Source organism: Amblyomma americanum, chromosome 2 (assembly GCF_052857255.1).
Source record: "Amblyomma americanum isolate KBUSLIRL-KWMA chromosome 2, ASM5285725v1, whole genome shotgun sequence".
Lineage (NCBI taxonomy): Eukaryota > Metazoa > Arthropoda > Arachnida > Ixodida > Ixodidae > Amblyomma > Amblyomma americanum.
The window spans coordinates 16,419,248-16,479,731 of NC_135498.1; the positions used below are offsets into that span (position 1 = coordinate 16,419,248).

At 46.9% G+C, this 60,484-nt stretch overlaps 4 protein-coding genes across 5 annotated transcripts; all 4 read left to right on the forward strand.

The window, feature by feature from the left end:
- The first annotated feature begins 2,569 nt into the window (after nucleotides 1-2,569).
- Nucleotides 2,570-7,262, forward strand: aay (phosphoserine phosphatase). The gene is made up of 6 exons (XM_077653306.1): nucleotides 2,570-2,721; nucleotides 2,951-3,189; nucleotides 4,098-4,232; nucleotides 5,156-5,301; nucleotides 5,885-6,033; nucleotides 6,461-7,262. Exons 1-6 carry the CDS (start codon nucleotides 2,686-2,688, stop codon nucleotides 6,569-6,571), a joined length of 816 nt encoding a protein of 271 aa, XP_077509432.1. The 5' UTR covers nucleotides 2,570-2,685; the 3' UTR covers nucleotides 6,572-7,262.
- Nucleotides 7,263-11,624: 4,362 nt separating this feature from the next.
- On the forward strand, nucleotides 11,625-15,944 carry LOC144120672 (tRNA wybutosine-synthesizing protein 5-like). Its single transcript, XM_077653307.1, has 7 exons — nucleotides 11,625-11,911; nucleotides 12,969-13,123; nucleotides 13,200-13,269; nucleotides 14,004-14,186; nucleotides 15,257-15,344; nucleotides 15,462-15,578; nucleotides 15,640-15,944. The coding sequence occupies exons 1-7, from the start codon at nucleotides 11,834-11,836 to the stop codon at nucleotides 15,885-15,887; spliced, it is 939 nt and encodes a 312-aa protein (XP_077509433.1). The 5' UTR covers nucleotides 11,625-11,833; the 3' UTR covers nucleotides 15,888-15,944.
- Nucleotides 15,945-16,786: 842 nt separating this feature from the next.
- On the forward strand, nucleotides 16,787-32,653 carry Cdc42 (Cell division cycle 42). 2 transcript variants are annotated; one of them, XM_077653308.1, is made up of 6 exons: nucleotides 16,787-16,922; nucleotides 17,637-17,693; nucleotides 17,784-17,904; nucleotides 19,345-19,527; nucleotides 27,549-27,746; nucleotides 31,184-32,653. In XM_077653308.1, exons 3-6 carry the CDS (start codon nucleotides 17,800-17,802, stop codon nucleotides 31,271-31,273), a joined length of 576 nt encoding a protein of 191 aa, XP_077509434.1. In that variant the 5' UTR covers nucleotides 16,787-16,922; nucleotides 17,637-17,693; nucleotides 17,784-17,799; the 3' UTR covers nucleotides 31,274-32,653. The 2 variants fall into 2 exon arrangements, with proteins under 2 accessions (XP_077509434.1, XP_077509435.1); XM_077653309.1 differs by lacking the exon at nucleotides 16,787-16,922 and adding an exon at nucleotides 17,061-17,261.
- A 6,464-nt stretch (nucleotides 32,654-39,117) lies between these two features.
- On the forward strand, nucleotides 39,118-59,815 carry LOC144118352 (neprilysin-1-like). The gene is made up of 20 exons (XM_077651303.1): nucleotides 39,118-39,209; nucleotides 39,361-39,426; nucleotides 40,040-40,201; nucleotides 44,549-44,638; nucleotides 47,249-47,634; nucleotides 47,927-48,016; nucleotides 48,079-48,123; nucleotides 48,857-48,987; nucleotides 49,458-49,686; nucleotides 50,913-51,023; nucleotides 51,973-52,035; nucleotides 52,425-52,528; nucleotides 52,699-52,757; nucleotides 53,888-53,954; nucleotides 54,043-54,110; nucleotides 55,576-55,706; nucleotides 56,199-56,282; nucleotides 56,662-56,766; nucleotides 58,357-58,433; nucleotides 59,608-59,815. Exons 2-20 carry the CDS (start codon nucleotides 39,411-39,413, stop codon nucleotides 59,705-59,707), a joined length of 2,118 nt encoding a protein of 705 aa, XP_077507429.1. The 5' UTR covers nucleotides 39,118-39,209; nucleotides 39,361-39,410; the 3' UTR covers nucleotides 59,708-59,815.
- The last annotated feature ends 669 nt before the right edge of the window (nucleotides 59,816-60,484 follow it).

Consider the following 60,484-nt stretch of genomic DNA (forward strand, 5'->3'; position numbering starts at 1 on the left):
GTTCCACCGGAAGTGCTTCTTCCGGGCAGTCCCGCCTTATGTGCATGATCTAACGTAGCGGGGTTTCCGCATATATGACAGTAAGGATAAATTAGTCCCAGAAAGATAACTGCGCATGTCCATGGGTTGGGCTGCGACTTAGTCTGTAGTCGTCTCCAAGTCGTAGCTTGGTCTCTGCTTAGCCAGTCATGCGGAGGGGGCAGACACGCTCTTAGGTTCCTGTAGCATTGTGTAGCCGCCTGGTGGCATCATCTGCTTGGCTGACCGGAACAAATTCCCTCTTCAAAACACGCGAAGTTACGAAGGTTTTAACTGAGATATCAATCTCTTCTATTTGCTAACCTCACGGACCTACGCTGCCGCGTTTAAAAGCCTTCTCCCACTGCAATGTTCTGCTTTGCGGTATGAATATACCTCCGTGGCTAAGCGTAAGCATTACGTATATTTGGTGATCGAAATCTACTGCGAAACTTGGGCACCATACTCTGCCCCCAAAAGTGAGTGCTCTAGAGGACAATTTACTCTTTTTTTCACTCCCGTATACTAGACTTATTCGTGCTTATAGTGTACAGTATGAAACTCACCGTTCAGAGGAGTCACAGAGGGGACTACAGGCCACCCTGCAGTCCCACTGCGACAGCTGTCACTAGCCACTTATCGCCTCACATCAAAGTACTTCGTCCGCTGCGCTGCCACTCCGAACCGATTACGCATGCTCTCATCTAAAATGCTTAGAAAAAGAAAAAAAACGTAATTCGCTGTCGGTACTCAAGGGATGAGAGAAATGGCTGGCATCTGTGCAACAGTGACTTGCAAAAAGAAGCCTGAAGATAGCGCATGGCATTGCAAAGGCGTGCGCACACCGGAACCGCAGCAAATGATAAGTCGCATTAAGATAAGGCACCGGTTTGAAGCGACCTGCCCGTTAGAGGACGATGGCAACGAGGTTTCTTTTGGTGCTGAAATAAACGAACAGAACTGTCAGTGCCACCCAAAGGACAGGTGGAATCCAAATAGCTCAAGCGACTGATCTTTCTTCCCCAGTCAGTGGATAAAAGGCAACAACTTTGGGAGGAGGCAAAAAAAAAAAAATCTCCACGGCTGTTTCCAGTCTTACCCGCCTCTATGCCAAATTTAGCGCATCTTCAGTCTGATAGCGTCAGTTCAGATTACGATGCCCGCGCCACACATCGTCATCCGACCCACATCGCACGATCTGAGTACGTATCTCGAAGCTTTTCTGCAAGAGGCATCAGCTTTTTTATTATTCTTTGCCTCCAGTTCATTTTCTGTACGTCAGTAAGCGCTTTTTTATCGCATATTCACGCGTAGCGTCCAGTCTTCGCTATTCGACGTCGTCTGGCCGCAGACAAGTGCCGTTTCTTCCCACGAGACAGCAGGAAAGAGCGTTCGAAGAAAGAAGAGAAAGCGCGAAAGTGTGCAAACCGTACGGCAGATAGACCGTTTCAGGAAAGCCGGACGGACACCCATCGAGGAGCCGTGATCGAAGTCAAGGTTTCTTTTTTTTCCCGCCGAAGCTCGACGCATTCAGCGAGTCTGGCTTTGGCGCACAATTCTTCTGCCTTGGGGGGCGGGACTCTACGTAATCCGCGCCCGTGGCAACGCGATAGCAGCTGCTCTGCCAGCGGATCGGAGAGGAGATCCCGGAGGTGAGGAGGACAGAAGAAGAGAGAGAGACTCGCGCGCGCCTCCCGTGTTCACGTGCGCAGCACGTGCTCTGCGGGAACCGGAAGTCAGCACAGCTCTCGCGCCGGTCGCGCGACCGAGGCAACGGCTGGCGCGAGTGCGTTGAGCGCGTTTTCGCCGAGTCTGAGGAGATATTTTTCTGTTTCGTAAACGTGTGTCCGATCGAAAGACACGCTTTTCGAACTACCGCAACCAGTGCTTGCGTTAACGATCTTTGTTCTGCGTCCCGGAAGAAAGAGCACGCCTGGCAAGAGGGTCGGCACGCTAACGAAAGAGACAAACAACTTCGTTGTTGATCGCTGCCTTCGAGGAAATGGGAAGGTGGCGGCCGACCCGCTCACGCCAGCGCCAAGGCGAACGGCGGACTCGCAGGCAACGGTCCAAGTACCTCTCTCAACGACGCCAGTTGTGCAAGACAATTAGGAAGCGCCGATGACGAACTGTAGGCGGTGGCTCGTTACGGGACGCTACGTAATGAACGGCCGTTTGCTCTTCGAACTTTTCTTTTCGACAAGGAACGAAGGATAAACAAAACGTAAGCGTCTCGCCCTTGAACCTAGGGACGCCTGGCGACCGTGTCACCAAGGGCACACAGAGCACGAGAGGCAACGCTCTACCTACCTCGCCCGCTGCGGTGTCGCCAACGCGCGCGCGACATAACCGCAAAAGAAAGCAAATGACCGCAAAGACAGCATACCGGCGACGAGGCCAAACACAGCCGGGGGGCAAAGCAGCAGTAAACAAAAAAAAAAAAGACGAGCAAAGACGATCGGAGGAGGGGGAAAAAGGAGTAGTGGAAAGTTCCCAGCTGACTGGCATACATACACAGTGTGGCGGGAAGAAAAAAATATCACCTGATGAGCGCTGGTCGCCGCCGCCAGGGGGAACCGAGCGCGGAGAGTGGCTGGCCCGCCGCCGCCCCGCGCACGACGGGCTCTGATTGGCCGCTGGGAATCTATTTTACGCTACCCTGTCCTCATGCTCAATCTCTTCGCGAGATTCTTGGCCATCCGTGTAAGTATGGTCATTCCCTCTCTCGTGCCCAGTGCAGAAACCGCCGTGCAAACAGCTGTTCGCGCGCGGCAAGTCATTTCATTCGCGATCGTCTGCTCGCGAACATCGTCTGCTAGTGCTGGGAGCTTTGGCCGCTTTCCCCCCTTCCCACGCCGCAACAGCTGAGCCGTCGACCGGCCGTCTATCTCATTTTCTCTTCTCTCTTCCCGTCGCGCTGTCCCAACCTCAGGCGGTGGGCCACCAACAACGGCAGCTGTGGGTTCGAGTCGGCGTCAAGCTGAACAGCGCACCAAGCATTAGCACCATGCCCGGGTCGGTGACGGAGAGCAACTTAACCGAAAGCCAGACGCGTGCCATGTGGAGGGCCGCCGACTGTGTCTGCTTCGACGTCGACTCCACCGTGTGCATGGATGAAGCCATCGACGAGCTGGCCCGGTTTGCCGGCAGGGACAAGGAAGTCGCCGACCTGTAAGTAGCCCCCGTGTCTTTCTTTGCACCCGATTCGTGTTTGCGCGCTACTTTATTGCAACTTTATCAAACAAAAGCACACCAACGGATTCTCAGTCGGGGAAAAAAAAAATGCAATGAAAGGAGCCCCTGCGCGCAGGCTCTTCCACATAGCACAGCTGCGAACAGTCCTCTTTCCCGCGCTGCACTGCCCTCCCTCTGCGCGAGCGGCCGGCCGGCGCCATCCTTTCCTCATCGCCATCGCAACATCTGGCCCACAGGAAGCGACCGCAGCTGGTTCCCGAAAGATGTGCATTACGATGACGCGGTTCCTCCCGCCGACAGCAGGACGCGGGATGTTGTTGCTTATACAGAGCCGGGATATATGGCGCGCGTGACTCGACAAAAATGATTCAGGGCGCTTATCACGCGGTTTCCTGTCTTCGCCTGAAAAGAAGCTATACTGGAATCCACAGCAGGGTTCGGTGAACGGAGATTATTCGACGCACCTGTCAAACAACAGCTGCTAGTAAACGTTAGATGTGACCGCCTAAACTGGACCTTTGGAAATGATACTTGCGACCTTGTATACGCCGTGGTCGACCCACGATAAACTTGCAGCAGCTGGCCAGAACTTGTCCGGATAGTTCCATCCGTGAAGCCATGAAATATTTTCGCGAGAATAATTGCACGCAAATGAATCAGAAATGTGCTCCTAATCGCACTTACTCCACCATGCAGGAGGAAGATTTTCTGTGAGGGCAGCCATCCTTTTTGTTAATTTGATTTTCAAATGTGATGCCATGACCTCTGCTATTAAAAACACCACGCTTTTTATGGTCCCGATCGCCATGCAACAGCAGTCTGGTGGACTGGACATGAAACGCTGCATTGAATTTTCCTTTATCCTTCCCCCTGTTCTTATACAGAACCAACAAAGCCATGCGTGGGGGCATGACATTCAGGGAAGCCCTGGAAAGGCGACTAGAGCTCATCAAGCCAACAGCTCGCATGCTTCAGGAATACATTGAGCAGAATCCACCACGGCTGTCCGTTGGCATAGAGTAAGTGTTGAAGATAGCTTGCAATAAAACTTTGCGCATGCATAATCAGCATTACAGCTGGCCATGGCTCCTCAACACTTATTCCAGTGCTGCAATGTGGTGAAGTTTTGCATGGTATTATTATGCCAGCCATTCCTATTGCAAGATGAGTTTTTCTTTCTGAAGTTGCATTTTGTGATACTCTCTGAAGCTAGATTGGTTGCAACGTTGGGGTGAATATGTGTCTTTCAAATTCTTTTACATATTAGGTTTGAGTCACTGTAGTAATATTAACTGTACTTCACTTAAAAATGTTTTTGAAACTGCTCTGTGCTTTGACATTATATTCAGTTTTCATGTCACCAGACGTTATTCAAGCACAAATTGATTAGCAAATATAAAAGTACCTTTGCAGCAGTATACTTTGAAGTACATGAATGAATTATTGTTTAAAATTTGTTCTCATACCAGCAGCAACTCTGCATAATGTCTTGATACCGCAGCGGTGGCCAAGTGGTTGAGCATCCGTCTCGCATGCGGGAGGTGCGGGGTTCGATCCCCAGTGCCGCCGGGTACCCACCGGTGATACAATGGGTACAAGCTTTCCCCTGGTCTAGTGCTTGGCATATTTAGGGTGAAATGTTTGGGAAATGGGTCTTCGACCCCACCTTGAGAATTTGAAAAAATACCTTGTGCCATGGCGCTCTTTGGCCATAGATGCCCTTGCGCCATAAAAATCCATCATCATCATCATCAGCATAATGTCTTGCTCATGCATTTTGTGTTGTATCTTAATCCTCTATACCTATTACGAGCTAGACCTTGTGCAGCATTTGGGTATGCTGTTTTAAATCTTTGAAAACATTGACTACTGTGTGGACTTTAATTTTCTTTTAACCTCTGTGATCACAGTGCTATACAACTGCCTCTACCTTACTTTGCAGGGAACTGGTGGCACAATTACAATCTCGCGGAGTAGCTGTTTATCTGGTCTCGGGTGGTTTCCGGTCCATCATCGAGGGAGTGGCAGATGAGATCGGTGTTCCTCGCAAAAACATTTTTGCCAACCAAATAAAGTTCTACTTTAATGGTACGTTGTCACACACAGTTGTCACATGAAGCGAAAGCAGCACACAGGCATATTTTCTGGATGTTACATTAGGCTGGAATAATTTTTATATAGAATGTAATTCTCTTCACAGAATGGTGAAAACAATACAGCCGCAATTTGCAAAAATTTATAGCCCAAACTGCTTGACACCTTTTTTTTATGCTGTCCTGAAGTTATACGGTTGGTCAAAGCAACTGGTGAATTTTTCAGAATTGTAAAATGTGCATGAATAATGCCTTACTGTTCATGGTACTCTCCCTGTGGACATGACTGCTTTATCTGAATCGAGTGAAGTGGTTGAAAGAGCTTTATATGCATTTCAACCAAGAGGCGCTGAAAGCTTCCCAAGCAGTTGCCCTGTACCTATCAACAGAAGCAGTACTCAAGTAGGGATGTGCTAGTCAAATGTGTTGCTGAGCAGCTATCAATCTCAAGTGTTACCGTACATAGAGGCACCCATGGTGCTCCCATCTCGGCACTGATTACATTGTACAGACTCTCCAGATAATATGCGCTGCATCATTTTTTTCCATGTTGACTGAAGGCCCTTGCTTTGTTCCAGGCGAGTATGCTGGCTATGACGAGAAGCAGCCAACATCCCATCAAGATGGCAAAGCACGGGTTGTGTCATTCCTAAAGCAGAAATATAGCTATCAGCGAGTCGTCATGGTCGGCGATGGGGCTACAGACCTGGCAGCCTGCCCTCCTGCGGTAGGTCCACCATCTCTGATCGGGTATCGCCGAGCTTTCAAGAGACCTAGCATACACAGATGAAAATGGAAAGGTGTAGACAGTACAGCAGATACTACTTGTGGTCATGCTACCATCACGTGCTTGGCAACTGGCAAACTGTTGTGGCAGCAGTAGCGATAGAATGAAGCCGTCTGAATTAGATGCATAGTTTTACCTCGTGCAAACATTTCTCTCTGGTAACAAGATACTTTTGCAAGCATATTCATCTACCTCATTGAAACAAAAGGTGCAAGACAAGACTTCTGAAGATCAGATGCAAGTGAAGCTAGTACTGTAATAATAAATATTATGAAGCAGCACTGAAGCACTTGCTAACCTGACAAGTGCAAGTGACTGAAATTTGCGCAGTACTTATGGCATCTTTTCTTTTCCACATTATTTGCAGGATGCATTTGTTGGATATGGTGGAAACCAAGTGCGTGAGAAAGTCAAGAAGGCAGCCTCGTGGTTTGTGTACAGCTTCGATGAGCTTGTGCAAGAGTTGAATAGGAACTGACCCGACGCCAGTCATCTGTTTGTTGTGCCGTGTATTTATTTCTGTACAGTCTATTTTATATTGTGCTTGTAGCTTGTCTTAAACTCTCATTTCTTCTTTTACTTGTGCAAAAGCTTTGTGGAAAGTAGCCGCTCGCCATGGCTGGACTTTTGAAACCATCTCTCAGTGCCGTGGTAACCGTTTCTATGAGTTGATTGAAACGCTCCAAAATTTTGCGTGCACAAGGTAGGACTGCAGAGTTAATTGCAACTTTTTCGTTGTGCGATATTCAAAATAATTCGAGATGATGCATTTCCGCCCTAAGATAACTAATCTCACAAAACAATTAAGGCAGCTAAGGGTAATCAACTCAGACACACCCTCCAAGTATGAGCAGCTCAGTCCAGCCGCTACTTTCCACTAGTGCATTTTTTTATCCGTTTTGATTGCAAGGAAAGATCTGTTCCGACACAACTGCACGCATCTTTATGTTTTTATTAAGAACACTTCAGGTAGCGAAGTCATCGAAGTTATTCTAATTACCACGGCAAGTTAAATGGTACCTGATGGAGGGCGTCGAAGGTAAACTGTCCGTTTGCTACAGACGCGCGGTTAAACTTTGGGCTGTCGTCAGAGTTTCGTCGTGCCATTTTAGCGAAACACTCAAAGGCGCTCGACCTTTGCACGAAATAAAAGTTTTTATGACCAATGACTTACGCCTTTCTTGCGCAGAGAACAGTAAAACGCCTTGATTAAATGAACTGTCTGTGCATGAAACTGCTCGGATAGGTAAGGTCCCAGAAACTCTGCGAGGTCAGATCTCGCGCAGTTTATGAATATGACAGGATGGTCACATGGTGGCACTCACGCCACTGCAGGCGCACAGGCCCTTTGAAATGCTGCCAAAGGAGAAACGGCAGTTTAAAGATAGCATAGAAGGACGCCACTCACGCTCCAAATGAACTGTGCGGCTGTTGTCACCGTTGTCGAGTGACCTTTGGCAGGTCCATGTATCTTACTACACATGCTTTGTTAACCTATCACTTGTGGCCAATCATTAAACCTTTACACTTTACTAAAACTTTACCGCATGGTAACGCCATCTAGAATTTCAAAATCTAGATAGAAAAACTTTAAAAGTTGTGCGATTGTGCATTATTGTACCTACCGCAAAACCACTAGGTAGCAAAACAATCTGTAAAGTGTGAAAAAAAATTTTTTACTATGGTTTGCGGTTTTCCGCAGTTGATTTTGAGAAAGTTGATGTGCGCGTACCATACATGTTCGTGTTAGATGTTGAAGCATGTCAGCTGCTCCGTCACAGGAACATACACAAAACAATCGGGAAGCTAACGTTTGCTGCCGCCACGAGGCAGCACCTATCAGGTGCTAAACCGCGCCAAATTTGAAAGGTAAGGCCGCTTTACATCACGCGCACCAAGCTCTTTCCGACGAATAAAATGTCTTACAATCAATCAATCAAACCACCGCGACACATCGTGTACAAATAGAAATACCCATGTTTAGTTATTGCTGTATCTCGGTGTACTTACTTCCTCTGATTGTGAACGGCGCCGCTGTGGCAGATCGTTCTACGAATGAACGCTACTCACCTGCACGAGCAGACGACGCTTATGGCCTCTAGCCGTTGTGGTCAGGACTCCTTGATGCTAACTGTCGCAGCGCTAAACGCGCACTATGCGAAAGCTGCTTCTTATGAGTGTCACCAATGTGGCAGACGACGCGAATTTATATTAATAATAATAATTTATTTCCAACAGTGTTGGAGGGGATGGGAATAACAACGGTTATCGCTTGACAAGGTTCCCACCCCCTGTGCAGCAAGTGGGCAGTGGCATGCAACGGCACTTCTGGGAGCAGACAAATACACAATCACCTGTGCGTGTAGAAAATCAATACGGGTTGAAGCAATAACAATAAAAGCAACAACAAAAATTGTTAATTTAGATCCCGAAAGTACATCATCAAAACTTGGTATTTACAAAGCTAGACTGCATGTCGTATGCCTGTCTCTGCGTCAAATTCCAGTGCGAATAAGTCAGCGGTTTAACCGAGAAAATCATTTTACGGTGCGCGTTTAGCGATGCAATATAGTCTATATAAAATTTCCCTTAGGGCCCGCGTATAAAAGAAAAAAAACGGCGGGAAATAGTCGACGTTCTTTCAGTTTCGCAGCTTCGCTCGGGAGGTGGCTGAAGTGGCGGTCATGGGAACTAGTGGCACTATAGTCCAGCTTAGCTTTTCTACGTCGTCTGCTATTGCGGATGTTTCTTTCGCTGCAGCAACGACAGGCTAGTCGGATTTGCAAGCCGGTTTTTGCGTGAGTGGTGCTCGCAGTTATTGTGGAAGCTTTTTTTTTTGTGGTAAACTCTCACTTTCCCCAACACCCACCATCTACTGCCTCCACCCAAAACTATATATGAATGCATGCCCATGGTAAACCATATCACCTAAAGCCGCCCAATGCTGCCTTGTAGCAGTGGGAGGTGCTGAGTCACTGGAAAAATCTAGAAGGTGCGGCTGACCAGCCCCACCCTGAAAGCCCAGCTAAAGCTATGTGAAGCCTCTCTCCACGGTATCGGCCCGAGCCACTGCGGTCTTGGACTGAAGACTCCACCTACTTTTCTCCCCAACCACCTCCTTCCCTCTCAATAAATGTTTAATCCTTCCTTTATATCCAACTTGGCGAGAAAAGGTAAGAGCTCTAGCCTTGGAGCATTCGGGACGATGCTGGCCAGCGACCAAGCCATCATCAAGTCCGCATAAATGCAGAAGCATGAGCAGAAGGCACTGGGGCTGTGTGCGCATGCATAGAGCGAGGGGGCCGTGGACGATAGATACAAGAAACTAAGGCTCCAACCACCACTTCTGCCAATAAATGTTTATTCATTCATTCATTCCATTTGGTATGATCAGTGTGATCCATGCCTCCATGGTGTGATCGGTATGATCTAAGAAGCCACTGTCGGGCCACCTTTCTTTTGAAGCGAAAAGCTTCACTACGCTAGGTAAAGCAGTCGTCGCGTCCGGAGAATGACCTTGAACGACCTTCAGCCCATCCACGTTTATCCCTTCCTTACGGCGCGGTTCGGGTGTCCACCGATCGATATGTGAGGCTGTTACTGCGTCATTTCCTTTCCTCGAAGCCAATTTTCAAAAACCAATCTTCTGCGTTTTTATGGAGGCAAAACGCTAAGGCGCCCGTGGACTGTGCGATGTCAGTGCATGTTAAAGATCCCCAGGTGGTCGAAATTATTTCCGAAGACCTCCACTACGGCACCTCTTTCTTCCTTTATTATTTCACTCCCTCTTTTATCCATTCACTTACAGCGCGGTTCAGGTGTCCGCCGATATATGAGACAGATACTACGCCATTTACTTTCCTCAAAACCAATTATTATTATTATTATCACAACCAATCTTCAATTTCCTTTGAAAGGAAAGGCGCATAATTAGCCCCCTGGGACAGTGGACACCTCAGTCGCGCTATAGTTGCGGTTTAACCTACGTGGCGGTAGTGACGGATGTGCGCTGCATGCGTTGTCTCTGACAACGTTGTGGCAGAAACGCGGCACTGAAACTTTAGGCTGTCGTCGTTCATTGTGTTCATTGGCGTTGACAACGTTATAGACTCCGATGATTTTGAGTAAAGGAAAGCACATAACTGGCTCCCTCGGACAGTGGGCGCCTCAATCGCGCTTTGAGGTACGTGGCGGTGGTGAGAGAAAGATGCTGGCTGCATGCATTAGCGCTGACAACGTTGTGGCAGACGCGCGGCACTGCAGGAATAGGCTGCGGCGTTCATCGGGTGACCAACCTCTCGTGACCAACCATCAATTTAACTGCCACCTGCCAGGGTGGCAAGATGGGCGCACTGCCTATCCAGTGTGCGGAACGCACTCAACGTTACAAACGCCAAGCCGCGTCTAATTGCCCTATCGGTACACCACAGCTTTCGCTCTCACCAGGCCGCGGTGGCTCAGTGGTTAGGGCGCTCGACTACTGATCCGGAGTTCCCGGGTTCGAACCCGACCGCGGCGGCTGCGTTTTTATGGAGGAAAAACGCTAAGGCGCCCGTGTGCTGTGCGATGTCAGTGCACGTTAAAGATCGCCAGGTGGTCGAAATTATTCCGGTGCCCTCCACTACCTCACCTCTCTCTTCCTTTCTTCTTTCACTCCCTCCTTTATCCCTTCCCTTACGGCACGGTTCAGGTGTTCAAAGGTATATGAGACAGATACTGCGCCATTTCCTTTCCCCAAAAACCAATTATAACCAGGTTTAGCAGTAGTTGAACCGCAGGCACCGCGTTTTTCTTGTTTGTAATAATGCGTAAGGCCTTATTGTATATGCATTACTACCTGGTATTCTCATGCGACAGCTAAATAATTTATAAACGCATATTTTTCTCGTGCTGTTTCGGTTTCGTTTTCAGCGGTCGAATGAGGACTGTGACATCAACGTCTGCTTACTGGCCACGTGAGGCATAAAAAAAACTGCAATATAATCGCTGCTTCCGCATTCGTTAGCATTCCGGCTCTTAAGGAAGGCTGACTTCAACACAGCAGTAAATAAAACAACGAATCAGCGATTATATGGACATTTTTTATGCCTCACGTGACATACAGGCGCGCGCACACACACAAGCGCGCGCGCGCGCGCTGTCACAATCAACATTGGTGATATCAAAACCATCGTTTGACTGTATAAACAGAAACCGAAACAACACGAAAGAAAACATTAGATTACAAATTATATAGTGCATGGTTGTAGGCGAATATCACATGGTGATTCATGCGTAGTATTGTCTTCCGCATCATTGTAGAGAAGAAAACATGCCACCATAATTCAGGTGTCTATACTTCTTTTCACCGCAAAGTTGGCGAGAATCCCTAATAAAATTGACCTAAAGATGCTTTTTTAATATATTATGACTATAAAATGCTTCTAAAAAAATGAATCTGTTGGCTTCAATGAAGAAATGTTTAGAAAATAAAATTAACATAAAAAGATGCATAAATGAGCAGATTTGTGGCGCCATCTCTGAATGCACGCAGTGGTTACGCGTGTCGCAAGTTTCGAAGAGCTCACGTGTGAATCATATGTGAATGTTGGCGCACTTGTAGCGGTTTAGCTTGGTGTAAATCGCAGTAGTGCCATTGTAGTAGTGCATCTACTTTGCCAACACAAACATCTGCGCGAATTTTAGATCGGTTCCTGACTTCGGAGTCCCAGCTTCAAGCAGTAACAGCTCGAAGGCAACGATGGCTGCGGCTGTGAAACCAATTGGTTGTTGGGATAACGTTGACGAAGAAACTTTCCGCACGGAGATATATCCGGTGGTAGGTTCGTCTAATTGTGGGTCGCGGAACAAACATGCCTGAATGTGTTATTTTGGCTCACTTGCACAAGCTGTGGTTTGTGACTGGGGCTTTTTCCTTGCTCTGCGGTTTTGCAAGCGTGCCTCGTGCGCTCTGTGCCAGTGCATGCAGTAAAAGCCTGGACGTGAACGGCGTCATCATTGTAATCGGCATGGTCACATTCCTTTTTGGCTGGCGGCAGCTCTAGCTTACACGTAGCTCATACTTAGCTCAATACTATGGGCATCATGCTACACATTTCGGATGAATGGAGCACGTCGCTTGCGCGCCATTGCGCGGACGTAGTGTTGGCGTGCAGCTTGCTGTTTAATTAACGCAGAGCGTTAACATTAGCCGCCATAATTATTTACTAGGTTCTGGTGACATACCTGATACCAAAGACAGAGCTAAAGATTTCCGGTGTAGCGGCATTGTCATATGGCGAATTTTATAAACTGCACTGTCATTACTTATGGTGCTGCGTAGTTGATCGTGTAATTGTTTTCGCTGTTAGCTTATCTATGTTTGCATGGCTGGTCACAGACACTGCTTGAATGTGTCCAGTTTATGAATGCATCAATTAGGGACTCGGCTCATGCATACTTCTGTGAAAAGATACATCAGTCTATCTTATGAACATCTAGGCTAGCATGCATAGTCGGAAGTAATGTTTAGCAGTTGTCTTTCTGAGTGCACTTTTGCACGAGCCCTTTTCTACCTGCCAAACACGCCTTTCAACTTACTTCTAGTATTTGCACTGTGCAGCAGTGCTTACTTTGAACAGAATTCTTCCTGTCCTGTAGTGAAAAGTAGAACTAAGCACGAAACACTTAAAATTCGAAGCACATGACTAACCATATCACTATACAGTCAAGATCCATCGGGTGTTTGATGCCACTGCCATAGTTGTCTCAGTGCAGTGCGAGTTCTAATTTGCTAACTGCTCTGACGTAAGCCATGCAATTAATTAGCTGTTGAAAACATATGCTGGCACAAACATATGCTTAAAGGTTTAGTATTATGCTCTCTTGTGCAACAGAGGCAACCTGCTATCTTGAGAGGTGTGCCTGTCGGCCGCTGCACATCCTTGTGGGACAGGGACTACCTGTGTACTCGTGGTGGCACACGCAGTGTCAAAGTGCACGTCTCGCAGGAGAGACATATGGACTTCCTGAGCAAGAACTTTGTGTACAGGTTAGATCTAATGACCTTAAAACCACTTTATTAGTTTGTGGATGAAGAACTACATTTATCTGCACCATTCATGCAGAACGCTGCCATTTTGTGAGCTTGTACAGCGGGCATCTTGTTCCAAGCAGACTGACTACTTCATCAGTGAGGTGAGTTGCTGAACTTGGGTTCAAAAGTCAACAAGGGTAGTGGCACTTAGCTCTGGCACCAACATTTAAACAATGAAGCTTGTTTATATCATATGGGCTTGGCTGACCTCCCTAGTGAGGGTTTCCAATCCAGTTCACCTGTTGACAAGCTCTGAATGCTGGCTAAGCACTTGAGGTTAGTAGCGCACAAGACGTTGGCGCCATCACAAGCGATATAAAACCCCCAAGTCTTGCAATAGCGTTGTTTGCAACACAAAAGAAAATTGCACTACAGGCATTTCTTTATAACATGAGAGAAACATGTTTGGTTTAAGAGGGAAAGTTCACAAATAGCGTGCACTCATGCCAACTTTCTTGCCTGTACATAAATGCGCAGAGGTATGTTTTTACAAGGAACTACGTTGCTAGGGGAAGGCACAGGCATTCTTAAAATTTAGACGACACCTTGTATGTCTGCTCATGCAAGGTGCTTCATTGGCTGAGCATTCTGAATAATCGCAGCATTTTTCTATGCTTGGGGAAAATTTTGGCATGATTTAATTTTTCTGAAGCCTTTTGATGAAGTTTTCAAGTTGTGCATTTTCTGTTCTTAGATATTATTCCTAGCTGAAAAACACTGTGCTTAAATGTGGAAGGAATGTTTAAACTACATCAGCAAAGCTGATTGTGCACATTTATTTTTTTCTAAAGTATGTCGGCAAATCTGATTGTGCACTGTTTCTTTTTTTCGGCAGACAGAATTCTACTATTTAAGGACACTAGGAGCCGACTCCAGAAAAGAGCCTGCCAACATTGTCACACAGTTTCCCGAACTTGCTGAAGATGTCGTCTTGCCTAAGCTGTTTCCTGAAGAAGCATTTTTTTCAAGTGTACTTCGGATTGCATCCCCACAGCTCTGCTTGTGGACCCATTATGACGTATGCTAATATCGTTATGTCTTATATTGTCCAGTTACAATTTAAAGCAATTTTTTTTGTATGTAGATTTTCATTGTGAAATGCATGTTTGGTCAAGGGACCTTCAAATGCCTTGGTGTGAAGTAGGGCACAAATATTTGTGTAAGAAAAGGAAATGTAGTTTTTGGGATGTGATAATGAAAAGTATAATCTTATACGGCAAAGAAGTACCCTTGAACATTTGGCAGTATCATCTGTAAGACAGTGTGGAGTACTTTAGCAGCTTGATTTGTATTCGGTCTCGGGCATTGGCTTGGCAGCCAACAAGGTGCTGTGCTGAACACAAGCCCGCCAGTTCGTTGGCTGCATGGGCATTATTTCAGCGAGAGAGTGACGCAGAATGCCCAAGTGTCTTGATTTCACTTGGGCTCTTGGTTGAGTGAAATTGAAGCACTGTCGTTGATTGTTTTGTCTGATCGTCATTGCAGAGTTTTGAATTCAAATATTTGAATAACACCAATCACCGGTGAGCTGTTTTGTTAATGGCATATTTCTATGGTTGCATTTCCTTGGAGGCTTTATTGTCATGAGAGGAATGTTACTGTTAGAAGTTGTTCATAAAACTGTGGTATGTAAATGAGAATTGGGACCTTCATTGTGCAAGCATCATGAGATTAGACAAGAATGGGATCATGCAATTTCCACCATCACCAAATTGTCAAAAATCATAATGGCTTCACTGAAGCTTTGGTTTCTTGCAATAAGTGTACCACTGCCACATTTGAACATTTTCTGGCCCTACTACACGTTTAGTGGGTGGTCTTGTCACAGCTGGCCTAATTTTGAAAAGACGGGCCGCTACTCTTAGTTGGGAGCACACAATAGGGCAAAGATGGAGATCTAAACAGGGAGTTTATCCTACTTTTATGGTATATATATATATATATATATATATATATATATCACTATATTTGTCAGTGAGCCTAGAGGACTGGATGTCAAGTGAATTAGAACTGTTCACATTAAATTTCAGACAGTGCAATAGTGTTTTAAACTGCTCATCATGCTGCAAAACTGCTTGCATTTTACAGGTCATGGACAACTTTTTAATTCAAGTTCGAGGCAAAAAGAAGGCTGTTCTATTCCATCCAAATGACTTTGACCATTTGTACATAAGAGGCAAGTCGTGCAACCCAAATGTGGCTGTCAGAATGGTTAATCTGATCATTTTATGGCTCATGATTTCTATACATAACACATTCAGTGATGTGATGTATTTTCATGTTCTTATTTTAGGTGACAAATCACTTGTTTTGGATGTTGAGCATCCAGACTTGGAAAAATTTCCCAAGTTTCAAAGGGCCACAAAATATGAAGCTGTGCTGAATGCTGGTGATGTATTGTTCATACCAGGTGAGCTTTAATGCAAATGAACTTGCAGCTTCATTCTTTACTAATGTTAGTTTGTTTACAGCATTGTGGTTCCACAACATGACTGCACTGGACTTCGGAATAGCAGTGAATGTGTTCTGGAGGCATCTGGATGCAAGTTTGTATGACGGGAATGATCCCTATGGAAACAAGGATCCAATACCGGCAGGCAAAGCACTTGCTTCAGTGACAAAGGCAGTGAAAGAGCTCCGGCTTCTTCCATCTGATTACCAGCAGTTTTATGCATTGAAGATGATCTCACAAATAAAAGAAGCCTTTCATGTTTCCTAATTGAACATTGTATGCTGACAAATCGACGAATGAATACAGCTAGTGGAATCTCGACAATTTTAATTTGTTTCATTCAAACTTCCAGTTTTTTCTAGCTGATGCCTTGGCCATATCAACCTCACACATATTAAAGCCTGATTAGGTTCCCTTTAACCCTGTCTGGTTTGAATAATGTTGAGATTAGACTGAAATTTTTACGTGTTTTTGTACAGGCTGCAGCCTCCTGATGCAGCAAACTTCAATGTTAAAATTCTGTTTTCCAGCACTGCTTTTACAGCGCAGCGGGAAAAGTTTTTTATTATTTTGGGGGCGGGGGTACTTGTTCAAAAGTTAACTGCATGCACACTGTGGCAGTTCCCTGTAGTCACCGGTGTCACTCGCTTGAGAAACTTGGTAGGCGTATATGGGCAGGCATTTAAGTTCAGAGATTGTAGTTCATTCATTTTTGTCGCAGTAGTTGACCTTCTGATTTTAATAACCGCTTCTTTTTAGCACTTTTCCATCATTTCCATTATCGCCCAACGCTCATGGTACCTGGAGTACTCGGCCGTGTCGTCTGCTTTCACGATTCTGATAAAAAAAAAAAAATGCTCCCGCCGGCCTGCAGTAAGAGCGCAGCTACGAAGCATTTAACCAGTAGAGGTAGAAGACGCGCTCTTGCCGTGGTTTATCGCCATAAATATTTCTTTATACGTAAAAAACCGGCGAGACAAATCGAGAATTTCCCGCGCGTCATATCGCAGTGGCAGCCGAAAGAAGAAAACACCAAATTCAAATAGGTCCCAAATTCGTGTTTATAAAAGCGAAGCACGCTTTGTTTTAACCGTTGCCTATTTTGATGCGTACTTACGAAGCATACGTGAGCAACTGCAATAAGCGGCGCCGACGGTGGAACTCGTTTTTCGCAGAAGCACTCATCGCCGCTCCCGTTCTCATTAACAGCGGAAGCGGATGTGACGCCACTCCACTAGTTACGCCCAGTAAGGCGAGTTTGTGGAGGCCGGGTGAGAAATAAATCGCTGATCTCTCCCAAAGGTGGGTCTCTTCACGCATTTGCTTCGTAGATTCGGTTAAGGCAGCGCGGAAACAGGCGGTATTCGCTGCGATAGATTGCCGCGAAGCGCTGTCAAGTTTCCTTTGCCGTTTTTGACAAAGCTATCAAGATGGCGGTGCGCCGTAGAACTGCGCTTCACGAGTGTCGTTGCACTAGGCCTAACATACTTGCTAGTTTGCCGAAGAGCGCCCGTCCTTGCAAACCACACGGGCTTAATCGTGCACGGACCCGACGTCGAATCCCAGCTTGACAACAGGAGCGTTTGCCAGCGGCGTTCGGTCGTTGTGCAATCGTTTTGCTTGGGGCCGAGATCTCGCTCGGTACGAGTGCTGCCTTTTGAGTAGCCGAATGCAATCTGCACGTTAAGCGGACGGTGCTTACTAACTTCTTTTTGGTTGCTGACTCCGCGTTGTACACATTGCGTAGCGGGAAGAGGTAGGAATATTTGAGGCTGCCGTTTTCTCGGACATGTCGTTTACTTTGAGAGCGTGAAAGTCGCGTCGCCCACTCGGGAGTTTTCGCGTCCTCTAGTGTGCGGAGGTGTGCCGGCATTCCTTCGTCGTTTCCTCCTTCCGTTCACGTCTGAGCGCTTGTTCCTTTTCGGCCGTTGATTGCACTCGGCTCTAAGACTCCCAGATGGAAACTGTCGTGTACTAGAACTGTTCATTTCAAATTTCGCTCACGCTTGTTTGCAGCGACTGCGAGTTGAAGGCTAGGCCCCCCCTCCACCTTGGAAAGGAGCAGCTTTCCAGGCAAGTGTCACATTTGTGCTCCGACAGTAACTGTCATCTTTCTCGCCTGTGTTCCGGCACGGATTCTAAATTTCCCTTTCTGTGTTTCAGGGACAGTGGCGTGAAAATGCAAACCATCAAGTGTGTTGTGGTTGGCGACGGTGCTGTTGGTAAAACATGTTTGCTGATTTCGTACACAACAAACAAGTTTCCATCAGAATACGTCCCCACGGTGAGTTTCATATCACTTTTTTGCTGCATGAGTCACTCTTCCATTTACTGATATGTCAAATAGGGAAGAATTGCCTTTGTGTAAGCGAATCGGCTATCATTTGATGCTTATGCTATCATTTACAGTTACAGGTATTTGATGCTTATGCACATCATGATCTTGCTACAAATGAATCTCCGGTGTGAAAAAGCTTTGAGCTGTATAGAGAAAGTTCTGGATAAATGTGCTGCCATCACTGTTAGGTTAATGATGTGGTCAGAGGGGAAAATTCATGTGATACTTACTGAGTCTGTCTGGTTGAGCTATGGGGAACTGGATGGAATTTATTACAAGAGAACCTTAATTTCAGCTTCACCAGACTGCACACTCACATTCAGTATGTAGCGAAAGCTGTCTGAATGATGACTGCAATTGCACGTCTGATCATACTTGTGGTAACGTTCTCTGAAAATCTTTTCTCTTGTCTTGCGGGACAGAAAAAGGAAACCATATAGGTCATAACTGTTTTTTTTTATGTGGCATTTTTAATTTAAGTTTTGAGGAAATTGCTTTCGTATACTTGAAATAAATTTTAGCTGTACCATTTCCTTGTGCTTATTACTTTTTGGGGAGCCCTGTCAGCCTTCATATAGTTGCTTTAGAATAATATATGTGTTGCTGGCATTGACGAAAATGTAATTTTTGAATGCACCATGGGAATTTTTATTTTCAAGCTTTTCCAAACCAAGTAATTTTAGTAAGTTTCCTTAGCCGTTGAACAATTGGTCTTCACAGCAGCATCCTTCTACAGATTGTCCACTGCCGTCTTAGCCACATATTATGATTGTGAATAAATTTTGTGGGCCTGCCATATCTTTGTACACATGTTGTCATGATGGCTGACCTTGAGAGAGGTTGGCCATATAGTTATTCATAATCATAAAGTGAACAACGGAGGCAAAACCTCGTGGTGCTTGCCAACGTTTTAACAAGTGGGCTTGTCTTCGTCGGGGCAACGCGTTCATCATTGGCGGGGTTTAAATAAGGTCATCTCTCTGAGGAGGAAGGCCCGGCTGCTAAAGTTGATTAGCCACTTTAGCAGCCATCATGCCATCCTAATGCCATTCCCACTTCACACCCTGCACTCCCTCACCAGGCCTTCCTCCTAGGAGGGATCACCCTATATAAACCCCGCCAATGATGAACGCTTTGCCCAGACGAAGACAAGTCCACTTGTCGAAATGTTGGCAAGCACCCTGAGGTTTCCTTCCCTTGTTCACTTCTTGATTGTGTTGTTAGACAAGTTGTTCATGTTGGTGCATTCCATGTTACTGTTCCTTATGCAGTGTTGTGGAGTAGAAAATGTTATTTTAAAGTTAGTGAACGTCAAACATCCCAAACCATGACAGAACTTGTGTAAGTCGTCGTGTTGACTTGTGTGCCACTTCCTCCCTTTTCCAGGTGTTCGACAATTATGCTGTGACAGTAATGATTGGTGGCGAGCCCTACACCCTAGGACTTTTTGACACAGCTGGCCAGGAAGATTATGACCGGCTGCGGCCTCTCAGCTATCCCCAGACAGATGTTTTCCTTGTTTGTTTCTCTGTCGTCTCTCCGTCCTCGTTTGAAAATGTCAGAGAAAAGGTGAGCAGCACTTTTGCCTGTTTAACACTTGCTGCATCCAGGCCAGCTTTGTAGAATTCATTCCCAATGCTGCTGTGTACCCACCGGTGATACAGCGGGTACAAGCTTTCCCCTGGCCTTGTGCTCGGCTTCATTGGGCAGAAATGCTTGGGAAATCCGCCTTATTCACATGGCCACTCGTGTGTGACACATGGCCATGCGTGATGCATGGCCACTCTGGCATGAGCACCACTTCTCTATCTCCTCTGGTATAAAACAAAACTGCCAGTTCCTACTGCACATGTGCAGTTCATGTTAGTGACAGGCGCCAGCTATCAAGTGCATACTTGCCACTTTGCACGTGCAGCTGGCTCCTCGTGGAACCAAATCGCACCTGCATCTCCCACGTGTGTTTGTTTTTGTCACTGCCGAGAAGGCACCGCATCTTGTGAAAAAGGCTGATTGTTCTGTGACCGCACCTTGTAGTCGAAAGTGTCTTGTGCTGTGGTGCTCTTTGGCCACAGATGCCCTTGTTCTTTAAAAAATCATCTGGACAGCCAGAACCTGCTAACACATGGACGTCACAGGTAGCTAGCAATTAACACTTCGTTTATTCGGCAGCACAAAAGGTATGTAGGAAGAAAACTTTCGAGAGATGGAAAAGAAGTGAAGAGTGTGCGGACTACTGGTACAACTTGCCAGGGCACTCATCTGCGACGTCTCTTACTCTGCATGGCAACCCAAGCAGCACATGTAATTGGCCTTATATTGGAAATGCACTGGCAAAGGCTGGTCCTAAAAAGGACCAATGTGAAACTAACCCTTTCAACCCCTTCCTTATGTGCTTGGGAAGCTTTTGGGGGGGCAGGCTGCCCTTGGAGCAGTGCTGATGTAAATCTTATACCCCTGTCACACGGGACGTTGAATGTCATTCGCAGCGAATGACATTCACAACGAATGTCATTGCCTGCTGGCGTTCCCGTTCTACACGGGTACACAAAACGGCATTTGCAAATGATGGCGATGTCCATCGGCTAACTGCTATGACAGCAGAACGTTACAAATCGTGTTTTTCATACACATATTTTATGTTTATTGCTAGTATCACAATGTTACACATTAATAGACTCTTTAAAAAATTTTTGCAACGCCTTGCGGCAGCAATAGTCAACAAGCAATCCACTGAAATATCCAAAGCAAGACAGGCTCAAAGCCGCTCACGATCCCTCCCGTACATGCCGCCCGCACTTCCTCCCGCGGAGGGCTGCGAAATTGGTGCCGCATTCTTGACAGTCGCTAATGAGCAACAGTGCAAGCGAACATTGCTTGTTCACACGCCTTCTGCTGGGCTGGCGAAGCTGCAGAGTTGTTTTCCATTGCGAGCACTGAAGGCAAATGGAGTGACAACCACGCTACTCAGGCAAGATGGAGGACGGTTTGTAAACAAACGCGGCCGTCTCTACAGTAACTGGCGGCGACTGGGAACAAGAGTGTAGTTGCGCAAATCGCTTCAAATACCTTATTTTACATCAAAAAATGATTCAAAAGTTCATTGCAGCAATTAAAATAAAGTTTTCTTTGAATACGTTTTGTCCTCACTAATCAGTTTTGTAATTTTTCGCCAAGCCGCTGTCGTCGAGATTACACAGGTCGCGCGTGCATGAGTTCGGGAAACTCATTCAATGGGCGAATGTCGTTAGCTGTGAATGTCATTGACTGTGCCCGTGTAGCAGCGAAAAAAACGCCATTCAAACGTAATGTCATTCGCTGCGAATGACATTCAACGTCCCGTGTGACAGGGGTATTAGTCCTTGCTCCAAATATCAAGTGCAAGGAGAAAGCAGGGAACGCAGGCGAAAAGGGCAACACTGAGGATTTAATAAACGTTGAATTGATTCTGCACATGCATGGCTCGAGGCTTAAACTAAACAAAAAAGAGAATTTTACATACCTGTTATGCTTTTTACAGCTTCACCATGTGCACTGTACTACTTCAGTTATAGATTAGCCTGTTATGTTGCCAATAGCTGTCCCACACCCCACGAATGCACACGTCCTACCATACTGCGCCATTTCACTGCAGACAAGAAAATTTATTTTACGTTTTAGGTGCCCTGCAAACAATTCTGCTTGAAGAGTGGTGCACCATGATTCATAAGAGAGTACCTGTGTAAAGTGCAAATCAGTACGGTGTACCTGTCTGAATAGGTATGTGCAAATACATAAGTGGGCATTTGCCACCATCCAGGTTTATATAGAAAGGAGGCGGCGCAAATTAACAATAAAAAGGCCAGCTTAAGTAGCATGAAGCTGTATTGCATAAAAATCTCAATAGTAGACACCTTAAGCTAGGGAGACTCTTTGAACATACTCGATGTGCAACATGGGGCAAAAACATCTTGGATTTGCAGTATAGAAGTGCTGAAAGCGTGTAGTGTAGGCGCAGTCAACCCAAGTAATACTGTCAACAAGGACAGTCTCTATAAGAAAATGGCGTTGTGTAGTCCATGCCATGCAGGGTGCATAGGTTCAAAGTGGTGAACAAAGGTCTGGACAGGGAAGAAAAAAACTTTCTCTTGCAGTAGCTAAAGGAGTACAGCAAAGCCCACTTATAACAGCCACAGTTATAACGAACGCTCGCTTGTTGCGAACTAAGGCGGATCTACCATCAAAATATGTATTAGGGCAATAGCATTGCATCTCAGATACAACGAACAATTAAGGCCGCACAACTCGGTTACAGCTAACAAGGAGCTACTGTAAACTCGACCCTAGAGTAGAAAACCTCAGTTTCTCTTGGGAATGGAGAGCAACAAGCACCTCCAAGCCCCCGTGACACCACCTCCCCTTTTCTAAGGAAAGAACGCTACCGCCCAAAAAGCAGAGCAAAAAAGGAAGTTACGGGCTGTATGGAAAGCCGACGAAGCTTGTTGCCAGATGCGGCTGTCGAAAACGCATGCCTGGAAAGAAGCTGATGTAAAGCGCAGTAAGCTTCCAGTTACCGTTGTTCAATGTCCGAGCCTTGAAGACGGTGACCAGCGGCCGCTGTGTGTTCCCGGTAAGACCAGCAAGGTGCAGTGCTTTGTAAGCTACATGCTCGTGCGCAAAGCACAAAGGACTAGACGCTGTGTAACATTTTGACCGACGAGTGTGCCACTGGGCATGTATTTGCAACTTGTTTGCAGAGTGGCTTAAAAAAAAATTGGAAGTTCCACTTTAAAAAAAAATGGCTTGAAAGTGTGGCTTCAAAAGAAATTGGAAATTGGAAAGCATCTGATAGCACGCAGACTGTAATGGTGCGGTCTTGCTGTATGGTTTCTCTGATCTGAGCCGCATTGTTTTCATTCCGTGAGGTTTAAGGGTGCCTCTGCCTTTTGTCGTCTTCCACCAACGTTCTCCCCGAAACGAACCTCTTGTGCCACTTAAAATCTCGCGCCCGCGATGATGTCTCGTTGCCTTAAGTGTCACGAAGGAGATCATACGTCCGTGCGGCTGACTTGCCAAGCTTCACACAGAATTTTATGTTTACACACTGTTCGAGGTGGACACCCATCTCTCCACATTCATTCACAGTAGAATGTGCAGACTAGTGACAACATATTTTTCTACATGTTGAGCCATCTAGCGGCTGCCACGGCAATTAACGTGAATAGCTCAGGTTAGCCTGAAAAGATCGCGCTACACATACGTACCAACATTTGTTTTGGGGAATCATTTCTAGAGGAGAAAATAAATCAGTCTCGAAACTTTACGGACAAAAGTTGTAATTAGCATAAGCCTTCCTCCACGTTCTTGTTCTCGCCCTCCCTTTATTATCGCCTTGCTTTTGTAGTTAATTACAGGGATCACCACTTTTTTCACTTAAAAAAAATGTAATGCTAAATTTCAACTTTTGAGAGGAAGTGAATGATGTGAACGGTTGTGTACTGCTGCCATTTGTTGTCATTCTCAGTATTTGAAGGGTCCATTTTGGCAATCTCAAAAATCAAACCCACAGCAAGAAAAACTGAAAAAACAAGGAACCCAGAAGCTACTGTCTGTAGTAAAAAAAAAAATGTAGGTAACACTGGGCCACATTCCGTGGCGTCCTGTATTAACTCCGCTAGCCAATCATAACAGTTAACAAAATCAGCTTTTTAATGTTTGACATTATTTTGCATGTTTGACATTATTTTACACAACTTGTGCCAGGTATCAAAATTATAGAGCATATTGATTTTTTCTTGCAATTGGCTTGTTTGGGTAACAAGAAAAGTTTCAGCAACGCACTACTTTTTGTCCTGGAGGAATTCTGTCGGCAGTCGTGAATGTGGGCGGAGCTTCACTGCGGACTTAAGTTGTATCAAGACTGTATCAGTTACTCTTTTAATGACGATAGCAATTTCATCTGCAAGCACAGCCCCAAGTACTACTGTATGCATGTTAATTACTGGCATATAACTTGTTCAGGATAACAAAAACACTGACATAGAAGAGAGTTTTGACCACACAAAATTGCTACATTAAACCGCAGAGAAAGTCAGTATTTCATTCATATAAGGGCCGCAGATTTAAAAAGAATAGAAACCGAAAAGTCCAGCCCCTACTTTAGGGTTACTTCAAAGAAGAAAAGGCCATAGCCACATAGTCTTTTTGATGAGTTCTGACCTAATCAAAAATCGGGCAAGCATTTAAGTGTAGTATAGGAGAAAAAAAAAACAAATCTCTCTTTAATGGCCACCTCTGTGCAAAATTTGGGTGTCAACAAGCCAGCAGTTTAGCTGAGAGAAGCATTTTAGGAGTTGCTTTGAGTGGACGCAACAGATAACCCTCGTGCATTATCACAAGTGCTTCGGAGTGTGCGGGCTAGTTCCGCCTACTCGGTGACGATTCTTCAAAAATGAACCCATTGCGCTGCATGAAGGTTTTGGATAACATCCCACTGTTTTGTGGTGATGAAACGGAAGATAACCCTGTGCACATACATACTATGATAGGAAACAGTACTGATGTCGAAAAAGTGGACAATACGAAACTTTGAAGTGGTGTGCCCATTGTGTAATGCATTTAAAAGGACACTAAGGACAATTCTATCCAGTTAGTGTTGCAAGTAAAATTTTCATTTATTTATTTATTTATTTGTCGCTGTGCCCACAGCAACATTTTTGTTTGGCAGCACAGTGGGGGTTTTTGGGGGGGGGGGGGGGGGGGGGTTGAAAAATTGTTACATAAGCAGTACAACAAAGTTGCAGGTAAACAAAATGCAGAAAATACAAGGCAGCATAATTTGAAATCATCAAACAAAATAATCGCAGTAATGAGGCAAAAGATTCGTGGATCAGTATGGACGCAACTTCTTAAAACAACTCGTTCCACTCATTTACTATTTTCGGAAAAAAATGACATTTTTAAGAAATGTGTTCTGCGTTTTATTTGTTTTGCTTTGACGTTTGACATGGACATTTTTCCAGTAGATTCAAACTCTTCCTTGCCTAAAAGGACGGGTGGCCACCGTTTTGAAGTGAACGTAGTGCAGCATAGCCTCTGAGATCTGTGCTCTAACCATGCATGCACTTGCAAAATCGGCCACGACAAGGACACCTATATTTTTTATTTTTATTTTCTAGCTTATAAGGGCTCCGTTTTCCCTGAGAGTGGTCTTATCATGATTGGAATATGGTATCCTGTCAGTAAAGGCCAGCTTCTATCTGTCCTCAGGGACCCTTTAAAGATGGTCTCTTTTTTATCTTCTTCTTCTTGCTGCTTTGCTTTTGCTCTTGCTTGTCTAGTTGAACTTTGTATTGCAGTTCAGTGGATCAGTCCAGTGGCTTTCCTGATGACGCTTGGCATTATACTCGGACCTGGGAGTTTTCACTTGTAGTCTACCTTCACTCTTATACCCCTGTCACATGGCCAGTTTCAATGGCCATCGAGTCGAGGGTCTTCGAAATTCTCAATCGCCATCGAACTTGAAGGAGTTGTGTCGCTGCTACACGGCAAATCTCAATGGACATTGAAATGGTTCTCGTGTCTTACGCCAAGCTTGTGTGGCGCCACAATCGCTACTTTGGATTTTGCAAAAATAAGAAAAATATTTGATAAATGTATACTAAGTGCTGAAATACATGCATGCACGCATGTCGTTTAAAACCCTTTTAATAGCACGTACCCGACGGACAGATGCAGACACTGCTGTAGCCACTCTAATACAAGACGAGCCAAAACCAAGCCAGTCCAACTGCGTCGGAGCGCTGCTTCGTCAGGCTTAAGACCTCGAAAATCGCCTTGATATCTGAAAAACGAGCTATTTGTCTCTTGAAACTTTATGCGAGGGTAAGGATGGGCAAATCGAAGGCGAATACAACAGCTTAGAACACGATATTGCTTTGAGGGATTAGCGACGAAGCTGTTATCGCTATGAAGCGGGCGGACAGGGCGCCGCCATGATGTCAACGTTAAGTACGCAAGCAACGCAAAGACCGCAAAGTAAAATTAATATGCTTAATGCGCTTAAAACCAGCCTGATACAATTTTAAAATTATTGTACACACTGCTCGCATTAAAGTTTAGGAGAATGTTTGTTCATGCTTTTGTACCGTGAATGGGTCGCGTACAAAAGTGCACTTGGCGCCGCTCGAAGCAACGCTAGCAACCTTGGGCAGCGCTCGAATGCCCTCGAAATCTCGATGGAGTTCCGTGGTGCTCCGTTGACTCGATAGACTATTGACTCGATGGCCATTGAAACTGCCCATGTAGCAGTGCTCGATCGCCTTTGAGTCGATAGGCTATCGGTTCGAGGGCCTTTGAAATGCCCTTGTGACAGGGGTATTAGCCGCCGCGGTGGCTCAGTGGTTATGGCGCTCGGCTGCCGGCCCGAAAGAGGTAGGTTCGATCCCTTCCGCGGCGGTCGAATTTCGATGGAGGCGAAATTCTAGAGGCCCGTGTGCTGTGCGATGTCAGTGCACTTTAAAGGACCCCAAGTGGTCGAAATTTCCGGAGCCCTTCAGTATGGCGTCTCTCATAGCCTGAGTTGCTTTGGGACGTTAAATCCCTATAAACCAAACCAATCTACCTTCACTCATCAGTGGTGGTCATATTGTTGGTGCATTAATCCTTTGTCTCCTGTGCCACTGTGTTGCTGCATTAGGGTCTAGGATATCTGTCATGTTGCTGCCACCAAGTCACGTTTCCTGGTTGGCATGTCAGAATTGCGGCACTTTACTGCAGTATTGGTGTGGAACAGCACTGCTAATTCTGCGTGCCGCAATCTGGATCCTTGATGATGGGTGCTATTACTTCTATGGGACACTTGATGCACAAAATGATCTTACAGGCATATCACTGAGAACTTGGGAATGTGCAAGGCAGGATGTAAGAAAGTCCACACCATTGAGCAGTGCTGCGCAGAATTTTGTCGTCTGTTAATGGTTAAACGCTTGAAGCTGATTGTGTTAGACAAATCTACAGCACCTTTTAGCAATTCCTTTTTAAGCTTGCTGCACACTTAACAACATGGGGAGTTGGCTTTGCTTGCCTCTAGTGGCAAGAGTGCTTTGTGTGAAATGGACTCCACGAAAGTTTACCACTGGTGCTGCCGCTTCTTGTTTTTAAAGCTTTCCCTCTCCACCCAGCTTACGTGGCATGTTGGAAGTTTCAAGGGCCAGGCCCAAAGTTGCAAATTCAGCTCTAGGTATCCTGAGCCTGCCTTGCCAAGCCGGCTCGTTACACGGGGCAAATCGTGCATTCACTTCCTGGCTGTGTATGATGACCGCAAATGTAAATTAACTCTTTTGTTTTTAAATATCACTCAAGAGCAGTGTTACACCAGCAGTGTTGGTGATGCAATGTGTAAATTGAAACATGTTCATGTTGGCCAGGTTGCCGATGGGAAAGTAAAATCGTTGACGGAGGCGGAACTTTGCTGTATTTGGTTGTGATTGGATCATAGCAGCAGTGTTAATAGCTGGCAAGGCTGTTGGCAGTGTTGGTTAATGCAGAGAATGAAGTAGGGGTAACCCTTGTGTGCGGCTTCTGCATTATGCCTGTCCCTCCTGTGTGCACAGTGGGTGCCAGAGATCACACATCACTGCCAGAAGACGCCGTTCCTGTTGGTGGGCACACAGATTGACCTTCGGGATGATGCAGCCACCCTTGAGAAGCTTGCCAAGAACAAGCAGAAGCCCATCTCCAACGAACAGGGCGAGAAACTTGCCAAGGAGCTCAAGGCTGTCAAGTACGTCGAGTGCTCAGCCCTCACACAGGTACGGATTCCCCACATGTTGTTCTTAGTCTTGTGCAGGTTTCTGAGGCGGTGCGTGCAATGGCTGGGTGGCTGGTTGTTGCTGGCAGTGAAGTATTGAAAAAGTGGCAATGGGAGCGTGGAAGTACAAGCTTGAAATGGGAATTCTGGAAATGGGGCAGACGCTCATGGTTGTGTTCCTTGAGTGCCTGTGACAGCTGGTAGGGTACCGCTCCAGAATTATTGATAATTCACCATTTCTAATGTTTATACTTCATGTGACAAGTTTAGGTGCTCTGGTAGCAAGAAGCCTTGTGTGTTGCCTGCAGCTGTCGCAGGAAGTTGACCAAGTCGTTTGCACAGGCCGTGGGTTGTTCGCCTTGTGAAAGACTGCAAGAAAATCTGAATAAATGTTAACTGGGTACTGCCAGGTGATGAGACCCTAGTGGAGTGATGTGCCTGGCCAATATTGTTATGAGGGCTGGCATCTTAATAAAATATGGTGCTATGATAAAAGTAATTGATAACTGTGTATTAGACAGGCCCTCAAAATGAAGCATGAAGCGTTTGTGTGGCAGTATCTCTAAGCCTTCTGGGCTTACATTTGATTTGAAAGACTGGAGTTAGTAGACCTTATTAAAGGGCAACTTGAGGGCGGGGGGTTTCAAACATTTTGAGTTGATAGTCGCATCACTCACCCCCTCTCTCTGCCACACCAAACCATTTTTCAAAATACCAAGCGGAGCCATTGTGAAAAACTGAGAACAGCAAACAAACTCTGTCTGTGGCCGGGGATGATGGTTTGTTTTACGTAGAGATTACACAAACATTACTGGAAAAATACTTATCCATGCGTTGAATAGCTGAAGTAGTGACTGAAAATGCCGAGTCCTTTCATAAAATTCCCAAGACAATGCAAGCCTAAAAATTTTGTTGCTGAAGCGGGGAACAGGTATTAATATGCGGGCAACGTTTGTGACGTTGAATATGTAGTGTTGCCCTTGAATTGAGGCCACGGAAACAGCAAAATCTATTTGTGCCACAAAGAAATGTCACATGACCGGTGGAAGCATTTGGGAGTGAGAAAAAAGACCTACAGTATGAATTTCATTAGAATATGGCAGCCAAGAGAAACCCCTGATTTAGACTTCATATGAAGGCTCAATTTTTTTTCTTTGCTGTTAAGTTAGTCTAACCTTAAAAAAACTGCACGAGTGCTACTGTCCTCATTGTTGTGAACTCTGGATGAAACTTGCAAGACCAACGTTTGCAACAATTAAAATGATTTATTGACATGTCTGGCATGGAACGGCCTTCGTCAGTACATTCTGACAAAGTCCGTTCATCAATAAATTGTTTTCAATTGTTGTTTCAAAAGTTCTGTTATTTCCTATGCTCCGTTGTATACATAGCGGTCAACGCTGCAGATGCTTCAGAAGTAGTGCTCCCGCAAAACTATGTTACTCCGCCACATATCATTCGTTCTTCTGGAATCCTCGTCGCAAGTGCACGAGCACCGGGTTTACATGAAATTAAATGGCGTATTTGGAATCGGCATGCAAAAACACGAGTTCTCTGAAAATATAGTTTATGTAGCTGCAATATTAAAAACAGTTTTTCAAGACCAGCTTCCCCCCTTAATAAAGGAGCGGTTTTAGTAAAGAGCGCCTAGCCATGGTGACATACTTCCTGCAGAACGACGACATCGCGGCACATGCGCAGTCTGGGACATCTCAGAGCTGTAGGCATAACGGCATGATTATGAGGCCGACGTTCATAGGCAGCTGATACCGAAGGCGATAAAAGAGCGCTTTTCGAGATCGCTTAACCACATGGCTCTTTAGCTGCGCAGAGAAACCAACTTTTGGGCAGCCTTGGGGCACTGAGGCAAAGCGTGCGGTGCACATGGGGTGGGGTAAAGCTGTTCTATTAATGTAGAAAGAAGGTGGCATGGGCCGCTGATAATGGAGAAGCTGAAAAAGTGCAATCAGTAGTAGGGAAGGGAAGAAAAGGGCAGCCTGTATGTAGCATATAGTGCATTGGCCAGTAGTGACATGCTGTTGTCATGCGGTGCCTTCGTTTAATTTGCTCGTTCGTTCCTTTCAATTTTTTTCTTGTTTGTTATTGTGGTGCCATTCAGTTCTTTTCTCGTCCTTTTTTTTTTTCTTTCGCACACAACAGCCTCTCGCAAACACCATGTATTTCCCCCCTGCAATAATGCCTTCAGGCGCTGCAGGTATTTTAAATAAGTAAATTAACAAAATCTTTGCCAGCAAGCCTTGGGGTCATTTTCTTTTTGTGTGCCATTACAGCTATTGTGATAAAACACACAATGATGCCACCCTTGCACCAAACTGCTCGTGACAAACCGGATAAGCTGTGCCGTTGTGATAAAAATAGGAAATGTGCTGAGTTGCTGCAAATCTGGCTGCTATCGAATTTGCCATTGCCATGCTCTAGCTATCCAGGCAGGCATAACTTTAGTTGTTGCCACCATTTAAAATGTTAAGGTCTGTTGAAGCCCTGTTATAACGAACATGACTGTCATCTGATGTTTGTTCCTTATGTCTTGAAGTTTGCAGGAAATGGACTCACGAAAACGAGTCTCAACTCGGACTTCCCATTCTGCAATTTGTTGTAGAAACAAAAATTTAAGCTCTCTACATCATGCACGGTTAGTATAGGCTCTGTGTGTACTCCAGGCAAAATTATCAAAGACGATGCTTCAGCGCGCACAGGGACTGATCAAGACTGGTCTGGTTCACAAGAATATGGAGGCTACTGCATTTAATTGCTTCCGACTGAGGCAAGCACAAGTGTGCAAGAAAATACGGTAAAATTGGCTGACATAACTGCATAACCGGAGAGGTTTTAATGTGTAGGTGGTTTAGTAGTCTTTTCTAAGCTTTATAAACAAAAGTGGAAAGCCACACATCAGCCCATTTCAGCTATTGTGCCCGCAAGTATCTGCAAAGTATGTGCTCTTCAACTGAAATGTTGACCTTTCACAAAGGTGAATCCTGTTCAATTACACTGCATAAAACAGAATTGAAGACATGTCAGGTGAGACTATGGGCTGATAATGACAAACCTAATTGCTTGCCAATCTAAGTGAGTTGGAAACTAAAAGCTACATGCTCCAGAGCACTTCTAAACCAATGTTCTCGGTCCAGGTTGGAAATATTGGCGCTCAAGGCTGTTCCTAAATCAATGTTGTTCTGCTCCAAAGTGCTCCAAATTGCATTTTACCGGTTGCATCACTGAGCACACTGCAGGAAATGCAGTGCACTGTGGCATATTTTGTGTAGTGCCTGTTGTCTCTTGCATCTACCCAGATTGTGAAACCGTTCTGCTGGCCAGAATGGCTAAGGCAGCCTTATTTGGCTGCACTTGTTATAAGCTGTTTGGTCTACACAAATGCTTAGGCAGTTCTTTGTTGTCCCTCATTTCTGCTTCCAGAAAGGACTGAAGAACGTCTTTGATGAAGCCATCTTGGCAGCCCTAGAGCCTCCTGAGCCTAAGCCCAAGCGAAGGTGTGCCCTCCTATAGACAGTGGCCAATTCCCAGGGAGCAAAGAAGCAGCACAAAATGGAGGGCGAGAGAAATTTTTTTTGCAAGGACCTGCAGCAGCCAGCTGTGCGAGAAGAGGAGGACAAAACGGGAGCTGCCGACACACACTGATGGACCCTTGGGGGGAGGGGATTCCAGCCAAGGATGGGAGGGCCACTGCCCACCAGCCACACGGGGGGCAGCCAGGGGCCAACAACTCGCGGAGGGGGAGAGGAGAGACACCACTGTGCGCACGCACCCTTCCCTGCTTTGGTGTTGCTCGTTGTGGAAGTCTGGCTGACCAAGCTGTCTGCGGAGTCCATAGGAGTAACAACTGCCCAAAGGGGGGGAATTGGGAGCGGTGGGGCTGGGGAGGTGGGTGGGCTTAGTAGGGAGCGGGTGGCACTCACTTTAGCAGCAGCGACTCTCGATGCCCGCCGCATAGGTGTCTCTTGCTTTAAAGCGAAACGTGTGGCTTGCCACCACAGTCTTTTTCATTTTTGTCCTCACGCCTTTAAGGGAAAGAAAGAACTTCCGTGAAAGAAATGGGAACCCTAGGCAGCGCGTGCTTCTCCAGGCGAGAAGTCAGTGGCAGCTGCCGCTGCCAAAGCCTTGTTGTGTTAGCCAAGTACTGCAGTATTTGAATGGATGTGCGTCGTTGCGCTCTGCTTTATTCTTTTTTATCAAGAACTTTGGCCGCCACCTCCTACACATTTTTTTCTTTAGATATGTAAGTTTAGTTGTCTTACTGTTCAGTGCAGTGTCAAATGTACAGAGAGCGAAGCCAGGTACTGGACTAAGTGTCATCTGCAGGGCGTGGCCATCTTGGTCAGGAGGCCTTTTTTTCACATTGATTCCTGGGGTTGTGCATGTCGCCGCCCCACCCTACTTGTGAAAAACTAGTTTGCAGAAGCATCCTATATAAAAGCATGTGCGATGAAAACTGCCGCCCTGCTGTTGTAGTGCTGTCTGCTGTTTCAGGTGTCCTTTTCTACTATTTTTTTTTTTTCATGGCAATAATGATTTTGCCTAGAAAGTTGCTTTGCGCCATGATTAAGGCGTTTGTGAAGCCTGTGTTGGTGTATTGAGAGCTTTTTCTTATGTTGGTTGGAGGATGCAATGCTATTTATTTACTGTTGTGTGCAAATCGAAACTTGCATCTTTCTTTTAGTTGCCTCAAGTGGCCCTTTGTTGTTTTGATTATTTTTTACATTGAAGAGAGGAAAAATACTTAAGTGAGCTTCCTAACAATGATGACGCACTTCTTAACAGATTAACATTCAGTTAGCAGTTCTCTGTGGTAACAGTTTAAAGCCAGTGTTTTTGGTATACTGTGAAAAAAATACGAATTTTTATAATAAACTTGACCTTCAGCCTCGATTTTTGCGTGTGTGCTATTTTCTTGTCAGTTGTTGCTTACTGGTAAGTAGTCGTGAACAGTCTACCATGCAGTACCACACTTAAAGCATCACCAACCTGCTAGTGGTCAGGTGCATCACAAAATTTTATTGGAGCTGCAAATGTAAGTAGTCAAGCCCACATATAACCTGATAATCCTGCACTTTGAGTTAATGGTATCAGATGTTCATAGTAGTATGTGGACTTGCCACCTTACAACCAATACAAAGTCTGACAGTGCAAGAACTTTATATGTGGCTGCTCATTCAACAGAGACCCTATATGGCACTTTCCAAGCTCTCTAGCGCTGTCTAATGCTCCTCGGTGGTACCCTTGCTACCAATAAGCTGCTAAAGGGATTCAGTGGAAGCGATCATGGTAACAGGTGGTAGGTCTGCCTCCTCCTCATCGCCATCAGATTCCCCGTTGTACTTCGTGTGTTTTTGTCGGTGGGTTTTCAATGTTGGCATCATCCGCACAAATCAAGTCTTTCTCGGGCGACATCAGGCCGGGCCAGCTGCACAGCGACGCCACGTTGCCACAAATTCACATGCGTCCAATAACATGGGTATTCGACAGCGTCCTCCATCAATCCTGGGACTCTAAAGCTGCCTCACGGGAGTAATTCTTGATGCACTCCCGTGGTCAGTTCCATCCTCGGGGCATCTTTATTCTTTGGCGGGGAACAAATTCGAACTGGGACGTCGCGGCACCTGATTGGTCAAGAGGCAGCACTTTGTTGACCACGAAAGCACCTTGCTAATTTTTTTCGCGATGTCATGGCCGAGCCAACAAGTCTACTGTCATCCCCATGCCCCTTCTAAACAAGCCTAGTGACATGCACAGTCGTCTAATAAAAAAAAAAACTTAATTCGGGCCTTTGTGCTGTGCATTTAGCGTACGAGAACGCAGCCTATAGAGCGCTGCGGCTTGTATTTCCGTCGACAAACAGCGGCCGCCGGTCTCTGCCGTTCCTGCTCGTGCGCGGAAAGCCGATAACGCGAAGACTGCCGCACTTTCCACCAGCGCTAGGCATCACCGCATGCGTTTTTGACGGCCGCATCTGGTAAAAAGTTTTGTCGGCATTCCGTATGTCTCATCAATGCGTTTTTATGGAGGAAAAACGCTAAGGCGCCCGTGTGCTGGGCGATGTCAGTGCACGTTAAAGATCCCCAGGTGGTCGAAATTATTCCGGAGCCCTCCACTACGGCACCTAATTCTTCCTTCTTTCACTCCCTCTCTTATTCCTTCCCTTACGGCGCAGTTCAGGTGTCCAACGATATATGAGACATACTGCGCCATTTCCTTTCCCCAAAAAACCAATTATTATTATCATCAATGCGGAAACATTACTAGTCCCATTACGAGAAAAGCCTGGGGCGTGTGGTATGGTACAGAAAATCCCATTGATGGCAAGAAAAGTAGAGTGATGTCATCAAGCGGCCGTACGTAGCACGCACACAGCAAGCCGAGCACGGCCATTTGAGATAATCATCTACATGTATCGAAGTATGCGCACAACTGCTCATCCGCGTGAAGTCTCGCTCGGCGCCGATGGTGAAGCGTACGCCGCACTTTGCTCCTCTTCTGTTGCCATAGTAACGGCGCATGCGCACAACTTTCCTCTCCCATGTACCACGAAATGCTCGACTGGTAGCCCGGTGTAGCTCCCGCTACAAAGTTTTCATGCAACCTTTCGTAGTACAGCGTTCCGAGTGGTGTCATACGCGCGCGCGCGTGTGGGCGGATGTCAATGCATCCAGGGACACGCAGATAATGCTTTCGCATTGTTGTTGCGGCTGAAGGAAGAATGAAAAGGAAAGTGCACGGGCCTGCCCACTGGCTCAAGCTGAGCCACAATCGCTGCCACGTGCAGACAGTGGAGAAGATACGAGAGGAAAGATTGAAAAGAAAGGACGCGCGTCGCAACAACCGCGTCATCCGAACGACGACGATGGTTTAGCAACAGTGACAACTAATGTCTGGCACCGCCCTCGTTCGTAATAAGCGAGTGTTCGTTAAGCGCAGCCGTTATAAGTGGGCTCGACTATGCCTTATGCCGGATAGGCTGTTGAGTCGTTGGGTTGTCGGTCTATGCAGCCGTGATGGCTTTGCACCGTTGGTACAACGCACACTAACGTGTGAGAGCGCGTTAAATAGCCAAAGGTTGTCGAAATTAATCAGGAACTGTCCACTTCTCGTAACTCGCATATCGTGGAATAGAAACACTGCATGCCATATTAGTTCCAACTCCGCCTAAATCGAACATTTTTGGAGTGTCTTCATCCAAAATATGGGATCAGTGCGTTTTCTCAACCCGCCGCGATGGCTCAGTGGTTAGGGCGCTCGACTACTGATCCGGAGTTCCCGGGTTCGAACCCGACCGCGGCGGCTGCGTTTTTATGGAGGCAAAATGCTAAGGCGCCCGTGTGCTGTGCGATGTCAGTGCACGTTAAAGATCCCCAGGTGGTCGAAATTATTCCGGAGCCCTCCACTACGGCACCTCTTCTTCCTTTATTCTTTCACTCCCTCCTTTATCCCTTCCCTTACGGCGCGGTTCAGGTGTCCATCGATATATGAGACAGATACTGCGCCATTTCCTTTCCACCAAAAACCAATTATTATTATTATTTTCTCGCACAAGAATGTTTGGACAGCTCCTTGATATATAGGCTTCTGCTGTCACGTAGCGCAGAAGAGGAAACAGAAGAAGCGCATTTTTGTTCGATTGGCCCGACTGTTCAGCCTTCCTTCCTTGTTCAGCCTCGCTATAACGCCTCCTTCCTTGCTGAAAACCTGTGTGCCGCGCCTTCTCCGACATGGGACCCAGGCCACCCTCCAACTTCGACAATGCTCAAGGTGATGTCCACAGAGAACACAGTCGTCGGGCTTTCTCTTATTCTCGGTGCATCTTGACTACTCGTGTTTCTCATCTGCTTATAAGCAAACCTACTGGGAAGCTCAGGACGACGCTATCTTTCCTAGCGTCGTCCTGAGCTCATGATTCCTCGTCGCGCAGTAGCGTGGACCCAGCGGGCGCCGAGGCCCAACAGCGTGCGGCAGCGTGTCTCCGTCGAGCGGTTCTCGCCACCAGCCAAGCGGGCCGGTTCGCACCACGTGGCCCGGCGACTGCAGTTCGACTTGTCGCCGCCGGGTCGCGAGCCGCCTCGGCGCCGCGTGCGGTCGCTGTCCCGACGCGCGCGGTTCCCGTCGGTCGAGGTGGTCTGCATACCGCCGGAACCTCGGCGAGACGACCCGGATGACGAGGACGCTGAGCGCGACCAGCTGGAGCCGCACTGGAATAGCTACGCTGCCTACGACCTGGCACGCCAGACGGTCGACATAAGCATCTTCCGCAGAGCCCATGAATTCGGTGCGTCACTCGGCTTCCACAGGCAGTAATGAATCTCTAGACACCTAGTTGTAAAGGAGCCGAAGCCCTACTTTCCACTGTTATGCTGGTAGCATCTTGTGGCAGGGAGAACCGTTCCCGAGCGCCTGACACACGCGTTGTGCCGGCGCTGCGGCGGCCGCTTTTCGATATAGGTAGGTAGTCGAAATTATTCCGAAGCCCGCCACTGCGGCGCCTGTTTCTCAGTTCCTTTTTTCACCCCTTCCTGACTCCTCCTCCTCATGACGCACTTGAGATGTGCACTGAGGGTTAGTGCATGCGGCTTTCCATTCCTCAAAACCATTTTTTTTTTAGCGTTGTGGAAGGGAATTATCGTAACACACGCAATGCTACGCGCTTTCTTAATTCGTTTTTCGGGAAAAGGAAATGGTGCAGTATCTGTCACAGGACACCTGAACCGCGCCGTAAGGGAAGGGATAAAGGAGGGAGTGAAGGAAAGGAAAAGAGGTGCCGTAGGGAAGGGCTCCGGAATAATTTCGACCACCTGGGGATCTTTCACGTGCACTGACATCGCACAGCACACGGGCGCCTTAGCGTTTTTCCTCCATAAAAACGCAGCCGCCGCGGTGGGGTTCGAACTCGGGAACTCCGGATCAGTATAGCCGAGCGCCCTAACCACTGAGCCACCGCGGCGGGTATGCGCTGTCTCTCTTCTATCACTGTCATCTACCTCTTTTCCCTTACGGCGCGGTTGAGGTGCCCACCGAGATGTGAGACTGTTACTGTGCCATTTCCTTTCCTCAAAAACCACCAATTCTGCCGCCGGTAACCGGATGAACCTTTGCCGTCATTCGAGAACCTTTGCTCCAAACCCTTCGGCACCTTCTCCTCTTCTTTCGACACTACGAAGCTTTTGACGGTTTTGTGAGCTCTTTCACTCCCTCCTTTATCCCTTCCCTTACGGCGCGGTTCAGGTGTCCAACGATATATGAGACAGATACTGCGCCATTTCCTTCCAAAAACCAATTATTATTATTATTTTGTGAGCTGGTGCGACCTATACTCCTTACCCAGGGGCGTAGCCAGGGGGGTCTTATGGAGCTTCAGCCCCCCCCCCCCCCCTCCCCCCGAAATGTTTTCGAACTGTCACGCACCGCTGACCAAAACAACCACCGGCGCCGGAAGTCATTCTGGATTTTGTCACCTAGTGTCTTTTTCAGACTAGAAGAGAGATTTTGGCGCGAACATTGCGAACTCGTGGCAATACCCATGCACCTAGTGTCATGTAACGCAAGGGGCCTCATCCTAGCACAAATTTTCAAGGGCCTATCGATGGCTCGCTGTTGCGACTAAAAATTTCGGTGCAATTACTCACAATACATGACCGGTGACAGCTGCTGCTGCGCAGTACACTGGAACGAAGGACAGCGTCATTGAGATTTTTCCCTGGCCGTTGCATGCGTACAAAAATGTAAAGATTCTTGAATGACAAAGATGCATTAAAATGTTTGTCCTCTGCTTGCTAATTTCAATGCCTCCACGTTTTTCATATCAGCGGCATGCACTGCTTTGCTGCTTCCGGACCGATATAGTTCTAGACTTCGTGTGATATTTCCTTTACTTAATACGCAAAAACATGGAAGCATTGGTATCAGTTATGTCTGCCACGAGTGAACGATAAGGGGATAGTTGGTATGACACGATTACAAGACATAAAACTGAGCAGGGGACAAGACACAGAAGAGAAGCAAACCGGACGAGCTCGTCCGGTTTGCTTCTCTTCTGTGTCTTGTCCCCTGCTCAGTTTTATGTCTTGTAGTCATGTCTGCCACGATTTTTAAGACATACGAATACATTCTTTCATTTAAAAATATACATATTTCACTTGTCTAGACAGTGCGTAGCGTTATCTAATACACAATGGCATTGTCAATGGCAATGCAGTTATTATTGTTGCGTTTGATCCCTCCGCAAATTCTGTGAGGAGGCTGCGCTGCAACATGAGTCCCCCCCCCCTCTCGAAAAAAATTTCTGGCTACGCCACTGTCCACACCCGTACCCCCATTTCCCAGCAACTCCTTCCCCCAAGCACTGAGCAGTGATCTCCAAGAAGAATCGTATTGTCAACCCCACATCAAGCAACGAACAGGAAAAAGACCCGCACGGTGCGCTTCTGTCCGTGGCGCGGCCGGTTCCCCGTGATACCATTCACACCGAATACCACACAGACCGAAGTTTAGGAATGTTCGCCTTAGGCTCGGCGTCATGTTCTCCGCGGTTTCCGGACGATGTTCACCTGAACCGGCTTAAAATGGGAGCTAAAAGCATTTCATGTTTAAGAGGAGGGAACCGCTCCTTCGCCTCCACCGCCATATAGTTCTCCCGTCACAACAGTGCAGACTTAAAATAACAGACCTATTTAGCCTTATGTTTGACGCATGATAGCTTTGCAGTTGCTTGTGTGCTACAAAACCCAACACAGCACAACACACTTTAAACTGAAGTTCACTGCTTGCGTTCTTATCGTCCATTTATTTACGACTCGTAACTCAGAGCAGTTACTGTGTAGCCATTCACGTGCAGGGTTATATTATTTTTATTAAGTTTCTTATTTCCCGCACTACTTTATGTGCAGCCATACAGCAGCGCATTTATGGCTGCGCAAAAAATTATAGAGCTTTTCGTCTTTTTTTTTCTTTCACTCTGTCATATTTCAGACTCTGATACTGACTCATCGTTCTCCATATCAACAGAGTAAGTGGTGCAACCCATTCAGATACCGATCGCTACTTGTCATTTAATATTTGGTGGGTATATAGCAGACACTCGACTCTCGCCCTGGGGCGGCGCGATAACGTCACCGACGGCTCGGTAGTGATGGTGGCGGCTGTCTTATGTGGCCTGTATACAGCTGCAGTTTCTATTTACTTTGCATAGCCCCTCTGCCCTCTGAGCAGTCTCCTCATCCTCGACCCGTACCTTTACAGCCATGGTCCACTCGGTTTCCATCTAAAGGTGTTGCTCACTGAATAAGTTATCGATAATCTCGTGTGTTCTCGCAGTGGTTTTTTGGGAGCGGGCGGTCCACGTTCGAGCAATGGCTACTGGTGCTGTGCGCTTCGGTGGTTCTGTCGACGTGCGTAACACTTACCTACACCTTCTACTACGCTCGCGAGTACGGCAAAGGTGAGTTTCAGGCGTGCGCGACCAACGCAGTTCGTTTCGTCCCACTGCGTATAGGCGGCCGCCTTAGTTAATCAGCGCGCGCTTTGTATGCGCTTGGCGAACTCCGCATTACGTGCACGCCTAACACGTTATACTCATCTCTCTCTCTTAGCCGAACGTCTGAAGCAGGTTGGCATAGAGTACTACGACTGCCAGACACAAATGTGCAAAGACACAGGTAAGCACAGAAAGGGGTCAAGGGCAAAGTTCCTTGAGCATGACATACTACTGTGACAAAACATATAACAAAGCCTTAATTGCAACAGCTGAACTGGAGTCGCTTCAGAAAAATTTGAGCACTGCAGACTTGCACTGTATCCTGCAGGTCCAAGCTGTTCTGTGGCGCCATCTGTCCAGTGACGCGCTCTTATACAAGGAGCGCGGGACATATTCTGCACTTCCTGTATATGGTACTGCAGACCCTAGAGCAGGCACGTGTCCAAGCCCCCACCCCCCCACCCCCAAGGTCAAGCTCTCTTCACCCTCCCTTTCTCTGTGTTCTAGTCTGGCATACATCATCTGAGGAAAAAAAATTAACAAAAAAAATCTGGTTACGCGCCTGCCCTTGAGTATTTCCCGAGTGCTTCGATGCACGCACAGCTCTTGTGTGTGCACCGTCCTCCAGTGGTCCTCGTCCAGTGTGTCCTTTACCCAAAGGGGCAAAGGACGTCGAGTCTATATGAGTTTAGATGCTCAAGCATGTGAGTGGATGGGCGACAACAACCTTACCTTCATCACACGTACGTCCATAACCTTGCGTAACATTTGACCTTCGATCACCATGCTTGCAGCAATCGAACTGAAGGACACGTTGAATCTAAACAAGGACCCGTGCAAGAATTTCTACGAGTACGTGTGCAGCCTGTGGCCGAACCGTTATCCGGTCCCTGACGACATGGGCCACTACTCGGTTCAGGACTACCTGCGCGACGAAGTGGCCAAGAGGATCTTCGGTACGTGTGATCGCACCGCTATGAGCTTCGCTACTAATCTCAATTTTTGCACAAGATTATATATGCTATGAAGTTCTCTGAAATCACGCAAGCGACGGCACCAACGTTACCATGGCGCTTCCAGTTGCTTGAAGCGCGCACCTTATCGAATGTCACTAGCGGTTTATATGTACAGGGATGTACGCATTATAAGGCGAACCCTCCCACCTGATCAGTACGCTGGCGAACATTGCTTGTTTCTGTAGAATGGATAGCGCAAAAAACACACCGACGTAAGAATAAAGGGAAAAGGTAGGCCAATATGTTTGCCATCGAGAATATTTGGCGCATCAAACGTGAATTATAAACATTACGACAAGCTCCTGTTCGCTAATGTTAGGCCTGTTGGTCTTGCGATAGCCGCCGGGAAAACAGTGGTCTAATGTCAACAGTACACTCGATATGGCCAATACTGGCCCTTTATGTTTTTTGTGCAGTGCTTTTCAAAAGTATCAGGTCACTTTACGTGTTACTGATGTAGTGGCGATCAGAGGTGGGCGTTTGACCTAAAAAATCTGGACCTCACCTCAATCTCAAAAAGAATTTGCCGACCTCACTCAAACTCAACTTCATCAGTTGAGGTTGAGGTCTCCTTAGATGCACTCACCTCACTTTTCCTGAGGCCACTGCTGGCCTCACTCAACCACACCTCAACCTCAAAGTGTGAGGTTGAGGTCGGCTGCTCGACCTCAGAAAACAAACGAAAAACAAAACGAAAAGCGATTAAGAAGTTTTTCAGTTAAAAACAATCCTGCGAATCCTGTGAGACAGGAAAGCCAAAATTATGATGGTATTATTTAATAAAGTGTGTACAGACACTACTGATGTGCACGCAATAGGAGAAGCTTATAATCTGGGATGAGCCCTCAGAGAGCATGTGGCCTGCGGGCAGGGATGTCCCGCATGCGGTTACCACCAGTACGTCGGTGAGTACTTTATATGTGTCAGTATTTGGCAACCGGCTTCGTGTATACTTGTTCGTATTGGAAGCCTCTCGCTCATTCATGCACGAACCGGCAGTTGGCAAACACAGCCCTTTTACACCATCTACCAGAAATAGGGAGGACGGGGGAGTTATTCACGATACTATTTTCAGACTTGAGATTATTTACCGAATATAAAAAAAACTGGTCGTCGATCTACTTTCCAATGCGACGGTTATGCAGACGCATATCAGTATATTTCGATTTTCTAGCTCTATCCGGCATAGCGAGAATGCTCTTTCCTCTGTATGTTGCCTTCGAAAACACTTAACAAGCTGCGACTGCAGTACACGGAGAGAGGCATGTTGTATTTATGTCTGTGTAGAAGCGAGCGGCTTCTTTTATCAATGCTAAAGCATTAGATGGCTCACTTTCAAGGTCATATCCGCGAAAAAGTGTCCGCAAGAAACGGCGCCTGCGATGTCACGAGCCGACGAGTCACGCGACGATGATGACGTCAGGTAATGAATTAATGCTCATTAATATAATTAAGTAATGCTAAGACCATTTAGTATAATTAGCGATGACATCATGTGAGTGTGACGTCATGCCAAGTCACATGACAGCGATGTAATGTGCCATCAAACCTAGTCACGTGACGACGCTGTAATATGACATCACACCTACTCACGTGACAACGATGTAATTTCTTGTCATACCAAGCCCCCATCCAACCCTTGCACCCCCCTTTCAAGATCCATATGGATCCCACATTACTACACATGCGCGCATGACGCATTACAAAGAGTCCCCACAACCCGGTCCACATTAATGACATTCGCATTGTCCAGCAGGTAAACGCGCCAGTTCTCATGTATTGCATGCTGCAAAGATTATGAAACGACACATGCCTTTGACTCTCGAGATGATGGCGATGATGATGATGCTATCAGTATATCCTTGTGAGCCCGGGGAAGTCTGATATATCGCTACCAATTTAAATGTTGCCAGAATATTAATTAAATATTGTGCATTACCCAGCAACCGAAGACAATTATTGCGCGGGAAAATAGTAATACCTGCAGCTGATAATTACGGATGATGATGTTGATGTTCCCGGGAGGTCAAGGCCCTTCCCCGTTTCCGCCACTTCCCTCCAGGTGGCGATGGTAATGGTTTCGAAATCCTGGGAATTATCCGATGACTCGGTGAACCCGCGGCATATTGAAAGAAAGTGCTAGATTGCGTCTTCAAACACTGTGCCAAGTATTAAAAACACACGGGTCAAAACAACTGGCCTAGAGTGGGCAGCGTGAACCGCTCTCTCTGTCAAGAGCACCATGGCTCTCCGCTCCAATCCCCCCCCCCCCCCCCCCCCCCAAACCGCGGGAAAAAAAAAAGAACGCCTAAGTGTTCATACGCCTCAACTGAATTCTGGGTACCATTTCGTCAACCAGTCTGAGACAAGCTGCTGTTTAGTCAATCACTTGTTTTCCTTCAAAACTTAACTAATCAACGGTACGCCAGCATCCTCGACGTTTTCTACCCACGAGCACTGCGCGAGCATTCTGCGAAGCCGTTTCAGGTGAACGATGGGTCTCTGAAAAATAGTTAAAGGAAAGATAACGAGTAGTGCCTGGTCATCTGCTAGGCAGGCCGCCTTGCATACACATACGAGAAAAAAAAGAGAATGATTAGAAACATACACTTAAAAAAATCGCACACTAAAAACAGAAACGAACAGTGTGCCCCATTAAACGTCACATTAGAAGGTTTGAAACAGCGACTCAGCAGCACAGCGCGAGCATGTAATCAGTTCCATTCACAAATCTTCATTAAAAAAAAAGGAATCAGCTAACACATCACCGTACATCCATTATAGTATTGCATCTTTTCGCCGTTGCAACACCGCTAGGCTGGTGCGTTCACTTCGTGCTGCGGTGTTTCGGCATAATAAGTGAATTTCAGAGAAGGAACAAGGAACCGGAGACCAAAAGAGAGGTTATTCGGAAGGATGAAAAAGTGAAATTATACTTGCATCTGCTTGCATTACATAACGGGTATATACAGAATTGGTGTGAGATTCGAAACGGGAAGTCACCGATCAAAATCTTAAACGGTGTTATACAGGTTTTTCTGGCTTCGTGTTTTTTTAATCAAATCAGCAGGTGTCCTTGTTAAGAACCACCTGAATCACATTCCCTCGCCTGTGCCGACTACTCCAGTTTCTTTTAAGTCAACTTGTAATGTACAGCAGGATCCCCTTTATTCGACTGCAAGGCAAGAGCCATGACGCCAGCGCCGAAAACGAGCATGAGCACGAAGCAGTCTTGCTTGGGGCCATCCGCGCTGCAGTGAATTCATTGCGTGCTTGTTGGACTGAACTTATTTATTTGCGGCATCAAACGAAGCTACCGCGGGCCAACGTTAGTTACGTGCTTTGCGCGCTCCCGGGAGTTTGAGCCGACCGGCAGGCAGCTACGGGTGCTACGCCAGCGGGGCAAGGGGGAGGGAGAGTGGCGCGCTGTGACAGTGACACTCCTTCCGGGAAGACCAGAGGGGTGCGTCTTCCTGTAGGCTCGGACTGAACGGACATTACGGCGCAGCACCGGAAGCTAAGAGGGAACTGTGGCATCCGGTTATCCAAACAGGGGAAGCCGAACACCAAGCGCCATTGCATGAACACTGCGGTGATGCGTTGCAACTCCGCTTCGGAAGCGGCACTCGTCGGAGTAAGACGTGGCAACTGCAAAAAGTCTCGACCTCAAAATTTCGACCTCACCGAATGACGACCTCACTCAACCTCCAACTCACGCGTGGGGTTGAAGTCTGATTTGCTAACCTCACTCACAAAATTTCGAGCCGTCGCCGACCTCACCGCAACCTCACCTCACTACGTGAGGTTGAGGTCATTTTGAGGCTGAGGTCGACCTCATGAAGTTGCCCACCTCTGGTCGCGATCATTCCGGTTCGGCAGTCTCCTGTTTAGCTTTAGGTGTTTTAGACAGCGATGAGGGCGTTTCCTGTGTGAAGTCTTTATAGCGGCCGAGTATAGGACTGGCATTCAATACGGGGTTTCTACCAGCGACCCGCAAGCTTCCTGTTGCGGGTTCACCCTCCAGACCGATACGGATTTTTTTGGTACGTCACTGTTCTAATCAATCAAAAACAAGGTATACAAAATAACTCCCCGGTAGAATTGGGGCTTAACATCGCAAGCACTACCGCATGACGTGCATACGCCTTGCCTGTCATTTCCATTGAGGTCACATGAAAAATGGCACGGAAAGCCGTGCTCTGCCTTCGTCTTAACGACCTTTAAGAAAGCATTGTAATCTGGTGAAAAGCTGTCGGATTGAACTGCTTCTGCCCCATTTCCTTGCAGCGACTCTTCGAAAGGGGCCACTGGACGTAGATCAGCGATTTGGAGACGAGATAACAGCGATGCGCCTGTTCTACAGCTGCTACAACCTCCGTGCGTGCCACGTCTTTTCCTGTTTCGTGCCTAGCGATTCAAAGGCAAAGTCCCTCTCAGAAGTCCACGGAGTGTTCAAAGTCGCGAGCAACATTATTTGCAAAAGTGGCATTTATACGAGCAGGTGACCATGTAAACGCGCATGTCATACGTACACTCCGATTAATCGCTTCGAGTTCAAGCTGATCCTGTTTGCCACCTTCGCGCATCAAGCTAAGTGAAATAGGCTTGCTAGAATACTTATCCCGTTACCAGCATTTATGCGAAGTCGACCACAAGAAATAGAGAAGAAAATGCGTGATCTTCAAGGGAAACCACATTCATTCCCATTGGCCAATCGTGCACTTAAGCACGAATTACCCCGAAAGGGAGTAAAAAGGGAGTTTAAGCCGACCTCTAGTGCGCTCCCTAATCGGGCCAGGGTATGCTGGCCGTGCAGTGGGGCAGATTTTTTTTTCCCTTAAAATTCAGAATACTTACGGTGGCCAAAGGAAAAAGATTCCCTCTTCAAAACATGCAAAGTTGTTGCTGTTACGAAGATGTTAATCGCGGTTTCAATCTCCTGTATTTACTTCTCAAGACCTCCGGTGCCGTGTCTCCCACCATTGCTAACTGCATGCTTCAAGTTACTACCCTTTGAGATGGGAATATGCCTTTGTTGCTGGTAAGCATTCCGTATATTTAGTGATCGAATTCTAACCTGAACTTGGGTAGCGTACCCTGCCCCTAACAAGGAGTGCTCTAGAGGTTGCTTTATGGTGTGCGCCATCGTGCTTCGCATTTTCCATCTTTTCGATAAATCAGAGAGTTGATGGCAGATTATTACTAGGTGTCCACAGAAAAACCACGAATCAGTCAGTGCACGGGGTAATATAGCTGGTCATCGTTCGAAGCACGGGAAGCTCACAGTAAAATATTATATGAAGAACGCCTGGGGGAAATTGGACGATAACAGGTGGGCAGCTAAGGTATTAAGAGCGCGTCGACTGAAAATGGCGGAAAAGGACTAGAAAACTAACCAGTATATAAGTGTGCAGGAAACTAAGGCAGAGAAATAAAGATCTTTAAACGTCAAATGCAGAGGGTAAGAACTGAATTAAGTGGAGAGGAAGCAGACTGTAGACATGTATGCGAAATGGAAAAGGCGAATCAGGAAGGAATGGATCTATGGTAATTTAAGAGGCAGCGTCTTATTCTTTGAAGCGATATGTCAGGGTGACTTACCGCCGTATTCACAAACCGACCTTTACCTTCCCTTTCGAGGTCCTTACCTTTACGGCTCCTTTCCGGGTTACAAAAATTACAAAGTTACAAAAATAAATTTAACATGAGGATGACACATGTGCAGGGTGTGGTAAACGTGTTGAAACAAATTGAACATGTTTTACTAGAATGTGTCAGTATCCATCCAGATGTCGATGTAGGTCTCGCTGAGGCCCTAGGGTTTATACAAAGGTATAATGAATGAATCAGCGGTAGACGTTAACAAAAAAACGATTGGAATATTGGTGGTTCAAAATCATGGCGGTGACGTAATGCTACAAGCTCAGGATTATAATCTTGTGAAACGTAAGATCAGTGGACTATATATATAAATAGAAACCGTGAATATGTTATCGTTAATTACGACAAAATGGTTAGAGAAAAAAATAGCAGACGGTTTTAGCATGGCTAAGCGCGGAATATCGGGCATAGCACTTGACTTACCTCATTTAGCGTTGTTTTGCATTCTCTAGAAAACTTACATGATGGACGGGCAATGTGAATCTGTTCGTTGAGCAGAGTGCCCATGGACTTCAGCGAAATGATTCTTCATCTCGGGAAAATGTATGACTAAAACCGGAGTGGTAGTCAGTACGTCCAGTAAATTGAATCATTGGTGACATATCGTGACCCACAGTCGAAAGGTGGTGAGTAGTTGAGAGCAACAGGCTATGATGAGCGTTCTGCATTCCCACTATGCCTAACCCACCGAGTCCGCAAGCGTTCTTTCGTCCTACCAATCACGTAACTGCGAATCAAAACCTGACCGTAACCTGCGGCCAGTTTTTGGAGGTCAGCAAATGGTGGCTGGCGCCACCTATGAGCTGTTCAGGCAGCTTTGGCGGCGCCCCTGCATCTTTTCAGTCTGCTTGACCACGTCTTTTGAACAGCTTTTTCCCTTATATGAAAATGAAATTTGCCTTTCTGCTTCCTTTACTTTTCCTTGCTGTTTCGGGAACAGACTGCACATAAACGTCATTTCTTTTGACTAAAGGAAGTTCACTTTCAGGCTTTTGACAGAACGAAGCTCTTTTAACTTGCTTCCTTCGGACTATTTCAAATAAAAATACACGCACCTTTCTTCCTTTGTCTCTAAGTAAAAAAAAGAAGTAAATTCATTTTCTTTTATATGCATATTGTTTTGACTGCGTGCTTCCTCTTATTTCGTGGGTTACCTGGCATTTTTTCCTTTGTCTTCTGCGTTTACGTTAACTAGGGCTAACCTCCTACTAACCTCCACTATTCGGTCCGATCTGAGCCTCGGGTCCGATGCACATATGGGCCCAATGGGAAGTTTCGTGAGCGCTGTAGTTACAGAGCTCTGTTGTCCACTGTCCACTGCCGCAGGCGGCCGTCAGCACGAGGGCCTGCTGCCTCTGACGCGCGTCATGCGAGGCTTGTCGCTGAGCGAGTGGCCGTACGAGCTGGGCGAGCGGCTGCCGCGCGCCCGCTTCGTGCTGCAGCGGCTGAGCGTCGACTACGGGCTGCCCTTCTTCGTGTCGCTGCGTGCGGTGCCGGACCCACGCGACGCGCGCGCCACCCTGCTGGCCGTGGACCTGGGCGAGCCGCTGCTGCACGCAAACTTCGTGGTGTCCCGCGACGCCGACGAGTACCGGGCGCTGCTGAACGTGCACGCCACCTACGTGCGACGAACCATGGCGCTCATGGGCGCGCACGACATGGCCTCCACCGTCACGGCCGATGTGCACGACTACGAGTTCGCGCTCGCCGAGGCACGTGTCTAGCGCGCCAGTAGTGACGGTGCCAGCGACCTGAGGCGGTGTGCGGCTTTATACGACAGCTACGGAATGATTAAGCGTTCCATTAGGGTGTTCTTATACTGAATCTCACAAATACTACGCTCACTGGGCGCGACTTTAGCTAGGAACAGGTAACCTTGCGACCACATTGACTTTATGCATACATGCTTACCAGTTTCCCGAAGAGAGGGCGTTTTAAACTCCATACCAATTCTTTCGGCAGCGAAAAAAAAACAAACTTAACAGTATCGTTGTGCGCTTCCAGATTTCCAACTACCAGACGCTTAGGGAATTGACGGAGTTCAGCAGCGATAACATCGTCACGCTGGACCAACTCCAATCCGGAGCGACCTTGGTGAGCCTATTTGTTGGCTTCGCCTTTATGGCCCATAGCTCAAGGAGTACACCTCTTTACAGGGGCATCAAAGCGTTGACAACACGACGCTTGTGGAACCGACAAAGGTAAATTTTTGAGTTTGTTACTGGCTCGGATTTACGTTCGCGATAGTTGGGAAAGAGAGACTTGGTGCTCTTACAAACCCTCCCCCTCTTGTTTACGAACTCAGGCGCGGACATATTTTGTTTACGCATCAAAGTGCTTACGTGTAGACACTCACACTGTTAGTAATGGAGCCTCGCATTTGTGTTGCAGTAAAGTTTAATGTGCGCTCAAGCTTGTTCAGGCGCTTACGCATGAAAGTAACCTTCCACAGGAACCAAAACAGCAGCGTCATGAATGGACATACACGCACCCACAGAAATCAAAACTATCTAGCTACTAAGCACTCAGAGGCGTTAAGGAAGAAAGTTGTGCGAATCGATAAAACATTGTTCATTTCTCTTAAAATATTCTCTCATAAAGCGAACTCTATCGCGAATAATTACTAATACAGAAGGTCCTGGCGCAGTCTCTGATTATTTTATCCTTGTTCTGCATAATCTTTCTCTTACTGAATCATGATAGAAATAAACTACTCATTGTTTGATTGGAGCCTAATCATTAAACCATATGCATAAGAAGCACCAGGAAATGTTGCAATTGCCTCCTAAATGTCTCAAGCGAATCGCAATCCACGTGGAAGTATCTGACATTGAACAACCGCTGTTGCCGGGATCGCTTCCCTGCTCATCTGCTTTACGCTGATCCCAAAGGATGAGACGGGCCGTGCCCCATTTGTCGAACGTTCGTCTGCAGGAGCTGTTGGCGAGCATCGTGCGCGAGATCTACCAGCGCGGCGGCGTGCCCACACGGTACGACGAGGAGATCCTCGTGTGGAACATCAGCACTTTTCAGGCGCTCGACAAGTTCCTGGCCTCGGAGAACCGGTACGTACGGAGATATTTGTCGTGCTAAAGGGAAGAATGGCCGGCATCAAGTAACGAGGACAGCAGGAGAGCACACACGCACAAGCGCCACTGGCGCCCTCCAGGGGAGAAAGTTTCTAACGTGCTGCTGGACGTCATGCATAGGAAAGACTTCAAGGCGCGAAAGTATTACGGCAGAGTTTGCTGGCAGGCCGACTGGTGTGCATGCATTGGCGAAGCCTGATTGCTTCACAGGTCGTGGGACTACACCATGGAAATATGTTACAGTTAATGCTTGCAGGTTGTTGCAGCAGAACTGATAATGGGGCAGGTCGGTAATTATTCATTGCGATCCCTTAGTCCGCGATGACAAAATTCTGCATTGCCAGACGTCAGCGTTGGTGTTTGGTCAGTGCTGCCCTGACTGTTGTTCTCACGGCGCTACGCACCGATGATGAGTGGTTGCGGTGGCTGGGGGGTGTCGGATTCAGGCGCATGTTGCTGAACTACCTGGGTTGGCGCGTGGTGGCGCTGCTGGGGCCGGCGACCACGGCCGAGATGCTGAACGCCCGGCACGCCTTCCACATGGCCAAGTTCGGCGCCGAGGACCAGCCGCAGCTGCTCTCCTTCTGCTTCGACCAGGCGGCCAGGATGCTGCCCGTGGCCGTGGGGCGCATGGCCTTCCGGGCCACCGGCGCTGGGGACTCCGGACAGACGCAGGTGGGCCGCCCTCTTCTCTCTGGCCATAGCCACTGTACACAAGACCTGATGGAACAGCACTGTGCTTCAGCATGCGCATTGCAGTGCACGGGGACAAAGGTCAAGGAAACAAAGTAGCGGAAGTCCTAACGGGCAAAATCTGCATCCTGTGAAATCCTGTCGGCTCATACCAAACGGAAAGTTTATGCGCCGCCCAACTTTGTTTTTTTTTCCCGAAAGCAAGACACATGGCTGAGCAATGGCCCCTATCCATTCCGAAGCACCTTCCTACTACGCACAGAGCTACATGTATAGTGCGTGTAAAAATCATCCCAGATGTCACATTTTAACGTTCGAAACGTTGGAAGCATGGACAATTTGGCCCCAAAAAGTCGTTTCAACAAAATCTAATGAATCGTTTGCCGCACTGCTGTAATTTTATGCTTGCGTTTGTATCAAATCATGCTGCATTGTATTTTCCCTGAATATTTTTTCTCTCTTTTCCTGCCACTATGTCGTAATATTATGATACAACTCTCTCCACCCCTCCACTGTAATGCCAAACAGGCGCTGCGGGTAATGGGATGAATAAAACATAAATAAATTGAGTGCGCGGGTTAAGGATGAAATAGCTCTCGCGCCTATACATTATCTTTGCAGGAATATGTTCTCTTTATCAATGCATATCTTGTTGATGATGATTTTGATGAAGGTGATGGCGGCGCCGGGTGGCGCCTTCTCGTCTCGCTTTGTTACTATGCTCTGTCAACACAGGCTATAATGAAGCTACGTCTATAACGGAGTGATCGCTGGGCCCCTTCAGCTTCGTTATAGCGAGGTTCAACTGTATAACATAATTGGAAAGTGCGGAGATTCACTGCCAGTTGCGACTTGACCGTCTGTGCTGTGCACATCCGGCGGGCTTCTTTCGAAATTGCCGTAACGCTGTGAAACTCTGCCCAATTTCAAACATTGCCAATGGCCAAACTTTCGAAATAAACAAACGCTTTTGCCACCTCTTAATTTCGATATCAATGATGTTTCTAAACGATGTTTAGCAGTTAATTTTACCACCACAGGTGTCATGACAGTCTGCTGATATTCAAATGCTGTGCCAAGCAGGGTTACCGGATTTTTGGAAGATTGGGACAGTGCATGGAGTGTTTTGCGATCCTGTTTGAATAGTGAGCGCTGGCCAGAGTTCTCCTCGAGAACTGACGATTGCGGTTCCCCGTCGATTCGCGCAGCGTCTCGTCGCACGGATGGTGGAAGAGATCAGGGCTTCCTTGCTGCTGCTGCTCAAAGGAAGTGACGTGAGCTGGCTCAACGAGCAGTCTAAGGAGGTGGCCATCAACAAGGTCTGCGTCAGCTGTCGACCTCGATTATCTCGATCCCCGAGCGAGTACACATGTCCCCTTCGGAAACGCTGCTCATAGACGTTGACCTAATAAATAATCGTCATCATTCATATATGCTACGTCCGTGGATGGGTATAGCCTAGCTGTACTGTTTGAGGAACTGTGCCAGGATATGAATTTAGTTGGTGTACGTACATGACGACTTGTACCATATGCACAGTGTTGAAGAACGGGTGCTTATTTCATTACCGCAGCTTAAGATGCAGAGAGTAGAGAGCTTAACTGGTCATCAATGAAGCTTGGGGAACTCTTCGTAAGTGAAGACATTTCCGCATTAACGAAATTTTGGAAGGGGTTGATATCCTGTAACCTTGGGCCTGAGTGCAAAGCCATCCGTTCGCGAGCTCACATTTAAAGCTGTCTTGAACGCCGCTTGCTCACACTGACAATCTGTGTGGGAATCTGTCTTTTAAAGTGAAGATCTTGAAAACTGATGAATTTAAAATGTCTTAACTCGGGGTTTACCGTGGCGGGATCAGCATGTTCTGCGAAATGTGTGCGGGAAGCGTCGATTGGTGCCGGTATGTTCTTTTGGGGTGTCGAACATTTGTCGCTGAGTTCATTTTACACTCTAAACACGAGAATGCCTATATGGGTGTGAAAAGGCAGTAAGCTGTTCTCTAGCGCACATCCTTTTATAAAAGGGAATGCGGTAGAGGACATCTTATTCCCTTTTTACTACTTTCTGTTTAGAGTGATGATCTTCGCGTAAAGGTGCAGAAGTGTCTTTTTAGCTGAAGTTTTGCAAGAAATTAAAACTCAAAGCCAGTACCTGTCAGTGCATGTCAGTTGGCTTCTCTAAATGCGTGCCGCTATGGTTTAGCGTATTATACTTCACACTTAGAAAAAGCGCATCTTCACTGATGGTGTCTTCCGCACTACGTTGCAGATCAGACGGCTGAAACTCATCCAGCAGCCCATCAACAGCACCGTACTCGAGTGGGAACCTCCCGTGAGTTAACGACTTTGGCCTTACACGTTGCAGACACCTGACTTTAGAAAATTGGCAATCAAAATAAGTACGCGCACGAAGTTGTGTTTTGTGTATCCAAGCAGGCATGGTTCGTGAGGGTTGCGATCTGTCTCGTCGTATCGGTTGTTGGAAGCGCCGGTTTGTAAAACCCGCCTTTTTTTTAAGGCACACCGGGAGGCGGGAAGAAGGCGGGAGGGGGGAGGGGGGAGACGAGCGAGTTGTTGCTTCACTAGCCTGCTAGCAGGAATTCCAGATGGTCTAAATCTATGCGGACTCCTTCATTACGGCGGGCCTCACAGCCAGTGCGCGGTGTTGGTTTCGCGTTGGAAATTTCTTTGACCGGTTAACCATTTTCTCTCTCTCAACAGGAGCTGCACCCAGAATCGAGCTTCGGAACGAACGTCGCCATCCTCCTGTCGGCCAAAGCAGAACACAACTGGAAGCGCCTGGGGAAATACAACTACTTGGACAGGTACGTGGGCGCTGCGTGGCCACTAACTGGCGTCTTGTGCGTGGCTGAACCATTGTACGCAGGTCCTTGGCTGCCACACGTAATGCGCCCAGACAGAGTTGTGCACATGTACTATTTGGAATCTGAACCGCCTCGTTGAACGCGGGTGCCTCGTTGTTTGCTCCTTGCAGCGTGCCAGTCCCCCAGCTGCGGATGAGCGTTTCGTACGATGTCTACCGGAATGCCATAGGTGAGTCGCGCGTCCCCTTTTGCAGCGCCCATTACTACGCGCACTTTTCGGGAATGAGTGGCGCTGTAGCACACGTTTGATGAATGCTGCGTTTCTTTTTCCCTGCGACCCTTGACGTAACCGGCGCATGCCTCCATCAACAGCGCAGACGCCGAGTAATTTCGTCATATTTCGAATTCCATGGCACATTATACCATTATCTGATGGTGAAATACGCGACTGACGCTTGCATCCGTCAACTGGTTCTTACGGCACTTGAATATCAAGATTGCAGAACCTGAGGACCCGATTGCAGAACCACTGTCATGAACTGTCAGAATCGGCTCCGCGATCGCGCGGTTCTGCACATGGGAACTAATATCTGGTAGAAGCAAAAGACCGACCTTACCACGAACTCCAACACTCCACCGCTGGCGAAAATGATGTCAGTAGTAGCAGTCCTTAGCGGACGTTGGAAGTGCAGAGGTATATAGAAAGTGCGATTGGTTTGGCGACAGGTGCCTTAAAAATTCAAACTTAAAATGAGTTCCTAAGTGGGGCAACTCAGATAATCAGGGAGCCGTGATGTAAGGCCGGGTGTGTTGTGAATTGAGCATAATTAATGGTGTGGGATTCGTGGTCTGTGGGGCCTTCCCATAGATTGCGTGTAATGTCCAACTTGAGAAGTCCCTGTAGCTATAGGCATTGTGTCTAGACGGACTATAAAAAGCGGGAGATTGTAAGTGGGGATGAGTGAGTATGTGTGAGTATGTGCGAGTATGTGTGAGTATGTGCGGGTCGGCCATGTCCCGCGGGGGTGAACGAATAGTGTTATTCTGCTGTCCGTGAGCTGCTGCAATGTAAAGCGACTGTGCTGCTACAATGTAATGTCTATAAGCCATATAGGCTTGGAGGCCTCCACAACTTACATTTGGGGCGAAATGTGCGGTGCCTTAATTGTTCTCATATGCGTCTTCGTGGCCGTCCATTACAGTAGTGCAGTAGTTGCAGTGCGCCTTTAAGGAGAGTTACCGACCTGAGCCAGCATCCATCAAGGTCTTGTCTTTTCCTGAGGTCGCTTCCTAGCAGTGTTGTGCCACAAAGAGAAGCCGTGAAAATTTCATCGCGCCACATCTATGCCACGCATGCAGTTGTGCCGGCCATACTGACGGGACTGGGCCTCTCGACACCCGGGATATTAGCCCTCGACCTCAGTCCGTAAGTACGGTATTTGGTTGATGATCATTCCACCGAAAAGGAAACTATATGAAAGTATGTTTTTACTACCTGCAACGTGCCTCTGCAGCTCGATCAACTTCGGCGCCTTCGGCTACCTGGTGGCTCATGAGATGCTGCGAAGCATCATGTTCAGTGGTGAGTGGTGCACGGTATACCAAATGTTTCAGGGAATCCCGCCACTTATTATTTTTTTAATAGCGCTTTTGAGATAAAGAGAAGCTTTTTACGGAAAAGTCATACCTGTGTTGGCGGACGTAAAAAAAAAAAACTGGCGAATCATGTAACTTGTGAAGCGGTTAACTAAATTCTAACGGTTAACCTTTTAACTATTTTCAATAGGCGCCTCCAACAACAGCGCAGACGCCATTCGAAAACCGCGCACGTAATGCATGGCAATCTGCCCCGCTAGCACTGCGATGCTCCCCGCGCTCCTCGCCACTTCGCTGCTCCAGCGCGGGCGAGACAGAGATTGTCGCATGGTACCAGCGTCGCGGAGTGTGGTGATTTGATCGACGTCGCTTTGCGCTCCCCGCAGGCGCGTGGTTTCCGAATGGCACGACGAATACATGTTGAGCAACAGTGGCAAGGGTAATCGAGTTTTCGAATTGACTGATCTGACCATTACTAACGGCAGGCTACAAATCTTTAATTGAAATCTGGCTCCTATTGGTAATAGTTAAAAGTTAACAATTACAATTTAATTGATCTTTTTACTAGTTAACATGATTCGCCTGGGGTCCCCTTTGCGTATCGTTTTGCATACACGGACACTGTTCTTTTTTTTTTCACCATCACATCACCATTGCCGTCACCTATCGCATAGTACAATGCGACGACATTCCCTCTCTGTCGTCTGGGTTCTGCATGCCTACCTGCCCATATATGCAGAACCGGTCATTCTCACTTTACATTCATACATTCATACCACTCCTGGCCCAGTGGCGCACCGCCTTGGCATGTGTTTGTTTCGAACATAGCCACCGGTTGGGCTTGTGACACCCATGCTGCTCTTCCCGAACGGTTAAGGGCGGCGGTTAAGGGGGTTGTCTTTAACTCGGTCTTCGTAAATCCAGGCAGCGCACGTCTTGCATATAATAATGTTCCAACGAGCTCAGTCACAAGCACTTCTTGCTCTTCCCGAGCAACGTCTCGCCACTAATTATTAATTTAACTGCCACCTGCCGCGATGGACAGGTTTTGCTGTCGTCACAACGTCACGTGGCCTAGGTGGCAGGTGGACCACCTGCATTTCTCAACAAACCGCCGCCACGATTGCCGCAGAACGCGACCCTGAATATTATCGCGCTTAAACATTTGGGCGTACCATTCGTACGGTTCACACTTGTTTTCTCCATCCGTGAATGTGTAAACGACAACAAATATGATAAAGGAGTTGTCAGTCTCATACCATTTTGAGTAATACTTATTTTTGCGTGTTTTTATTACGCGTAATCTCGTTATTTCGAACTCGCTTAATTCGAACGTCCGGCTTATGCGAACCGACGCTTTGGTCAAAACGCCATCAAATAGTTGAGGGGGAGCCCGGTCGGGCTTCCCTCCTCATGGAACTACGTCACAGTGACTCATGCGCCGGGTGCAGGCAGCGTCATCGACGCGGAAGGCAACTTCCGGAACTGGCACTTCCGGGATACTCCGGCCAAGTTCCGCATCCTGGTCAACTGCTTCGAGTCCATGCTTCGCCGAACAATCACGAACGAGCTCATGAGGAGGGTACGGGCCCAGCCTTCCACCTGATTTTTCTTTTACCATTTTCAGGACTAAGTCCATATAGATATTAACTACACCTAGCCATTAGCGCCTAAAAGTCATGTGGAGTGATGACATTTAGAAGTTCGCTGGAAGGATGGGCGCAGGATAGAGGTAGTTAGGTAGCATTAGATGTTGCTTTCGTTGGTCATTGGACGTAATCCATGCTGAATATGATATTGACGACGAAGTTGGGCTGGATTTAAAAATTATGTTGGCGCATTTTGTTCGTATTGTTGCTGAAGAATTTGTCCATGCGTTCTTGTATCTTTCCATTCATATGACGCCTTCACTACCACCCTTACTTTGTAATTGCCTGACGGGCCTTTGATATGAAAACAAGGGGATCCGGCTCTTTGTCATTCATTAAAAACTGCTGTGATCAAAGCTCTTGTACAGACAACAAGTTGCAGCGCAACTATTGAGATACCTTGCGCTTAATTCGACCGCGTGCAGGTGCGGGCCAGCAGCGTGGCGCTGTCGCAGATGCTCAGCCGGGAACTCGTCATAGGCTCGACTGCCCTGCCGGCCGCTTTCAAGGTCTGTTCTCCAACGGGTCCTCAGACAGTAATACCGCATTTTTACATGCCAGTCACAAATTCGAAATGCTCCAGGATCAACTGTTACTACTACGCAGCAAAGCCATATTTAAAACTCAAAGAGCCTTCCTTTAAATATTACTGGCGGGCTTGGCTGCAGCAACCCTGCACATGATACAAAGTCTTCTGCGTGTGGTATACCTCAGTGAGAGGCCACGTGCACGTCCAAATTAGCCTTAGGGCGGAACCGTCCTCTCTCGTGGACTAACTGGCTCACTCCACCAGATCCGCTAAGGAAGTGATACCCTGCATTCTTAGTGCTATATATAGACTTGTTCCATTGGACATGTTCTCTCTTTTTCTGCCCCCGCTGCATGCAGGCTTACCGCACGTTCATGGCACGGTACGAGGGCGAATCCGAGTTCAGCTCGCTGCCAAGGGTTCGGTTCTCGCAGAACCAACTGTTCTTCCTCTATTTCGCGAAGGTATAATTGAATTGCGTTTTATTTCATTGCATAATGGGTGAATTAAAAATGATGTATTTGTTTCCTGCAGTTAACGTTCAACTGGTCAATATTAATAGTCTCTTAAACTGTTTGGTTACTGCGTCTACATTAGCATCGGATGAGGAATATGCCAAATCGCTTCCTCCCTTAACGGTCGCAAACCGCGGTTCCGCCAGCGCCAGGCGCACATAACAGTCCTTATTGCAAAAATCTAACCGAAGGGCATGTAAAGCACACATGGAAACACCCAGTGATTGCCTTCTAAATGTTGCTGCGAAAGATTTCTTCGCAATAGAGGGAAATGCAAAAATATCGGTGCATAAGTTTTTAGTTCCAAGAGATCGCCATTGGCGAGGCCAACTGTCCTGCTGGCCCAATAAATTTTGGCCATCTCGACGAGTTACTAAAGGTTGCCTTTCCTGCAAGCTTCTCGAAAGCGCATCTATTTTGTCGCGATCTAGCCAAAATTTGATGGCCACAGCGTTGAGAGCAACTGCGTTATAGAAATAAAAACTGATATGGATATTACATTTATGGTGAGCTGCACGCCTCTCAGTAAATAAGGAGACGAACAGTAGAAGTCGAAAATTTTACTATTCAGTATTATTTAACCAGCGTACTAGTTAACACTTCTCAGGTGTATTATGATGCGCTGCACCGCTGACAATGCTATGCCAATGAAAAAAAGCGCTCCTCTAACTCTAAAAAGGTTACTTTAAAAAATTTCAGAACATCTTAGGTGAGACACCCGGTATAACTGAACGATTAATTTCTTCTCAGTCTATATAGGTCCTCGTTAGGCTGTTTGGCTAGTGGGTTTCGATGTACCAAAGCAACACTTAGAGTAATGAAGGCCTGGGGTTCTTCAATGTGCGCCAATGAGTTTTGAATCGAACCCGCGTGCTCAATTAACCGTCGAACGACTCGACCACAGCGAGGTGTCTTTTAATAAGGGAGTAATTACTGACTGACATCTACCCAAGCGCAGCCGTACGGCAACAAAGGAAAGCTGTACATCTGCCAGAGAAACTTCGTAGTTGAGAAACTTCGTAGAATGTCGTTTTTCTGTTGGATGCGATGTGCCCTCTCGACTTGAAGTGACACTGAGTGCGAATTTGAGTTGTGGCCTATCCAATCTAACGACGGGACCACTCTCCGAAAACAGAGCTTTTATATCAAGAAGCAAAGTATAGGTGTCATCACAAGCACCCAATTGATTTGGCAGGTAAACTACATAGGCGTGTCGACACCGAATTTTTCTGTGGATCTCAAAGGGCTGCACCACCATTTACTTTGAAATGGCGGCAACCAGCCCTTTGTGTGGACGTCGCGAGATCGAATCGAGCGTCGGAAAATTTTTTACGTTCATTTTTCTCTTCCATAAATGATTTTTTTTTTTTGCTGCCAGACAAAGTTAACAAAGCCAGCAAGAGCCAGATAATCAGTTTTTGCTTAGAATAATTGGATGGAGTTATCCTCTGCGACTCCTTAAAGCGGGGATGACGACGTGCGCCTCTTTTGTTTCATTGATATTCATTTATTTATTTACTTATTTATTTATTCCCACAGAGCTGGTGCCACACTCGGCGCCGTATTTATGAATCCTACTATATCGAGGACACCAACCAACCACCTCCCGACCTGAGGTGAGTTCCAGGAGCAGCTTACTCGGTACACGTACAGCCCCTGCCAAAAGTATACTACCCAAGGGATTTGCTTCTAAGCTGTTTAATTAGCGGGGCTCCCTAGCATATCTAGCATTCCATAGCTTGGGAGCATTGAGGACGCGATGCCATTCCTCTTTCGAGAGGTTACGGTCGCTGAGGCTGCATAACGAGGCATGCAGCAGGCCTCACAAGTCAAGCCCCTTGGGCCGTATACTTTGGCGGGTAGTGTACGTCGCGCTTTTCCGCACGAGTACGCATGTACTCATGAAAGACATTATTGCTTGCGATTTCTTCACAATAGTCCTGACTGGCGTAGTAGAAGCAGTATATGACGCATGCTGTAAGGTAATCGCGGTAACTATATGACAGGTAACCATAACGCCACTGTTTAATGTGTCTGAAAGCAGTCGATTACGTCGGTCACCATATATATATATATATATATATATATATATATATATATATATATATATATATATATATATATATATATATATATATATATATATATATATATATATATATATATATATATATATATATATGCCTTGATAACTTCTGTACGTGATCAGAACATTTTGCTAGTCACCCCACTTCGCAAATAGCACGCATGCCCTGTGGTGTTTAACTCGTTCGGGAGCACGGGTTTTAGGCGTGACTTTGCCGAGCATTATTTCATCAGACCGTGGATATATTTGGTTTACGTGGTCTACGGGCGTTTAACGTCCCAAAGCGAATCAGGCTATGACAGACGCCGTAGTGAAGGGCTCCGGAAATTTCGAGCGCCTGGGATTCTTTAACGTGCACTGACATCGCACAGTACACGGGCCTCTAGAATTCCGCCTCCATCGAAATTCGACCGCTGCGGCCGGGATCGAACCCGAGTCTTTCGGGCCAGCAGCCGAGTGTCATTACCCTTTGAGCTACAGCGGCGGTCGTGGATATACTATAACGAGGTTCTGACCAAATTCTCGCCAAATAACATCTCTAGGGTTTGCACTATATCTGAATTAAGTACTGATTTGCCCTGCCACTATGTAACATCTTTCAGGCTAAAATGAACATTACTGCAAACTGAGCCTGTTGGACGGCTCAGTCATGCAACGTAGTACGGTACGGAAGTTGCGCTAACCTGTCCGCTCTGCTCCCACAGGGTGAACCACATACTGATGGATTTCGAGAAATTCGGCAAGACATTCGACTGCCAGCTCGGGGACATTATGACTCCCCACTTCAAGTGCAGCACTTGGTAGCTAGGACTGTGCCGAAAAATACCGACGCCCATAACCGAAGAAAGAAAAGGATAAGTGCTGCGGGACCTGTTGCATACACGTTTTTACCGCATGTGCATTTATATTATGTCTGCCCTAAGTTTTGAATAAAGTTAGATCCAACTCTTCACGTTTATCTACCTGCATGACTGCCTACTGCCTTCTCTCGTTATGACCACAACCACGTCATGGCGGTCGGTAATATAGGGTCACCAAAAGACAGCGCGTTCTGCTCTTTGTTCACTTGCTGTCATTCTAGTTTTTGGAGCAGTTTAGCGTAAAGCTATGAATTGAAACGGCAAAGCAGTAGTGATATTGCAGCTTTTGTGTGTCCCACATGATCACATACTTGTAACAGCACAACCATGGCCTGGAAACTGAAACCGAAAACAGAAACTACGAAAGAAAAAAAATGATTGCAAATTATTTATTGAGCGCTAATGAATTCCACGTGGTAATCCACATTTAGTAATGTCGCACCTATTATTCCAGCGCGACAATTAACGCACTCCGAAAAATTTGGTGCCTCCATTCCTTTAACAAAGATAGAAAAAGAATGAAAATTTTGAAGTGGTTTTTGGGGAAAGGAAATGGCACAGTATCTCTCTCACATATCGGCGGACACCTCAACCGCTCCGTAAGAGAAGGGATAAAGGAGGGAGTGAAAGAAAGAGGTGCTGTAGTGGAAGGCTCCGGGGTAATTTCGACCATCTGGGGATCTTTAACGTGCACTGACATCGCACAGCACAGGGGCGCCTA

What these genes read in the sequence shown, in the direction of transcription:
- LOC144120672 (XM_077653307.1), top strand. Translation starts at nt 11,834, where the DNA reads ATGGCTGCGGCTGTGAAACCAATTGGTTGTTGGGATAACGTTGACGAA. An exon ending in AGCAAGAACTTTGTGTACAG is followed by an intron (nt 13,124 to 13,199) that starts GTTAGATCTAAT and finishes CCATTCATGCAG; the next exon opens with AACGCTGCCATTTTGTGAGC. An exon ending in TGACCATTTGTACATAAGAG is followed by an intron (nt 15,345 to 15,461) that starts GCAAGTCGTGCA and finishes TTCTTATTTTAG; the next exon opens with GTGACAAATCACTTGTTTTG.
- LOC144118352 (XM_077651303.1), top strand. An exon ending in AGTGGCCAAGAGGATCTTCG is followed by an intron (nt 40,202 to 44,548) that starts GTACGTGTGATC and finishes ATTTCCTTGCAG; the next exon opens with CGACTCTTCGAAAGGGGCCA. An exon ending in CAACCACCTCCCGACCTGAG is followed by an intron (nt 58,434 to 59,607) that starts GTGAGTTCCAGG and finishes CTGCTCCCACAG; the next exon opens with GGTGAACCACATACTGATGG.
- Cdc42 (XM_077653308.1), top strand. Translation starts at nt 17,800, where the DNA reads ATGCAAACCATCAAGTGTGTTGTGGTTGGCGACGGTGCTGTTGGTAAA. An exon ending in CATCAGAATACGTCCCCACG is followed by an intron (nt 17,905 to 19,344) that starts GTGAGTTTCATA and finishes TCCCTTTTCCAG; the next exon opens with GTGTTCGACAATTATGCTGT. An exon ending in AGTGCTCAGCCCTCACACAG is followed by an intron (nt 27,747 to 31,183) that starts GTACGGATTCCC and finishes TTCTGCTTCCAG; the next exon opens with AAAGGACTGAAGAACGTCTT.
- aay (XM_077653306.1), top strand. Translation starts at nt 2,686, where the DNA reads ATGCTCAATCTCTTCGCGAGATTCTTGGCCATCCGT. An exon ending in CGAGATTCTTGGCCATCCGT is followed by an intron (nt 2,722 to 2,950) that starts GTAAGTATGGTC and finishes TCCCAACCTCAG; the next exon opens with GCGGTGGGCCACCAACAACG. An exon ending in GACAAGGAAGTCGCCGACCT is followed by an intron (nt 3,190 to 4,097) that starts GTAAGTAGCCCC and finishes GTTCTTATACAG; the next exon opens with AACCAACAAAGCCATGCGTG.